Below are 72089 nucleotides of genomic sequence, written 5' to 3' on the forward strand. Positions count from 1 at the left end.
TTGAGAAAGGTCAGCTCTTTCACAGTGCTAATTAAATTTCTGCAGAAGGAGATTATATCATGATGGTGACATGCAGGCTCTCCAGAACATCACATAGCAGCTTGAAGCAGGTAGCCTTTGGTAGCTGGGGTGAGAGGGGCTGGCAGGGATGGACATAAATGCTTGACAGATCACCTCTGAGTCATGTAGCAGCAGATTTCCTTCTCTGATGTTTTCATTTCACAAGACAGGGCAAGCAGATGGATCTCTTAAAAAGAGATTTCCTGTTAACTGAATGCAGCTCTGTGTACATCCTCTTTAGCAGTAGAATGTGATGATGATGAAGGGATTTGCACAAGGTGATGGCTGTCCATCGCAGCCATCAGGATGCTGTGCTGTCCCAGTGTGCTGCTAACAAACCTTTCAAAAAAAACCACTGAGGGTCTATCTCTTTAGAATGGAGATAAGGAAGAAGTTTTTTACAATGAGAGTGATGAGGCACTGGCACAGGTTGTCCAGAGAAGCTATGGATAACCCCCCTCTGAAAAACACTGGTCAGGTTGGACAGGGCTTTGACCAACCTGCTCTAGTAGAAGGTGTAGCTGCCAGTGGCAGGCAGAGGGGAACTGGATGATCTTTAAGGTCCCTTCCAACCCAACCCATCCAGTGATTCTATAACTCTAAGATTCTATTACTTGATGCTTCTGTGCTACTACAATTCCATGATTCTGTGATTTTGGAGGGGAAATCAAATCTAGAGCAAAGTTTTACCCAAAATGATGTCAACACAACTACAGAGAGAGATGGAACTTAACATATAGAACATGGTGTTACTCTTGGGGATGGTCCTGTGCAGGGCTAAAAGTTGGACTTGATGATCCTTGTGGGTCCCTTCTAACTCAGCATATTCTGTCTGATTCTGCATGTGATATTGACCTTATTTTTATTCCCTCCCTTCTGCCCTTAACAAAGCTTAAAGAAGATTTTGAAGGAAGTCCTAGAAATTGGGATGCAAAGGTACCTAAATAATAATCCAAGCTGGATTTATGTTCAGCAAAGGAAAGCCCACATTCCTGCCCCTATGTCTGTCACCAGCTAGGCCGTGTCCATGGTTCCTGTGTCCCTCTGCTCACTGTGGCAGAGGGAGTAGGCTGTGAGAGTGGCCTGGGAGACTGAGGTAATCTCAGGCCTGAGCTGACTCAGATCTCTGACTTTCTCTCCCTTGTCAAGGAGCTGTAGCAGTGAACTCTGTCAGAAGCTGTACAACAGGTCTCATCCCCCTCCTCCACCACTTTGCCTGAGTAAACTGGGAGGGAAACTTACAAAATAAGCTTGCCCATGTAAATGTAGTCTGTCATTCAGGTTATGTCAAAGCTTTCTGTGTATCATAACAAATGGTGTGTCTTCTGCAAATTTAATCATCTCTGAATTTTTCAGTAGATAAAAATGCTTTTTTTTCCCTCCGAAGTTGAACATATTACTGCTGTTTTCTGGACATTTGTTCACTTTTATTTGGTATCAGCAAAATGCACTGTAGAGCATAGGGTATTAAAGTTCTGAGCAATGGTAGATTGTCAGTAAATAGCCACCTACTCCTTCCTTTGGAGGGCAAAGATAACTTTGTCCAAGTGGAAAAATTGAGAACATGTTAAGTAAGGTGTTTCAATGCTTGAAAACTAACTTCTAAAGAATATGAGCAATGAAAACTACTCTGGATTGGGTCTGTTAACACAGTGCCTGGATGAGGCAAGGCAATGCCCAGAGTATCTGCATCAGGAGATGATCTGTCTGCTGCAGAAGACTGAGAGGAGCAGGTGCACAGCAAGGCCAGCAGCTTCGCAGTCACCAGCACTGGGGCTCAGTCACCCGCAGCCTGACTAGTCATGCCAGGCTTTTCGTGTCTGTACCCCTGTCACATATCAAAACTTCACCCAGACACCCTGCCACCCTTGCACCCACTGGTGACTGCTGCCACATCCATCCTGTGGTCCTGCTGTGGCCAGCACAGCTCTCTTCATCACTCCTGGCCAGGGACAAGGAGAGGTTTATTTTTCCGAACATGTTCACTGATCCCCTGCAGAGTAGTTTAGCAAAACCTTTGTGGCTGAAGACAGTTTTGGTTGGTTACCAGTTGATGGCACAGGGGCTGTTCCCCCTTCCTGTCAAGAGACTGTCACTTCCTAGCAAGTGTGAACCCATCTTCACGCTTCCATGAGCAGACAGTGCAAGTTGCCTGGTTTGTGTCTGTTCAGTGGGGGATCCATCCTGAGGGGTGAAACTGTCACCATCTTTCAAGACACAGATTTTAATACAAACCTGCACAAAGCATTTTAGTTCTGAACTGAATGACTTTTTTGAACAGAGCAATTAAGAGGATGAAGGAGGGGGGAGAGGGTAGCCTGCGTATCCTGTTGTCATACGCTTCCCAGGGTGGGTGTGATGAATCCATGAGCAAATGAGTCTGTACAAGAAAATCAACAGAATCAAACCAGGTGCTACAGTCATGGACCGAGGAATGGGAGGTTATAGCTGGGGATCCCACAGGGATTGACTAGGACTTCATTTGGGAAGATTAGATTTAGGATCATTAATTGCTTATGAAACCCTTGAACACGTTATGTTTAAATTCAGATTAATTGCCCCAATCTGCAATTAATTTCAAAGCTGCTGATAGCATTTCCTCACTGACACAGACATGAAGGAGGCTTCTGAAGAAAATGTCTGTGGCTGAGCTTTCACCCCACAAATGATGAAGCAACATTCCCAGAATCACATCATTGGCCTTTGTCCCCTCTAGACATCTTCTCCTGCAGGCTTTTCAGGTTGGATGTGCAGGAGAATTGCAGCCCAGTGTTTCTGAGAATGTTTCATGGCAGTGATAATTACATGGTGAAATGCAAACTAACAAGCTGCATCTATTTAGTATTAAGGATTAATGATCTCAGCTTCAGTCTTTGCTTCCCTGCAGGGTGGCAAATCTCACCAAAATCATGCTTCAGTAAATACAAAAAGTGTCATACACAGCCTAGGCAGAGTGTTTATATATAAATAAGGTTCTTACTCTCCTCACCCATCATCTGGGACCAGACCTAATACTCTGTAGCTTCTGTTGCCTGAGGCAAAAAAAAGATGCAAACTTATAGAGTCATGGAATCACAGCATGTTTTGGATTGGAAGGGACCTTAAAGACTATCTAGTTCCAAACCCCCACCATAGGCAGGGACACCTTTCACTAGACCAGGTTGCTCAAAGCCTCATCCAGCCTGACCTTGAACACTTCCAGGGATGGGGCAGCCACAGCTTCTCCGGGCAACTTCTGCCAGGGACTCACCATCCTTAGATTAAAAAATTTCCTCCCAGTATCTCATCTAACCCTGCCCCCTGTCAGTTCGAAGCCATTCCTTCTGGTCCTTTCACTCCGTGCCCTTTTCCCAAGTCCCTCTCCATCTCTCCTGGAACCCCTTTAGGTACTGGAAGGGGTTCTAAGGTCTCCCTGGAGCCTTCTCTTCTCCAGACAACACCCCCAGCTCTCTTAGCCATCACCAGACTTGCCATCACCTGCAGCACAAACACTGCTATGCTCTCCCCACTCCAGGGTTATTTATCTCTGTTTCCAAGCTGCCTTCACCTGTTCTTTGTCATTGTCCCTTGTACACGTTTCATACGGGTCAGATGACGGTTCCTGGGCACTGTGGGCCACACCACACAAAAGACTCATCACCCAATGCTTTCCTTTTGAGTCGTCTCCATTGTGCTGCTTTTTATAGCTAAGATGTCGTGCTTCACCCACCTTTGGTCATGACCAGCTGTCTGTGTCTGGACCTTCTCTCTGAATCAGAACACACTGGATACCCTGTCTACTTGATCTTTTGAGCTCCTTGGCATCCATCTCCCAACTGACTGCTGATGGTGGGCTTCTCTTAAGTACCCTGGGACCAGCTGGAGAAGTGTCAGGAGGCAACAAGCTCAAGTGGCAGACACAGGCAGGGACTTGGCTGCTTCTACCTCAATTTGTCTTCGTGTCCAGGTTTTCAGCCTTCTTTAGAGCTACATGCAGGTGCAACATTACAGAAGGGAAAATGTGGTTTAATAGAGTATGTGCAACAGGGGTTATGAAAACAGCTGCCATCCCTGTGGAATTTCTGGTACCCCCAACCCTCCCACATCGCCTCTGGTAGGCAACGTGTGTGTAGTGGCTGCTTCAGACCATCATCAAGAAAGAGATCCGGTCCCTCATTCAGTTTGATTTCAGTTTAAAGAGACTTGACACTTCAAAGCAAGCCTCAGTCTCTGTTTGGGGTGACTTGTGTTGGACACTTACCAGAGATGGCAAATCTGTCAGTGCTCCAACACACCTGGGAGCTAGAAAAAGACTTCAGAGAAGATTATCAACTCTAATCAGAAATGCAACCAAAACCTTTCAGGTAGGGTTTTGCTGGATATTTTTTGTGAAAGCTGCTTGAAAACACTGTTTTTTCTTGTGTCCCTTTGGTAGCCACTGCATGGTGTATTTTATTTTCATGAGTGTGGAACTGAAGCGCCCCCATGGGGGTTTGTACATGCATCCAGCTGGTCCATCTTCCCTATACCAGCTCTGTGGGAAAGGTACACACACTCAGACCTCCTGACAGATCCAGCTTAATCATCTGCAGCCTGTTTTAGCAGGAAAAAAAAGGGTGGGATAAAGGTAAAAATGAAGTGACAAAGGAAAATGTGTTGCCTGCTTCATATAGGCAGGAAACACCAGATTTGCCTTGGATGCCAGATTTTGGAGTCCCATTGAGTAACTAAAGAAGAAGAGGATCCCTCCTCTCTTGGAGCGCTAGCTGTCTTGTCAGGCTGGCTCCCCAGCTAGGATATCTGTATTCTGGAAGGACACTAAAGGTTCCTTATTATGTAGTTTCTGTGGCTGCTTGTGCGAGTAAATCTTGTAGTCAGGTGATGCCTGAATAGTTTGGCACATATAATTTACTCAATGTATTCAGATGTAGTGTCCTGAATACTAAGCACAGTTCTCTCACCAATGAAAAGAACTCATTTTAAATGTTGGGTTTTTTTTTTCTTTTCCTTGGCAGTGGGGGTTGTATGTAAATCTTGCACTTGCATGTATGTATTCAAATAAATTGTTCTGGGTTTTTTTTTAGAAAAAGAAATGATCCAGACTTGCAATGAGACAACTGGCCTGTCAAGTCAGACTCCAGGGGGAAATATGGGAAGAAATAAAAATGTAGCTCTGGACTGAAATGGATGTGTAATCCCTTTCCTAAAGTGTGCTCTGTCCTACCAGCCCTTGGAGGCAGGGTATTCGAGCTGTTTTCAGACCCTGGGAGGCCGTACCCAGTCTCTGTCACTCATGTCCAATTCTGTGAACCATCAGTGGCATTGTCATCAACGTGGGAGTGCCCAGGGCTCCTTTCCTTTACACCACTGTTAATCAGCAGCAAATTCACAGAATGAGTGAGAAGTGAGGAATGAGTACAAGAATCAAGCCAACATAGTTTATATGGGAGCCTTGATCTTTATGTTGGTTTACTCTCTCCCTAATTTCATTCTGGGATCATTCCCCTTGGATTCATATAGTGGCTGAGCCCCCTCGAGGATGCAGCCCAGCATGTCTGCTCAGAGAGGCCTCTTGCTGTGGGTGCCAGCAGCTCTGTGGGATGAAGCCCACGGGCAAACACATCCACCTGCAGGTGCCCAAGGCATGACCTCCCATTGACTTTAGGAAAGATCTGCTCCCATGGCCATGTCTGGCAACACTTCTGCTCCCTGTCCCTGAGGAACAGCTAGAAACATGTCTGCATCTGCACTGAGAGAACTGGAGGGTGTTTAGTATGCAGAAAGCTTCGCTTAGTTTCTTTTTTTTTCTTTCTTTTTTTCCCCCCTTTTTTAATTAGAGAGCTGGAGAGCTCTGTAACACTGAGCAGCTATTAAGGCACAGCCTGTCAGCTGTAGCACTGGCAGGTGGGTATCTACGGGCTGTGTCTTGGGTTTGCTGATAGGGACCTCGCACAAAGAATATCTCCCACCTTCATCAGTCCCTCTGAACCAGCCTGTCAGCTCAGGAGACAGGGAATAAGGCTCAAGCTGTGATTGCAAGCCACTAGCTCCCTACCGGGGAGCAAAGAGGACAGGAATCTAACCCTGGGCAGATTTCTAATTGGTGAGACAAGAACACATTTGAAATGAGATAGCTGCAATTAGCATGAGAAGCACTACAGCGATCAAGAGAAATGCTTCGCAGTAAGAACAAGCTGTTGCTTCTCTCAGGGGGGAACAAGCAGCAGAAAGGTAGCCTGCCTGAAATGGGCTAGCTGCATCAATTAGACAGAAAGTATACAGCCAGATGTCTCTCCCTTGAAGCATGCAACTAATTTCGAAGGAATCTTGGCTCATTGAAAATATAAATTATTATTATTAATCTGGCACCTTGCTTAGCTTAGTGATTTTTCTTTTCCCTTCATGTTGGGATCATTATTTTTGATTACTTCTATAATTTTAAAACGTACATGGAGGAGCACAGGGCCACTGCAACATTTGAGAAGAATGAGACAGCATTTATGAATCCAGCAGTGGAAGTTGATGGTCTGCCAGGCAGCTGCTCTCCCAGGCCAGTGGTCCCAATAGGGCAGTGGAGATGTTGGCAGTGACCCCATGTCCTATGGATGGTTGGCCAACACTGCCCTAATTCCTTCACTCATACCTTTCCTCTCAAAAAGAAGTCAACCAGCTTGCAAAAACAAAAGGGCTCAGAGGTGCTCTTTACCCCTAGGAATGGGAGGAGAAAAACTTCTAACTATTTTATAATGGCAGATGGCAACTGAGATCAGAGCTATTACCAAAATTTCTGATAAACACAATTCCTGAAATCAGTGACATGAGTATCCTCCACTAGCACAAAGCTCTTCCCAGAAATCCCACTTCACTTTATTTTCTTCAGTGGTAATTTTAGTCTTCCATATTTAACACAGACTGCAGATTTCTGATATCTATAATTTTCTGGTGCCACTTCAGTCATGACACAGCTTGCATGTGACCTGTTCATCCACAAGAATCTGGAGATGAAATTTCAAGCACTTGAAGAACACTGCTTGAGCATATGCTGAATGCAAAGCAGCTGACATTTCTGTAAAAGTTACTTACAAGCAGTACTAATTATCTTATTTTTCTGAAATTTCATGAGCAGCATCAGTGCTTAAAAACCATCAAGACAATCTGGAGAATAAGGTTTTGCTGGAAATGTTGATCAGAGCTCAGAGCTGTAGATGATAAGATCATAGAAAAAGGGACCATAGAAACTGAATTTCTTCTGACAGCCTTCCCACTGCAGCAATTGTGAGTATCATAGAAAAGCAGAGGTTTCCATCTCTAAAAATAAATTCAAACAAGAGCATCTTGAGATATGCTTAGTAGCAGAGTGCAGCAGTAGCTGTGGCACCTCCCTTGATCTCCCCAAGGCTCAAACTGGGAGGATTCAGGCCACTGCCTTTCATATATTGTTTAAATTGAAACACTCAAAACAAGCAGCCAACAAGTGTTCTGAGATGAAAAAACTTGCCTTCAGGGCATCTGCTTTCTCACATGCAATTTTCTTTTTCATCCTTCCTACTTGTACCTTGTTTTCCAGCCCCCTTATTAATACAGCAAGTAAGCATCTTTGATTCTCATCTAGCTCAGATCAAAGGGAAGAGAAAAAGAGGACAGAACCATCATTGCCCTGACAGAGCACAATGGGTCCTTAAAGAGAAAAAAAAGGGCCAGGATCAAGCGCTTCTTTAAGTTACAGGAGTGCAACAGACAAAACTGAATTCACAATGACTCAATGGCCTTGAGCAGAGACCTTAAGCCCGGCACTACCCTGACCCTTTGCTGGATGCAGCAGCAAACCCTGTGGATGATATTGGGGTAACACTGGTGGATGTGTTGTGGTACAAGCAGCAGGGGAGGGGCCACACAATCCCAAACACCTGCCAGCACCCTTGCTGCTGTATTCCCAGAAGATGTGGATGGGGGTTTCTGTCCTCCCCTTAGGCCCCAGACCCGCGCATGTGGGCAGTCCCTGGGGCCGCACAAGATAAAAAACAGGCAGGATTGTTGTCCAAGTGACATGCCACGGATTTTCCCTGTTTTAGATGAACACGTGCTTTAAGAGAAATACACATATAAAGAAATTCTTCGTTGTGAGGCTGGTGAGGGACTGGCACTGGTTGTCTGGAGAAGCTATGGATAACCCCCCTCTGAAAAACACTGGTCAGGTTGGACAGGGCTTTGACCAACCTGCTCTAGTAGAAGGTGTAGCTGCCAGTGGCAGGCAGAGGGGAACTGGATGATCTTTAAGGTCCCTTCCAACCCAACCCATCCAGTGATTCTATAACTCTAAGATTCTATTACTTGATGCTTCTGTGCTACTACAATTCCATGATTCTGTGATTTTGGAGGGGAAATCAAATCTAGAGCAAAGTTTTACCCAAAATGATGTCAACACAACTACAGAGAGAGATGGAACTTAACATATAGAACATGGTGTTACTCTTGGGGATGGTCCTGTGCAGGGCTAAAAGTTGGACTTGATGATCCTTGTGGGTCCCTTCTAACTCAGCATATTCTGTCTGATTCTGCATGTGATATTGACCTTATTTTTATTCCCTCCCTTCTGCCCTTAACAAAGCTTAAAGAAGATTTTGAAGGAAATCCTAGAAATTGGGATGCAAAGGTACCTAAATAATAATCCAAGCTGGATTTATGTTCAGCAAAGGAAAGCCCACATTCCTGCCCCTATGTCTGTCACCAGCTAGGCCGTGTCCATGGTTCCTGTGTCCCTCTGCTCACTGTGGCAGAGGGAGTAGGCTGTGAGAGTGGCCTGGGAGACTGAGGTAATCTCAGGCCTGAGCTGACTCAGATCTCTGACTTTCTCTCCCTTGTCAAGGAGCTGTAGCAGTGAACTCTGTCAGCAGCAAATCTCCTTGCCCACTTAAATGTAGTCTGTCATTCGGGTTATAACAAAACTTTCTGTGTATCATAACAAATGGTGTGTCTTCTGCAAATTAAATTATCTCTGAACACTTTCAGTGGATAAAAATGCTTTGGTTTTGTTTCGGTTTGAGATTTTGTTTGTTTATTTGCCAGGCAGGTCCATGTGGCACAGACAATGCCAACAGAATGATAAGCAGTTGCTCTACACCTTCTCAACAGGGTTTCCAAGCATTCTGGGGGAATGCTCCCTTTTGGTTGCATTTGATTGTTAGGGAACAGTGCCCAGGCAGCAGCCAAATCATCAGAGGGAAGTCAGTGATGTCATCTGAACAATGCACAAATGTCCAAGTACCTGCACGCCCACCATTGGAACCAGGGACACAGGTTCACATGCAGTGACTGCTCTGCCTTGGATGAGAGACAAAAAGTAAAAAAAAAAAAAAAAAAAAATCCAATTCCAGAAGTGTATTCCAAGAAATAAAATTTTGTATTTCTTACTTGTAAGAAACACAACTTTGCCACTAAAGAGGAAATGGCCGCAAGTTTACACAGGTTTATAAACTGCACTGGAGACACTTTCTAGTGAGTACTAAGGAAAGTCTGGGGCTTGGCAGCTGGAGGATGTGGCTCTGGGGGCTGTGACATCTCAGAGAATGGGTCACATCCCGAGGCAGCCCCAGCCCCAGACCGGTCGGATTCTGGTGACCAGTGAGTGCACTTGCAGGGAGAATGCTGGGCTGGATGGGGGATGGGCTGGATGGGCTGGACAGGTGCCCAGGGGGTTTCTAAGCCAGAGCCAGACCCAAAGCTCTGAGGGCAGGGCACTGTAATGCCCTTGGGCTTGAGGAGGAGGAGCTTAGGGGTCTCCTAAGTAGTGCCAGGTGCCCAGAGAGGCTTTGGGGACATGCCAGATGCCTACAAGCCCCTGTTCACTCAGACCTGCTGAGCCCCCTTTCATCCCACCAGGCCATGTCTTCGACACTTGTGTTTGTCCTGGCTCTGCTGGCCATCAGGCCTGCGATATTTCACCATGACGTGGACACAGAGAAACGGATGCTGGAGTGTGAGGAATTCCTGAGAAATGAGATGGCTCAGATGCTGGAGGCGACTGAGGGGAGCAGGGACACAGTGGAAGACCCGCTCCTTTCTGCCTTGCAGCAGGATTGGCTGCTTTGGAGCCCTGCAGCAGCAACCTTGGTTCTGCTTACTTGTGGCTGCTGGCTGGCCAGGAGAAGGAAGCGTGCCTCTGCCAGCATTAGCTCCTTGGCTGTGCCAACCCCATCACCAGTGGACACAGTCAAGGTAAGGCTGGATGGGGCTGTGAGCAACCTGATCTAGTTGAGAATGTCCCTGCTCATTGTGGGAGAATGGGGTCAGACTAGATGGCTTTTAAAGGTCCCCTTCCAACCCCAGCTGTTCTGTGGTTCTACAGCAAAACCTGCCCAGCAAGTGCAAGCTCCTGAAGGAGCTGGTGGGTGACCTCCTGGATGACTGCTGAGTGCTTTCCAAGAGGAACTTCATACCAGAGCTGCAGCCAGCCACTAGGATAGACAGCCCCTCCGAAACCTGGAGCATCAGCATCAACCACCACCTGCTCGTGATCCTACGGCCACCCCGCGGGCACTTGTTCAGCCTGGGCCCCACAGAGCAGCTGCCAGCAAGTCGCTCCTGCATTCGCGTGGACTGCATGTGTTTGAGGGAGCAGCTGCTGGGGCAGATGTCCTGTTTTCTCCACCCCACTGGCAAGGATTGCAGCTTGAACCTCCTGGACACCCTGTGCACAGGTGACTACCTGGATGTGGAGAAAGTCACCTGCTGGGTCCAAATGTTGGTGACATCAGCCTGGCTACTTTTGCCTCAGTCACAGCACTGTCAGCTCATGGTGCTGCCCTCCTGCCAGTCCTGCAAGTTCCAGCTGATAGACATCTCTGGGATGCAGATCACCACGGAGATGGTGTTTGCAGTGCAGCAGGGCAGCTCAGGTGCCTCCCTGAGCCTCGAGTAGGCAGCAGCCAGCACTGCCAGCAGCACAGCATGGCTGGAGAGCAGCATCGGAGACTGATGACATGGTTCACAAGGAGCTCAGCACGACCAGAGCTTGGGCAATCTCTGCCGGCCCAGCTGAACCATGAAGTGTAGAAGTGTAGAAGGATAGAAGTATAGAAAGATAGAAGTGGAGGAGAAAAGAAGTGTAGGGGAATAGAAGAGTAGAAGCGTAGAGGCACAGAAGAGTAGACCCATAGAACCATAGAAGAATAGATGATAGGGGCAGAGAAGAATAGAACCATAGGACCATAGCGGAGTAGGAGAATAGAGGAGTAGAAGAGCAGAACCATAGAAGCATAGAATTGTTTTGGTTGTAGGAGTTCTTAAGGATTATTAATGATATTCCAGGATGGAAGGATAGAAGGAAGAAGGGAAGGAAGAAAGATATAGGAAGATGTCTCCCCCACTGTTTGCCCCTCTGAGAAGAAATGTTGTAATTTTTAAGTGTTCCCAATAGATGACTCATGAAGAATGGAGTTGACACTTGGCTAAACCTACTGAGACTATAAACACAGACCTGATGTGCCTACTGTGCTGACTGGAACAGGACATCTCTGCCAGAGCCACCTAGGAAGGAAGAATGAGTTCCTGAGGAAGAGCCCCACTCACCTGCACAACCCTTCTCAGACTTGTGCAAGGTATGGTGAGCCCAGCACGGTCTCTTGCAGCTACAAGATAGGAGATATGTTGTTCACCAAGTGCCTCCTACTAAATAAATCAGCTGTTCTTTACAAGTAAAGCAAGCTTTGAAGTGGTTCTTGCAAGTGGACATAAGGAATTTTTCACAATTGACCATTTCAGCAAAAGTTGCTGCGATTTGATTGTAAGAGAAAGAGCTCTACAAATAGCGGTAGAGTAGCTGAAGGGTAACCCAGAACAAGCCAGGTTCCTAGAAATAGATCGTTGTTCACCAACTGTGTCCTGCTGGCTTTGGAGCCTGCAGCCAACCTTGCCTGGTGTCATTAGGCCTCTGTTTAACTTCACATGTGGCTAGAGGGCTTGTTTGCCTTTCATTTGTACAGACATGATCAGCTGTTCTCAGCGTTCACCTGTTGTAAAGATGTGTCATGCACCATTACCCAAGCAAATGTAATGCCCCCAAAGTAAATATGCCCCACAAGTTTGCAGGCAGTAATTGATGGAAAAACAGGTGTTTCCCCTATTCTCTGTGATTACCTACACATATGGCTTCTTTTATTCTTTGGTCACTTTGTAGTGTTGGCTCCTGCAGAAAAAGAAATAATGTTACTGAAAAAGAGTGGGTTTCAAAAGTGTGCTTTGGTCCATAGCCAGATTAAATAAAAACAGCACAGCCTTTTCTAGTATTTAAGTAATTAAACTACAGCAATGACCACATCCACTTTAGGCATTGAACTGCTTTTCCAGCTACTCTCATTTTAAAACATGGTGCCCTGACTTAGCAAATTAAAGCTACATTTAAAACGAATTCCCACTTGAATGCTGAACATTCTCAAATTGGACCTTCTAGATAGAATCAATAAAATAATATTGACACCTGTGTAGCTGGTTGGTTTTATACTTTGCAGCCTGAAGTTTTGTCTTGCAAAAGCATTTAGCTGCTGGCAGCTGTGTAAGATCTACTGGTCTTGCAGTGTTAATAACAGGAAGATTTTGTAATGATATGCAGGAAGAAATATCAGTGGTCACTTTATTCACCAGATTTTCAGCAATGTCTTGTCTTCCTAGGTCAATGCACTTGGAGAAAGAAAAGGAAGTGTCAGAGCAGCCTGAGAGCCACCCTCAAGTGGTGAAGGCTGGTGATACATGGTAGCCAAAACACTTAGTGGAGGACTGGGTTGATGGTTGATCCCTGTGCATTGATCTGTTCCCTCAAGTATGTCTCTGTCTCTGCATCACCCTCTTTCTTTTTTCATCAAAAGTATACCTGCAACATAATAAGAGGATAAAATGATGGCATTCCTCTGAAAACTTCTGAATCTTCTGCTGGTAAAAGTAGTGTTTTTTGGTTTTCCTTATGCCTTGTTGCTGTTTATCTCTGCTCTTTCCTTATTTGCCTCAGCAAGAAAGACAATGGTTTCTCTTCTACAACACTTATAAAGAAGAATGCTAATGTTCTCACTTTATAACTTCCTGTGGTGCTTTCATTTCAGTGACAGTTTCTCGCTTCATGAGTTTCAGGGTTTTGTGCCTGTGCTTCTCACTCTGTAATCAACACATTTCTCAGGGTCCTGGCTACCATTCAGAGGTGATGAAGCTTCTGAACTCCCCATCCTTCCCCTGCATATTCCTCTGCAGATTTTGCCCCCTGCACCATTCTGGCTGATGGGTCAGATTTGTGGTCAGAGTGGAAGTGGTGAAGCCACATGGTACAAGGTGCAGGAGTGATCCTCACACCAGCATCGGCCTCAACAGTCAGGAACAGGCATCTGGAGAGATGCCACAGCAGTCAAGCAGAACTGGGCTCAAGATTATGGACTTGAGCCTTAAATAAGGATCATTAGTTTCAAATGTGTTATCTCTACTAATGAGGAAGGAAATAGGGTGTTATGTGTAAGTGCTTGGCTTTTCAAAACCAGCCTGTCTCCCTTTTTCATGGACAAGTCTTTGAAGGATCAGAAATGCAGGTACAAAACCACACCTACAGCCTGAAACCTTCACATGCCTTTTGACAACAAGGAAGAAAAATCCACTTGGTTAAACTCCTAGCCCTTGTGATTTAGGATTTCATCTTCAGTATTATACTCTGTATTGATGGATATCTTACCTATGTCCAAGGGAACATTTTGCACTTGGTCTACAAGGAGATATGTCAGCTTGGGAAATGCAATGATTCCCACTGAGATATACTGAAAAAAACTAAAGAGCTGCTTTACCAGCAGTTCTGCGACAGATACAAAGAGGTCCTTATCAGAATGTGGAACTCTCTTGATATCATGTTAAACTGAAGTTATAAAGGAGAAATAATATTTTTATAGTTGGTCTCGTGTTTGCTTCTGATTTTACACTCAGGCAGAATACCACTGGGTGCATTAGGGGGCTAAATAAATCTTTCACTGATAAACAACAAACCTAAATTTTTTATGAAGTGTGAAACAATTATCTTTGACTCCACATGATGCTGCTGAGCTATTTTTTTTGTGCTATTATTTATTGTGTTATTATTAGATGGGAATGTAGTGGGTTGGGCAGCATCTTTTCTGAATGGATGGGATGACCAAGTCCATGTAGCACAAAGCTCATTCTGTAGCACAGCTCAGAACTCTGTACCCAGTCCAGCTTCCTGCACAGAAGGATATCCCAATGAACAAACACATGTGAATGAATTAATAATTTAGAAAAGAGTACCTAGATTTTCAAAACACTATTAGGGATGCAGATGTTCTAACCCCTGTTTAAAGACTTGAGGGTATATATTGTCATTATACATACACATGACCCTCATTTCATTTCTGTACACAGATAATGTTTAATACCAGATGTAAAAGTCAAGCCAAATTGTAGTCTCAGTGATTAGAAATGAGACATAAAAATTCCTTTGTGTTTTGAGTAGAACAGTAGTGCTATAACTTCACAGGAAAAAACTCCATGGAATCAGAAATTGCTTGGTGACATGACCACATTTAAAGAAAGCCTCAGAAACAGTGGTGAGAATGAAACAGAGGGATCTTTAAGGCAGGAAAGTGAAGAAAGTGCATTTTTGGCAGTGAACACTGAGAAAATCATGCAGAGAATAAAATAAATTAAAATGAACAGAAACCACATGCCCTGGTTGGTTTTGACAAACCTTGACCTGTTGTTTTACCATGCTGCAGAAACTGAGTTTGGGTGAACACCATGATGCTGTGTAGTGCCATTTTATCAGTGTTCTATTCTATATCAATATTTAATGATATTCTCTTGGGTTTGTGGTATACTTACTACACACTCATCCTTTTTTCCCTTCTAGATCCATTCAGATTCCTATTGTTTCAGGCTCCTACTCAGCAGCAGCAGTGGTTACAATCCCCCAGTCCTTCAGGGAACACATCCCTAAGGGCCCTGGAGATTCTCAGAACCCTGGCACAGTGATGTCTGAGGCTGAGATGTCAGACACTGAAGCACTGGTCTTGCACAATATTTTCCTCTCCTCATTGTCTCATATTTATGTTTTTAGTTATCTTCCCATTTTTAGAAGCCAGTGAGGAGTAGGGCAGGCATATTTGTCACTCTGTAATAAACAAGAGGAAAACAGTATTGAAGCAAAGATCTAAAAGCAGCTTATTAAAATTTACAGTTTAAAAGTTGGAAAAGTCAAGCAATGAAATATAGTGAACTATAAGCTGAAGCTACTAAAAAGTTCATTTTCAGAGGCAAAGGAAAGAGCATTTAGAAAACATTAGAAAACTTTTAGAGGCATTTTCTAACCTGCAGAGATAAACAATGAAACAGTAGATGAAAGGTTAAATAAAACTGAAGGAGCTGGGGAAATGCACATGCAAATGGAAATAAGTGTTTGAGAAACTGAAGTATTTGCTGAAAAAAATGCAATGTGAAATTATATATATATATATATATATAGTTTGAAATTATTTTTAAATGAATAATTGTACAAAATGAGTAAGCATGCTTCAGGATAACTGTATTTGCTACATCATCAGGGTGGGCAGGGGGGCCCATTAAAGCAGCGTATCTGTGGTGTGCCGGAGGTGTCAGGCGTTTAATCAGGCTGTGCCGCCCGGTGGATCCCGGGTTATGAGCTTTACTGAATACAAAATGCTGTATTTCCCCCTGCCTTGCCCTCGCACCCAGGCGAGAGGCGACGCGGGGCTGGGGGGAGAACCCGCGACGGGATGGGTGCGAGGGGCGGGCAGGGTCCGCGCTTCTGCCTCGCCTTCGGCTGGGGGTCGGTCCTACCCATTACCTTTCCATTCCAGTAATGGAAACGATCCTACAGCGGCACCGAGCCCCAGCCCCTGCGTTCGGGAAGCCGTCCCCCTCCCCGCGGGGACCGGACGCCCGTCCCGCCGAGCCGCCGCCACCCCCTCCATCACCCTCCGCCCCCGTCCCCCGGGACTCGCCAGGCTTCGCCCCCGCCCCTCCCGCCCCCTCCCGCTGGTTTCCGCGCCCCCCCGGGAAATCACCCCCCCGGCTTGGGGGCCAGGTACACTTGACGTCAGGATGGCTGTCGTCGTTTTGACGTGTAAACACTCATTTCCATTCCGGCTCCGGAGGGTCTGGGAGCCTCGGGCAGCCGCGCCGGCAGGCAGGCAGGCAGGGATCCGCTCCCCGCCATCGCGTAGCAACGCGGCGCCGCATCCCGCCCGCATCCCGCATCCCGCATCCCTCGTCCCTCCCGCGCCCCGCGACCATGGCCGGGCGGCGCTGGGCCAGCCCGTGCGTGGCCCTGGCCGTGCTTTTGGCAGCCTGGAGCCTGCCCCGAGGAGGCAGCGCCGAGAGGCTCTTTCTCAACGAGTGGGCGGCAGAGATCCCTGCCGGCCCCGATGCGGCCAGAGCCATCGCGGAGGAGCTGGACTACGACCTCGTGGGGCAGGTACGGCCGGGCGGGGGGCGGCTCCACCACGGGGCTCCTTGCCTTCTCCCCTCCCTCGAACTTGTGCCCAACTGCCGCCCGCGGGGCTTCGGGGAGTTTGGAGCGCCCTCTCCCCCAGCGGGCTCGGGTATGTGTCCGGGTCCGCATCTGGCGCCTGGACGGGGACGGCGCTTCCAGAGGGGACGGGGCAGGGTGATTCGGCCCTTCCTCAGGGGACCAGTCACGGGCCGGGCAGGGACCATCCGCTCTCCTTGAGAGGACCGGGCAGGCTCGGGCGGAGGGTCCAGCTCTCTCTGAAGGGGTCCAGACAGAGCACTTGGCTCTGCCCGAGGAGACTGGGCAGAGTCAGGAAGGGCACCCCTCTCTCTCCTGAGGAGACTGACCGGGCGCCTCGCTGTCCCAGAGGGTCCCAGGGCTCCCCAGCTCTCCCCGAGCCGTCCGGGCAGGAGGAGGGCGCGGGCAGTCCCGGCTTCAGCCCCGCGCCGCCCCCGCCCCGGCGTCTCCATCGCCATCGCGGGGCTTCTCCTCCAGCCATCCCTCGGGCGCTTTTTTGGGATGCCGTGACGTCAGCGTTGTCAGGGATGAGTAACCGCCTTGAGGGAACAGCCTTGTCTCACCTCCCGGCGAGGGTTCTGTGCCTGGTACCGCGTCCACCCGCGCCGGGACCCCGCTCCGCCCGCTCCTGTCCGGAGCAGTGAGTGGCCGGGGTCGGGGTCAGCCCTAATCCGAGCGCCTTCCCGCCCCCTGCCCAGCCCCACGTCCAGGCACAGTCGTGTTCTCCAGACTCTCAACCCTCACATGTAAGTGTGACCCCAGCTTCGTGGCTTTGCTCGTTCTGCCTTTGTAGTCGGTGCATTTTGCCACCACCGATTTTCAACAGCCCGTCCGTGGGGAAGGCAGGTGTTTAAAGCCACCCCAGCTCTCCCAGTGACCGGCTACTGTGCAAGGGAAAATGCCATTGCAGCGGGTGCCCGTACAGACCAGCCCCACAGTGAGGTATCTGCAGCCTCGCAAAGCTTTTTACACCTGTCCAGCTGAACCCCAGGACGAGCAAATAAAACTGGGGCGTGACCACACATATAACTTGCCCTTTGAAATGTGGCCCTATCAAGGTGTGTCCATGAGTGTAAAGGTCACTGCTAAAGGTGATACCTTACCGAGTACTGTAGTAGTCATGACTGCACTTGAGTAGCCTAAATGAAAATATTCCCCCAGTTTCTTCTGACAGCATGCTGTGATAAGCACTTGTTACTTACCACAGTGATGAGCACTCCTTACTTGAAGAGTCTTTTCTAGTTCAGATTAAAATATCTAAAAGAGAGTTTCTTGCTCCTTTGTCTTTTGAGTGGAATGAATTTGGTCGGATTCTGATTGTTGTTACTTGCTGACTGTGGGGAAATTCCTCTCCGCAGTTAAAGTATGCCTGTGTCTTACAGATTGGATCTCTCAAAAACCACTACCTATTCAGACATAAAAACCATCCCAGACGATCCCGAAGAAGTGCCATTCATATCACTAAGAGACTTTCTGATGATGAGCGGGTGAGTGTTAAATTTAATCTTTTTTATCTCCTTTTTTTTTCTCTTTTTGTCTGTTTTTTTTTTCCGTTGCCTTATTGCTGAATTCATAATGAGGTCACAGGCAGGCTTTCCTCGTTTTGCAAGTCTAATATATTCAGCCAGTTGTACTCATGGTGAATAATACTTAACTATTCTGTCATTAACAGGCAGAATCTGACCCTCCCTTACCATATATTTTGCAAGAACTTTCCAAATTAAGATCTAAGATGTGCATCTTAATTTCGGATGTTGATGTGTCACTGATAAAAATGTGAACGGGGATCCACAGGGCTTGATTCAAAGTAAAAATCCATACATGCACTAAGTTTAATTAGGCCACGTCTGTGCAATTACTATGAGAATTAGGTTTGATTTAAAGTGGCTGAATATTAAGTAAAAAAACGAAATAGGGAAAAAGGGCTGAGGTTTTGCCTGATTGGCCTCCATGACAAACTAAAGCCCCTTCTCAAAGGATCCATCACACATTCCAGACTTGCCTTCTTTTCTTACACCAGGATCCCACTGCAGTCAGAGAACAGGCACACTGGAGAGCCAGGGATGTCAAGCATGATCCACTGGTGAATAAGACTCCCAATTTATCTGACCTCTATTTAAGAGAGAAGCTTTTCTGTTTGTTAGCATACTGAAAAACTGAGGTTTCATGACAAATTTGAGGAGCAGACAAGAATGCTGTCAGCCTCTCTCAAAAACTGTTTTCTGTCAAATTTCAGAACAACAGAATTTGATTTACAGGTCAGCATTATTGTAGCAATCATTGTGACAATATGAGCAGTACAAAACATGAAGTAACCTAATCATAAAAACTGACAATTTACAATATAAGAACAAATCATTTGAGAATGAGTAATTTCCTATCTGGAGGTTTTAGATACAAATGTCAACTAGGAGGAAATATTCTATATGTGGTGAGACAGGGTCTTTGTTTTGCCTATTGTCTTTTAAAACCATATACTCCCATCTATGTCCTTGCAAACATTAATTTAATTTGTTAAAGTTGAAATAATTCTAACTTCAAACCCACAGTTTCAATGTAAACTAGTGTTCTAATTTATGCCCATACATACGATCAGATGCCCAATGTCATCATAGTACGATGTTCAAGAACAGAGTTTTGGTTGCAGTTTCTCCCTTTTTTGGACTTAATACATCGAATACATCTCTTACATAGGGAAGAATGACAGTGCTCAATACATTATATTCTAAAATTGCAGCAGAATGAAAGTGGTTGTGTTACTCACATTGCCACGAGACATTACTACAGACTTGCATACTTAGATCCAGAAACAGGACTTCAAAGTGCTGCAGGTGATTTGGTAAATTTACTCCAATTTCCCTTTTATTTACCATCTAGTATGCAAATTAACTCTGTGAATGAATGAGATGTAATTATGCATTATGTAAGTGTATAAACACAAAGCAATCATGTAACGTGTAGTTACACGCAGACCTTTGCTCTAAAGAGCTGTTCTTTTTCAGCAACAGCCTGTTTAAAAAGGTTTTAAATTCAGCCTTTTAAAAAGGGAAAGAAAAAGGAATCCTGTTTTTTGTTTGTATAATGCAGCCATGAATTTTACGGTATGTTAAGTGTGAAAGCTGTGGTAAAACTTGGCTCTAATCTGAATATTTATCTGCTTCCTATAGTGTTTGTTGTAAAACTGATAAAGGCTGTGAATACATCGAAGGGATATAATTATCCAGTTCCAAAACTTCTGGTGTTTGCACTAGTTTCCAAATCTACTTTTCTTGCAAGTAGATTTGAATCGAGATTGTTTTTACTAATTGATGTATCAGGGGCTGGAGATTTGGCACAGCCTTCAGCTTTTGCTGTAGGTGGATGACTGGAACCTCACCCAGCTGCTGAGTGACAAACATTTGTCTTGTTTGTCTGACATATGTGCTTGGGAGTTTCAGCTCATTTCCTTGCTGCACTTGTCCACAGTGAAAAAAAACCCCAAACATGGAAGTTGTCAATTGTTAATTACTGTTGGGTGACGAAGAGGTCAGGCTTTGCTGTGGGCAGGGAAGAGAGACAAATGTAATTGCTTTAACGCCTGCACAAGTATGTATAGTGCTAGATATCAACAAGGCAGTTTAAAATACACTTGCATGGGTATATTCATCTTCTATAACTGATTTCTATAACTGACCCTTTGTAGGGTTTTTAGGACTAAATATATAGCAAAGAGAATAGTAAACATGCCTGCTGTAGCCACCATTTTAAAGGATTTGTGTCCTGGTGGTGAATTTTCATTAGGCTTTCACTACAAAATTGTATTCTCATCTAATGAATACTTTTTTTGTCATTTTAATTTCTGAGTCATTATTGTTTCATGTATGGCAATAAATGTAAGGATCATAAAGCCGTTCAATCACAGCACATAAAAGGAATGAAAGGTTGAAAGCAAAAGGTTAGATCCAAGGCACTCAGCATGTGAGGCTTGTCACAGGATCCTGGCAACCCACTGAACCTGAGTTTGCCTTGGTCGTTCAGAAATTGGGATGAAAAGTACCAACCTTATCTGTGTCAGAGTGACTGTACAGGTACGAACTATGAATAACGTTTTATTCCCATTTCCAAAAGTAGCACACAGCACAGAGAGAGGTATCATAGTCAGGATTTGATTTGAATGGGCTTAGTAATACTTTCAAGGGAGCTGAGTGGGATACACGTTTAAAATACCACCAAGTGACTTAGAGGTTGCTCTTTCTGTGCGCAAATGCTATGAAATTCATTGTATTGCTGCTTTAGAAAAACATGTGGAAAGCATTTTGGCTTTCAGTTGCCTTAAGTGGAATCAAGCCGGTGATGAAGGTAGTCCAATATTCATATCTTACTAATTGATCACACTTCAAAACACCACTCAGAAGGATACTTGAAGGTCTAGCTGGTCTATGAGTAACAGCATCATTATGATTGCTAGACTAAAGCCAGAGATAATCCTTCTTCTTTCCTTTTAACTCCCTGTAGAAATAGAGTGTGAATAAAAGGTAGATAGGGGAAAGAAGCAGGCTATGGTTTTCCTTGTTTTGATGACCACCAGTGCTTAAGATGACCTTCTAGCCATACCACACAGTTTTATTTGACATAAAAGCCTGCATTATGTCACTCACAGGAGTTCTACCGTTAACTTGTACTTCGTGATTTTCTATGAATTGATTCATAGAAATCATCTCACCAAGCTCTCTTCCCCATATCATGCTGTACCACAGTATAAACAATCCTTCTCTCCGTGTCGACCATTGCTCATTTTGCTTTAGGCATCAAAATTTCTCCATGTGAGAAAAACCCTTATGCTCTAGAGTCCTAAACCAAGGAGGTTCACTTATCATATTTTTACAAATAATTGTAGGTGTCATGGGCAGAGCAGCAATATGAAAAGAAGCGAACTAAGCGTGCCACTGTGAGAGACTCTGCGGAAAGTCTTTTCAATGATCCTATGTGGAATCAGCAGTGGTATCTGGTAAGAACTTGTTGCATTGTGGAACTGAGGATGATGGATTTTGGTTGTGCTGCATTATTTTGCTGGTAACGAAGCGATTACACTGAAGGGAGTAAATGAAGAGTCCCTTTCATTAGCATATGCTGTAAAAATGAGAGATCTTTGTGCATAATATTTTCAGGCAACCTTCTATTTTCTTTCGAGTGTTGTTTGTACAAAAATTCTAAAAAACAATTTAGGCTGCTGGTTAGGATGGCGGTTGATACAAGAAATTTTAGCAGTGGAAAGCTACATTTAGGATAATTTTAAAATATTTGCTGTTGGTGTGTAAGACATCCATTATCATATCTGAACCTGGCCATGTATTTCTTCATTAAAATTAGTAGTGCAGAATGCATAGTTCAGATTAAACCAAAAGTATATTCATGCATGTGCAGGAAACCTTGAGCCTCTTGGACTAGGATTCATGTGTAAGAGGGTCTCTACAGCTCACATATTCAAAAACCTCAGGGAAAATAAATTTCCTGAGCTCTGTAGTTTCTGCCTGCATGTGACAACTCAGAAACACAGTTGATCATTTATGTTTTATACAGTTTCTTTCAAGAGCCTATGTTTCCATTGTGCTTCTACCTCTTCCTTCAGTCTAGGCTTCATTGCTTTCACTCAGAATAACAATGTGATTATATGTGGGTATAACAAATCAAGAAGAAAGGTTAAGCACAAATGTTGCCTGATTGGCTGGAAATACTTTTTGCTTTTTCAGTTCAGCTTAGAGAAAACAGGCCAAACTCTAGGCTGCTTGTATAATTTCTTATATAATAATTTTCTTCTATAATTCCTTCCTTCTTTCCTTCCTTCCTTCCTTCCTTCCTTTCTCCCTCCCTCCTTCAGTGTATCTTCACATGTCACCAGAAGAAAATCTCATTTGATAGATTTCAGAGAACAAAATATGAAACCTCAAATAATTTCCTGAATGGCAGCAGCCAGAAAAGACAGCATAAAACGAAAGAAATGTCATTCCCATAAAAAATTTCTTTTTCTAAGCCTCCTATTTTATGCAACATTCCTCTGTAAACAAATACATAAAAAAACCTGCAATCAACTAATGTAATTAGGCACAGAGAAACAGAAAGAGAATTCTTCTTTTTGCATCTGTGCTTTTACAGGGGTTGTAAGCAAATTTTCTGAATTAGATGTATGTGTTGCACATTTAGTATTAGAGAGAAAAAATGACCCATTTAGGAGCTACTCTAAAAAAAACCAACTTGCTGTGGAAGAGAAGGCTATATATGATTCATAGTTCCAGTTGCTTTACCACTGGAACAGTAATGAGGGTAGTAAACAGAAAGTTGTGATTCCACACAGTTGCTCCCAACCAAATGACTACTTTAATTGTTTTATCCATTAATTATTTTGCTCTGGCTAACTTTAACGTCAGAGGAGAAAACACATTTGGAGGAAATCCAGCTCACTGTACTGTGGGTACTGTCTTGGCTCCTCATCAAATGAGAAGAACAAGCATTAGCAGGTCTGATTATTAACTCAGCGTTCCAAGGTCCATCAGTGCATCCCTACCATTCCCACATTTCTGCTGCCTGCCTCCAGTAAATACAAGATGCTCTTTGTTCAGAGGTGGCCTTCAGGGATCTTCAAGTAGTGGGGTAAACCCTTCAGTGCTACAAGTATTTGATGAAACTAATTTTTGTTTTATCTTTGAAACATTCAATCAAAATATACAAGTTGAGGATGAGATAGATTACAGTGTCTTTAAAATATGACTTTGGACCTGTTTATTACAAATGGATAAAATGCTAACATATTTTAATCTTTTCTGTCCCCCAGCAAGATACAAGAATAACTCCATCCCTGCCCAAGCTGGATCTTCATGTTATTCCTGTGTGGCAAAAAGGGATTACAGGCAAGGGAGTTGTTATCACAGTACTGGACGATGGCTTGGAGTGGAATCACACTGACATCTATGCCAACTATGTAAGTTTGAGGACTAGAATGCTATGGAATAAATTAACCAGTTGTAAATTCGATGTACAGACACTCTTCTGCAGCTCCATGTCTGTTCTATAAGTCAGGTTCTACAGTACAGAGACTGGAATATTTGTCTTAGGCATGGTTTGGAACCTGGTCTGTGTCACAGGAAGCTGAATGTTACTTAGCAATGGTAGTGGGGTGGGTATTTTGTTGTTTTATTCTTCCTTCAGTGGATTTAATTCTGAGGCATATTTGTATACAGTGGTTTAATGTTGAATTATTAAAGCTCCATGAAGAAATTATGGAATTTTTAATGGCCATCAAGTTCTCCCCACTGGATTGCTGTCAGTGTGAGGCTCACCAAGTAAATAAATACAGACTCTAGACCACATTTTGTTACACATTCTAAAAATGGACTTTGTAGTTTTCTGACTTTCTGTTTTTCTTTTTTTACATGTAGGACCCAAATGCAAGTTATGATTTCAATGACAATGATCATGACCCCTTTCCTAGATATGACCCAACAAATGAAAACAAGTGAGTAGCTTTCCAATTGCGTGAAGAGAACAAAACAGTATGATATTAATTTGTGTGTTAGAAGGTACAAATGCAGAAATATCTGTGTATGTCTTCTGTGGCAATTTTGCAATAAGAGGAATAATTTGTGTAACAGAATCCCATGGTGGTTGAGCATGGAAGGGACCTTTGAAGGTCATCTGGTCTGACCCCCTGCTCAAGCAGGGAGACCTAGAGCCAGTTGCTCAGTAGTGCATCCGGATGGCTTTTGAATATTTCCAAGGAGGGAGACTCCACAACCTCTGTGGGAAACCTGTGCCAGCGCTTGGTCACCCTCACAGTAAAGAAATGTTCTTGAATGTTCAGAAGAAATGTCCTGTGTTCCTGTGCACAAGCCTTCTCATGTAACATTGGCATAAACATTAGAATTAAATTCCCAAATGAAGAGCTTCATAGCTGTAATCTCCCTGTGATGTCTTGGATTTGTATGTGTAAGGTATTTATGTGTTTCTGTAAGCTGAAGGGAACAATCTGTGCATGTGACCATGTGTGTTTCTGGAGCGTTACGTCCCTAAGCAGATTTTCACTTCAGTCTTCTGCTTTGGACTGTGAATTTAAAAAAATTAAAAAGTCTCCTATGAAGCCCCTAGAAGAGACTGTGTCTTAGAGGAACCTACCAAGAAACCCATCCCTTCAGATCAGCTCTTGCAGCTAAGGACACCCATTTTCAGTTCTGGCAGTAGCTTTTGGATCGACAGAGCTGAGCTGGAACACTGAACTTCTGTTTCAGTGCATGCAACCACAGGTGACCTCACATGAGTGTGACACATGGGCAAATACTGGAGGAGGTTACATTCACTCCTGTGACAGTTTTTCGGTCTCTTATGAAGCATGTGGGAGCTTTATTTAGACCCGATTTGGCCTGAATGTCCTTAAGGTAATAACTGAGAAAGTATCAAAAGCTTGATCACAAGACAACCAACCAGTTCACGTAGTGGACTTGTGCATCTCAGAGGAGAGAGGAGTTTTCTCTAATGCCCTTTCTGGAGTCAACTATTTGATACTCAGTGGAACCTCTTGGTGCATCTGTCACACCAAGGTCTATCCATTGTGGTTCAGGAATGGATTTTTTCTACAAAGAAGAGAACAGAACAGACCTCCTTACAAGCTGGTGCACAAAAGGAGTCAATTTCTTTGACAAATTAGGATGCCACTACTCAATACAGATAGTAAGAAACTGATGCACTGTTTCCTTGTTGACTATCAGACAATGCTGCAGCATCCACTACATAAATCAGTTTATGGGGGGGAAAAAAGATCAGTCAAAAGATAAACGCCCCATGAATAAGACATTTGAAAAATTGCATTTCTGCTTTTTTACAGCATTATTTAAGAGCGAGAAGCCATTATCCTCTTGTTACAATGACAGTATCTCTTAAATCTACCTGTATTGCCTCTAATCTTTATTAATAAGTAAATGGAATTCAGCCCAGAAGCATTCAGTCATGTCATTGAATAACAATTTGTACTATTACATAATAGTACAAATCTTACAGTTACTCTTATATGAAGGTTTTCTGTATTGTGGAATTACAATCATCTAAAAAAAGAATTGCTTAGAAAATAGTTGGTTACAAGAAAAAATTGGCAATGGATATGCTTTAAAGGCTCATTTTCTGAATTCCTAAATAAAGGTAGTAATTAAAAAAAGGATATCTAAATGTGTGATTAAAAATTACTTTTATCTTATTTCTGTCTACAGACAGCTTCTTAGCCCCATAATTTTATACTACTTTTGCACTCTTCTAACATACTGGTATCTAATGTGTCTACAGACTTCAGTGTGACTTAGGTAAAGTATCATCTCATAACGATGTTCCTTTGATTATTAAGTAGTTAAAAATTATGTTTCTTGAAGCTTAAGGGAAACAAGTATTTTTGTATCACATAGATACAACTCAAAAGCTGTTCAACAGCTGCACTGCATTAATTTAAAAGAGGACTTCCACCAAATCAAGGTCAATGATGAGTCTTTCTGTACGTTACACTAAAGATGTTATGAGATGTTGTTTATTCTTGCTATATTTATTCAGGCACGGGACACGGTGTGCAGGAGAAATTGCCATGCAAGCCAACAACAGAAAATGTGGAGTCGGAGTAGCCTACAACTCCAGAGTTGGAGGTAAGAAAATGAAAATAATTGGATGTCAAATATGAATATGAAATATGAAACAAGACAGATCCTGAGTATTTTCAGATACCATTAATCTGAAATATGAATGGTTGGTCTTTCTTGGAAAACATGAATCTTGGAATGTTATAAGCTACAAATCCTGTCCGGCTATAGTGCAGTGTTACATCTGTATGACAGCATTTCTTGAACAAACTCTGGAATTTGATTATGAGTAGAATACAGGTAGAATATATAGCAACAGCAGTGACAATATAGGTGATGAGGATGATTATGATAATAGCAATAATACTAGTAATAATAATATGAACAGTAATAATATTAATAATAATAATAATAATAGCAACAAGCTATATTATACCCAGACTTAAGGCTGTATCTTTTAAGCAATAAGGGACCCACTTTTTACAACTGGTTATTCTGGAAGGAGGAAACATAGGGGAGGAGAGAGATTGAGTAGACTGAAAGTAAGAATATATAAATTTATACCCATCCTGGCTTGCAGCATATTGTTTCCAGCTACACAATTGCATTCAAAAGGTCATGTCAGTCAGGATATTCAAACTGCTGGGGGTTTTTGTTTCAACACTTTACTTCTCTATTGTCACCATAAGTTAAATTTGAAAACAAGTAGATTCTTGCTTGCCCATCAATCAATGTTGCTTTTTTAAGTGGTGACTAAAAGTTTAATCCATTAGAGGTTTATGAAATAGTCATGATAAAAGTATCAGTTGCAAATGGTTATTTAGCTCAGAGGAAGATATTTGTACAGGCCTAATTTTTCCATTACTCCTTTTTTTTCCTTTTAAACAATGGGATGAGAGTGGCAATTGACAGCCATAACTGTTGTTCCCACCATTTCAGACTGATATTTGTAGGTTCCCAGTTACTCTACTGAGCTGTCATAGATGTCAGCCTTGCAGTTTGCCTTTGCCATAATGCATTATGCTGTCATGATCTGTTTAAATAAAATATCTTACTCATAAGACAAAGATGTCAAATTTTCAAAGCAGGGCAAAATGGATGAAGCTGCAGAGATGTCTGAACACCCGCTGTGCCCATATTTTAAGGCTCTTGCATCTACAGAGGAGGTTCTTCCACAGCTATTTGCATATGCTCTGCACTCATTTGCAAATGCAAACTGCAGATCTTTGTGGGGTGATTTATCTAGAAAGTGAAAATGACAGGAGGAAAAGCAGTCCAGCAATCCACATTACCAAGAAAGCAGCTTATACTTGGGTGGGGAGGAGGAAGAATGGAAAAGCTAAAAGAAATTGTAAGCTGTCAGATGTGACCAGACTGATTAAGATAGGGATGTAACAAAAATATATTCAAAGAGCAGTGGAAGATACAAGAAGTCTTCAAAAGATTCAGATAAATTTGGAGTGGCTAAACACTGGAAGAATTTTTTGGTGATACAAGCTCTACAACATTAATTTCTTCAGAAGCTGTTTTTCTTCTTTTCTTCTTAAATCCATGAAATGACACATTGCACACTTCTATTTGATATTAGTACAGGATGACTTCTTTAAGTGGCTGTTTGCTTGTAGCAATTGCCATACTGAATAAATCCAGCGATGCACAGCCAGTGCCTTCCCTCTGATAATCAGCATCAGCTGCTTTAGGGAAAGAAATCCTGACATCTGGAACACCTTGTTCTCCAACCTTCAGCATCAGAGGTTGGTTTAACTTTGCCTTGAGGGGTAAACCAAAATATTCCATTCAAAATTTTTTTTCCATGAAAATAATGACTTTAATAATCCTGAGTGTTCTCAGTAGTCGCATCAAGGCCTGGCCCTATTCTGAAACCTTGATTAGTGCCTTCAATACTTTATGGTTGTGAGTCTCATAGGCTTTTTAGTGCACTGAGTAAAAAAAAAATACTTCTTAATGCCAATTTTCAAAAGTTATACCTTTCAGTGTCCTTTAACATTCACCTCTTGTTCTGTGCAGAGCTAAGAAACATGTGTGCATCGATCACCTTTGGAGTAAGTCAGGATGTATGTATTTTTATGCATACCTAATAGTGTTGGGCTATGATATTTCCATGGTGCTGCCATGGAAATTAAGTGATTAAGTGGCTCCATTTTACAAAGGACTGGGCTGAGAGTTCCTGCACAGTGACGTGTTGCTAAAAATAGCCTTTGGCCAGGCACATACATGTATGTGTCTGAAATTACCTTGGGCTTTGTCTGCTTTTGATTTTGTGAGTCTGATGATAGGAGCAAGAATAGAAGAGAGTTTATGCAAGAGGACATAATTGGAATCTGCTTAGGGGAGTATCAATGCAGTCATCGAATCCCTGAGTTGACTCGAACAATCAGGATTTTTGATGATCACAAAGACAAGGCAGCGATTTTTTTCCTTGAACTGTTTTTGTCAGTGTGTGGTCAGTGTTCTTGTGGTTTTTTTTCTTTTTTACATTATTTATCTGCAGAGTGGGCTTTGTCTTTTTCTGTGTGAAGTATCTATGCGCTACTCTTCGCATTCCTGGTATCTCATTAGATGTTGCAAGCTCACACCTGGAGCTTGAAGTCGCTTTCACACAGGCAGATCTTTGCTCACAGCATGCTGGTATGAGAGGATCTCACAATTCTGAGCCAGCTGAAAAAAAGAGTAATCAAAGCATTATGAGCTTAAGCCTGTACCTGAGGCATAGGATATACCTCGATGCTTTTCCCAGCTTTGTGAGTGATAGCAGAGCAGTTGAGCGGATTAACTCCTTTTTCTGATTTTTGCCACTAGTGAATATGAAATAATAAAGCTCAACTTTATCTCAAGGGTATTACGAATATTGAGAGGCTAGCCATTTGAGAAAAGAATTATGCTTGCAATCTTTTTTTTCCCTGCTTGATAGCATAAAAAAAAAGAACAAGAGACTGAACTGCAAGGGTGATGTAGGGTTTTTTTGTTGCCGTTTTTTTTTGTTTGTTTGTTTTGATCAAATGACCACATTTTGCCTGTTGTGCTTTGGCAAGATCCCCATTTTGTGGAAAATAGCAGAAAATGAGTACTCATAATTCACCAACTGCCAGTGATGGTGCAGCTGCTGTAGCACTAAATGCCAGGTTCAAGAGAACACAGATATTTTTATTGCTTGTAAACACAGGCTGAATCCTGACTGCTGTTGCTCTTAGACTGCTGCTGTTTCTGTGAGAGCCGTGCCACAGTGGAAATTTTGCCAAACTTCTTCTTTTTGTACCTTCTTCCAGCACTGGACAAGGGTTACAGTCCTGCTGCAGAGCTGTGGTTTTGTGTGGATTGATGGATCCATTGCAGATGAACTGCTGTCTGCAACTGAATTTTAAGTACCACGGAGATCAGGCTCGCTCTGAAGAAGATTAGATCATGCAGTTCCTAATAAATTGTTAATGGCTAGATATCTCTGGATTGCTCATAGTAGAAAAAAACCATGGCAGTAAAACAACAGTGAGATTTTTTTCTGTGGTGGAGATTGAAGAGCTACTGAAATAGCAACATCACAAAGACAGCAGAACCTTAATGACTTTGAGATTGAAGAGCTACTGAAATAGCAACATCACAAAGACAGCAGAACCTTAATGACTTTGAGGGCAAAGTGTTTTAGTCAGAACACTCAAAACTACATCTTTGAACTAAAACTCCTAGAACACTTAAAGATAAAAGTAATGGTGGTAAAACCTATGTTGGTAAAACCTATTTAATTTCAGTGGCATTTCAGTTTGAGAAGTCTTTGTTATAGATGTAACAGAGAGGAAAGAGGAGGAAAGAGAATGCAATAAGAAAAAGCAGGAACAGTAAGCAAGACTTCTTTGGGTCTCTCTAGAAGGAGAGAAAGAAAAAAATAAGAGGCAAAAAAGATTTTTTTTTTTTTATATTTGTAGAGAACACTGAGCTCTGCAAATAAAGCTGTTTCACACTGATAGGGACTGTCTGCTCAGTATTACTTACATGAACAGCAGTAGGCTGTGGCCGCAATAGTTATGGATTAATTTTGCTGGAATCTTTAAAAACAGTTAACAAAGACAAGGAGGAGGGAACAGAAAGTAAATCCAAGCTACTTCTTTTTTTTTTTTTTCTGTTAAAGGTATCCGAATGTTGGATGGAATAGTCACTGATGCTATTGAAGCCAGTTCCATTGGTTTCAACCCAGAACATGTGGATATTTATAGTGCAAGCTGGGGCCCCAACGATGATGGCAAAACTGTGGAGGGACCTGGGAGACTGGCACAGAAGGCTTTTGAGTATGGGATAAACCAGGTATGATACTTAAAGAGAAAGATAAAGTAAAATGTGGCAGAGAACAGAATTTTAAAATGGTTGATAGCAGGAAAGAAATGAAAATAGTTTGTGCTGTCTTTGCTCAAATATATTTGAAATGGGCAAGATATATTTTAATAGTACAGGTCAGAGACATTTCCAGCCAGACCAGAACTTTTAGGGCTTTCTAAGGTGATTTTAGACTGCAAATCTCCACAGATAAGCTTTCTTTCTCCATCCTTCCTTTTGCTGCCTTTGTCTCACCCTACCCCCACCCTTTTCTACTACTTGTTTTGCACTGAACAGTAATTGGATTTCTACACTGAAAGCCTATAAAATTTAATAAAAAGATTCTGCTTTGTGAATATTCTGTTATGTGAAATAGTGATGCACTTTAGCACGCTGTGGACGAGCTTGTATTGTGTTAATTGCATTAATTTATAAATTGGTTTGTATCATGATCCAGTTAAAATGAATATAGTAAAAATACATGATGAAGAGTATTGGAAGCAATGTTTTTACACTTTTTTTTTTTATGTTACACTCTTTAGATCTGGTTGAATGATAAATAGGGTGCAAACTGAGAGCTGCCAGGTATTTATTAATAAACTACTCTTGCTCTTGCCAGTGAGGTGAAAAGATACCTAAAGGTACTAATATAGAGAGGAAGACTAAATCAGAGGTGGGAGAAGAGAGAAATGGAGGAAAGCTTGAAGGACAGAGGCAAAGAGAGAATTTTGGATAAAGGGCAGTTAACATTAGCAAACAGAAGGGGAGAAGGAGAGAAGAATGAAGAGTCTGACAGCTGACAAAGATACTCTGAGAGAAGAATGGAAACCAGGGAGAGTGGTCTGGTAACAAACAAAGATCTAAGCCTATAAAGTTGGCAGCCAGAGAAGAGAGAGGTGATAATTGGCAACAATTGTTCAGTGGTCTTACTCTGGAGAAGCAGGTTCTTTGGTGAAGAATGTATCCTTTTTTACAGTTTGTTCTATTTCCCATGGAGAGCAAACTTACTCATTTGTTTGTCAGACTTCCTTTTGCAAGGCTCTGGCTTGTCTCCTTTCTGCTTAAAGTTAGTCAAGTAGGGACTGGCAACAACTCTAGTCCCTGGATCCTTCATTGCTGTGCTGGTAAAGCACCTGAGCACAGACTTAGCCTTAAGCATCTAACAGGTGTTAGTATCACTCTAAGTGAAGTCAGACCAGGTGTTTAGATACACCAGTGCTTTTCCAAAGTGCAGCCTTTATTCTCAAAGGTACTATATCATTTTCAGTAGTTAACACGGCTTGTCCATCCCAAGACAGCAGTTACAATATCTTTAAAAGTATCATGCTTTTAATGTTTTAAGTGCTGCGAATTTCCTAGCATTTGCATGAATAGCTTAAAATCTCACCTGAGTTGGATGATAAAAATCTGTATTTCAACTATTTTTTCTAGTGAATGTACATATAGTAATAATGAACATATATTAATAATGAACAACATATGAACTTTTGCTCGTCACATGAAACAGATTTTTTTCCTCTGGAGGCCTAGCACAGTTTAAGATTGGATAGGGTGATTTGTGCTTAGGGTAATAGCTGTGGTGGTTTACATGCTGTCAGCTGCCAGCATCGAGTGTTGGCTGCTGCTCTCTCATTGCACTGTGGACACCAGAGCAGGGAATGAGTGTGGTTGTGTCTGGAGACTGGTGATGCTGAATGACAGATCTGTGAGGGAAGGGGCGGTTTCAGTGTGGACATCATTTGTGCTGCTAACCTGTACCTCTGTGATTACAGGAAAGGCAAATGAAGTAACCTCTGATGAACTTGCTATGTCTTAAAAATAAATGGGCATTTTTCCTAGAAATGGTCAGGATCAAAACATCAGCATGAGGGAAGATTTACCCGTTGAACACAGGCTCTTTTTCACCTAAAAACCTCTTCTAAGGAAAGTTGCTACACCTGGAACACTAAACCTTGGCCAGTTGAACTAAGAGATGTGCTGCAGGGTGATAAGTAGGATGTGTCAAACAGCTGATTTCTTCTGTCTCCGTCTTCTACAGTGCTTATGGAAATTTGTCCTTTTCTATCTGAGAATGTTTGGTGTATTAGGTTTTCTGGGATAACCACTCAGGGTCTGAAATCTTTTTGATAACTAGTCATTTCTGTTTTCCCTAGGGCCGAAATGGGAAAGGCTCCATTTTCGTGTGGGCTTCAGGGAATGGAGGTCGCCAGGGTGACAACTGTGACTGTGATGGTTACACTGATAGTATCTACACAATCTCCATTAGCAGTGCTTCTCAGCAAGGGCTTTCTCCCTGGTATGCAGAGAAGTGCTCTTCAACTCTGGCCACAGCATACAGCAGTGGGGATTATACTGACCAAAGAATTGTAGGTTGTTTTTACCAGTTTCAGAACAAACAGAAATGTATTGCATATGCAAATAACAAATGAAACCTCTTAAATGCTTGGCTTCAAGTGCCTGCTTTGTGTAATGTGTGACGTGCTTAGTGCTTTTGCCTTGAAACTTTGAGGGATTTGTAATCCAAAGTGTGATCATATCCCTGAAACATCTACTATAAAGCAATGATTAGAGAAAATTGTTGTGTCAATGCAGTTAAGTCAACATGCTGAATTTGTCTGCTATTTGTGAATGTTGTTTGTGTATGAGAGAGGCCTTTGCATGGTTTGATATGGTACCATTCTTCAGAAAGGGCAAATGAAAAAAGATTTAGAATAAAAGGAAAAAGAACCTGTGATGTAGGGGTCTCTGATACACCTTGTGTAAGAGCAACAGCAGCAATAATTACTTCCAAACCTATAAAAGGTATTCGGCAAGCAAACGTATCAGTCTGTGTGCCTTTCTTGTGCTGAAGAAAATTGCTGTGATAAAATAATGTCATTCTAAGTTAGCCAGGAGATTAGTCTTTCTTAAGTGGCTTCTCTTTATAGCTGAGATGTAGATACATAGGATGATGAATTTGGTATTTAATTTCCAAATAAAGCACATATTTCATTGCAAATTATAGTTCTTCTGCTGAAGAGGGAGCAGAACACCAGTACTAACCCTATGAGTAATTTTCTAGCAAGCAGTAATTTTAAATGTTCTAGGCCCAACACAATGATCTGTTTTTATGATTCACCAGTAAGCCTGAAACACTTATTGTGAAATTCTTACAATAAAATAAGATATTCAGCGTGGGAGTATTTTGTTCCAACACAAAGCATTTTGATACAAAAATTATAGTTGAAGTAAAACGAGTGGATTGAAATATGAACAGATTTAAACATCCATCACTTTTTCTTCTGGTGAGGTGTATATTAATACGCACCAAGTAAAGGATACATAGTTATGTTTGTGAGTGTGGATATGACTGTACTTGCAATTGTTTATTCACATAATCTGGGAATTTTTTGGTTTGGTTTGTTTTTTTTTTCTATCAGACAAGTGTTGATCTTCACAATGAATGTACAGAAACTCACACTGGGACCTCTGCATCTGCACCTCTGGCTGCAGGGATTTTTGCTCTAGCACTGGAAGCAAAGTAAGATGACACACCACTACCTTTTGAAACCCCTGTCCCTCAGCCACCCCACCATCTTCCCTGAAATATTGTCTGTTTGAAGTGGCACCACCTCATGCTATAGCTCCACTTTTATCAGTCAGACTTGCTCAACCTGATGACAAAAACAAGCAGCTACTTGCTTCAACACCTTCCTAGAAAAGCAGAATCAATGGAATTGAAGCCTGAGGAATTGAATGACTGAGGAATATTAGTCCATTTTGTGTATTGGCAACAGTGTTTACTGATTTCGGGTCAAATGCACTTAAAATGAAGCTGCACATGGATCAGGAGAACATAATTTGAAGACAATAGGTTGCAAGATTTTAAATTAGGTCTTCATTCAATTTGCAGAAGATTTTCTGCCAATGATGAGGCATAAAATGGAAGGTGCCCAAGCTTGTTTGTCAGAGCAGACAGGGAGCAGCCAGGTTTGGATCCTGTAGGGCAGGTGGAATGTAGAACGTGGGGAAGGTAAGAAGGGGTAGGACAGTGGCTTTTCCACAGAAAATACTTTAGGTAGAAATTCACAGGCTTAGTACTTGGATGGTGTAGATTTGGTTCCATTTTCTATTGCATACCCCTTTGGTGACATAAGCCAAGACACTCAGATGTTTTAAAGGGTGGAATTAATCACAGAATCAAATACCCAGTAAAATGTCAAAGTCCAGGTTCTATAAAGACTGGTGGGGAATACTAGTATTGGTAGCTAACCTTAAATGCCAGGACAATTTTGAAGGATTGGACTATAATCTTGCTAGATACCTGTTTTTCTTGTCTACTTGGAGAAGTATTGTGAGGATAAGCGTGTGACATGCTGTGTATTTGAAAATAATGGGATGCCATATACCTGCAAACCATGTTCTATGGCAGACTAATAATTGAGAGAAAAGTGCCCTAAAACAACTAACCAGGATCATTTTCTCAACAGCCCAGACCTAACGTGGAGGGATATGCAACACTTGGTAGTGTGGACCTCGGAATATGATCCACTGTCTGGAAACCCAGGATGGAAAAAGAATGGAGCGGGACTGATGGTCAACAGTCGATTTGGGTTTGGACTACTGAATGCCAACGCATTGGTAGATTTAGCTGATCCCAAAAGATGGAAAGGTGTACCAGAAAAGAGAGAGTGTATTGTCAGAGACCAGAGCTTTGAACCAAGGTAAGAATTTGCATTAGCAGTTACCAAGCTTATGTCTATCTTAGTAAAGCCTGAAGGATCATATTCTTCATAGATTGCCCTCAACCAGGCTAAGGGATTTCTTTTAGTTCACTTAGTTTTGCCTTACTGTATTCCTCAGAGGGTAGGCAAGGAGCATTTGCTTCTTGTTTTTTTAGTGTAAGACTGATGGAAATTACTAGAGTGAAGGATTCTTTAAGGCAGAACCCAGTCAGCTAAAGTGTGAATGTTTAGACACTATCAGAAGATAGACAAAAAGATAGTGAAGTCTCCTAGGGATTTAAAAAAAAAATATCTGTAATGGGTCTTAGCAATTCTTCTCCTTTGACAGGCATGGGATATGTTGAAATCAAGGTGATAGATTCAGCTTCACTCATATATGTAGCATTTCTCTTATGAAAAACAAGTGTCCCAAAGTCTCACTGAAAAGTCTTACCAGCCACATTCACATGTGCTCACAGCATAGTGAGCCTAAACTGAGCTGAACATGCACATAAATTATAATTAGTCACTGAGTTGGTTAATCAATAAGGATATATGGGCTGGTTTTGTCTCCACTTGTTCATTTATGTATTTGTTGTCTAAAAAAAATTATCTGTTTCAAAGGCTGAAATGATATCGTGTCAATGCACCAAAAGTCTGTTTGCAGAAACATATTACAGTGTTTTGGAGAGTCACTGCTTGGTAGCCTTATTATTTATTTTATTATCAATTTGCTTTTATGAGGTCTCTCTTTTCCACAGGATGTTGACACAGTACTGATGTATGTAATACTTGCTGCTTATGTATTTTTATGGCAGTCCTGTGTGTTACATTATAAACAAAAATCCCATGATTCTGAGTTCAGAATTATTTATGTGGAGGCTTAGATATCCGTTCTCTTTGGAAGTAATGGGAATTGTGCAGAGAAGCTGTCTGTGCAGAGCATGAACAGAAGATGTTAGCTTTTTTTTCCTTGAGGTGGCACTGATTGCAAAGGACCAGGACAGGTTGCTGCTGTCATATTTTAGCTCTATGCTAACAGTTCTTCTGGAAATTTGAATAAGGCAACAAAGTCTAAGTCTGATGCAGCTGTGCGATGTAGCTGCCTGCAAAGACTGATTTTTTTTGCAATCCACTTCAATACTATCTGTGCTTCCAAAACTTCCCATGGTTTTCACAGAAGCATTTGAAAGAATATCAAATGTAGAATTTGTCTTTACTTCTTTCTTCCTCAACATTCTGAAATTTTAAATCTGTCATTTACACCTCACATCACAATCCAGAATCAAAGGTTCCTCTGAATAATCAAAGAACTGCTGTAACTTTTGCCAGATTATTAAGAGCAAATGAAGAAGTCATCATTGAAATTCCCACAAAAGCCTGTGAGGGCCAAGAGAACTCCATTGTATCTCTGGAGCATGTGCAGCTTGAGGCAACGATCGAGTATTCCCGTAGAGGTGATCTTCATGTCACACTGGTATCTCCATCAGGTACAGGAGGCAAAGACACACCTTGTTTGTGTTGCTCTAATGTGTAGCATTTATTCAATTAAAAAAACACCTCTATGTTCTTCGGTGGTTTTAAAAAGAGCTATATATATCACTGGACAAATCCAGTGAGGGGAGTGTGAGGATAACACATTCTGGGAACCACAGAAACCGCTCTTCAGCCTTCACCCATTTGAAAATCCTACTTTAGAAAATAAAGGCATGGTACGTTTTCATTCTGGCAACAGGACCTGTGAAAACTGAGGGTTCCTGGCAGACAACAAATTATGGTTCAATAATCCTTATCAGACTTCCTGTGATTTAGTAGACTAATAGAAAACTGAGAAAATATAACTCCTTAGATTTCATGTAACTGCATCTCCACATTTGTGTATTTAGAAACATAGTGCCTCTGTTAGGCACCTTAGTACAAATATGCTAAATGAGCTAGACTATGGCAAGCTGTCCTGACAATACCCTGAAATAACACCATAAGGAGAAAAAAAAAAAAAGAATTAGTATAAACAACTTTGTAGACAGTAAAGTCTGTTAGATTAACTGGTATTATTAGGAAAAAAAAAGACAAGATTTCAGATGTGAATTTAAACATCAGACTGATCTAATTTTTCTGTTTCTAGGTAGCAATAAGCAAATACTGCTGCCTCTACTTTAGCATCATTTTGCTTTCACGGCTAAGCTGTTTTTTCCTTGTTTCTTGCTGGTTTTCCACTTTCCTGCAAAACATTACTAGCAAATTTATGTCATTCCTTTTCTGTATTTATGGTGTTAGGTTTAAATATATTTCTAAATTATGACAAGGCTCCTTGGGGCTTCTCTGCTCCTTATTATGTAAATAGAGCTCCCTTGCTTTCTCCTTAGAAGCAAACTAAGCCCAACGAATTTCCCACCATGCAGTATAATCTCTTTTTTTCTGCAGAAATACTTTGTGAACTGCAGCATTACTTGTAATAATAACTATTTCACCCTGTTGGAGGAACATTTCAGGCTGTAACAATTTACATCCTCAACAAAAAAAAAATACAGTGAGGGAATCAGGATAAGGCTGTGGTTTCACAATACTACAGGAGCTGGTTTGCCTTCAAAACTTCCATTTCAAAAGTTTATTGAACTGTTCATCAGTGGAAAACACCAATTGTGTCTGATTTCTGCTTCTTTATGTGCATTCACTGCTTTTTTTGTGTTAGAGATAAAACACTGATCAAGATGTGCCTTTTTAGTGTGACCTAGTAGTTTGCATGCTCTTAAATACTGCAGTGAAAATAATTAAAGGAACCACTGTTAAGGGAACCACTGTTAAATAGTGCATTTTCCAGGTTACCTATGCACTAGGTAGAGTGCAAGTTGAACAATTTGAAAAGTAAAAGCAGACATGTATGAACAACCCTGCTGTTGATCTTGCACTCACACAGGGACCAGCACTGTCTTACTGGCTGAGAGAGAGAGAGATAAATCTCCCAATGGCTTCAAGAACTGGGACTTCATGTCTGTTCATACATGGGGAGAAAACCCAACAGGAACCTGGGTTTTAAGAATTACTGATATGGTAAGTGTGTCTGTGTGTTAGTTAGCTATGTTTGGAAGCTAACACAAATAAAATCATCACTAACCGCTGCAAAGCATGTTGAATTATGAGCCTTCTCATTAACTGATCTTAATGAGAGTTTCTTTAAAATATCTGTAAGGATTAAAGTAAAAAAATAGAGTCACATTTTCTTGTTCTTTACTCAAATGTAATTGACATTGACACGTACCTGTCAAAAACAATTTCATGTCTGTTTTTCTCAGACATACGTCACTGGAAGAAATCACTTAATATAGTTTTCTGTGATTCATGGAGTGAAATACACAATCAAATTAACATGTAGTTAACTGCAAATTTTTTTCTGCAGAAAAGAACATGGCATGGATCTAGTCTTCTCTTGATCCACAAGCACAGTTTTCATTAACTCAGAACCTTTTGAATTATTCAATTTCTGATGATCTCAGTGAGCTGTTCTGATGCATACCTTTCCCTGATTTCTTTCTGAGAGTGACTACTGCTGAACAATAGTTTAAGGTTTAAGGGTTTAATTAATTAATTAATTAATTAATTAATTAAGGTTTAAGGGTTTAATTAATAGTTTAATGGTTTAAGGGTTAAAGCCAAGAAATCTACAGATATGAAATAAATCAGTTTATTAAAACCACCTGGGGATATGGATTACAACAGCGAGACACCAGAATAAAGCTGCTTGGTAGGCAACTGAAAAATCATTTCCTTCAAAGAGAGAGTAATCAAACACATTCATCTCACTGAGGTTGTCTGTCCATAAGCTTGTCATTAGAGGTTGGATCTTAGCAGAAACTGAATGCTTCCTGTTAGACTCTGAGCCTGCAGCCCCTATTGGCCTCAAATTGTAAACAGGAGGCTATTGCCAATTGCTGAGCAGATGGACAAGGCAGTAGAAGTAATATTATTATCAATAGTGTAGTGTTAATGCTGCAGGGTTATAGATAACCCCATGGTTACAGATATCCTATTCTTTGAACGCATTTTTTGGGGAAAAATGTTAAGAAGAGCATTTTATTTGTAAATATTTCTCATTTTTCTTTTCAAATGAGAGCTTCCTGAAACTTATAATAAACTAGGATTTTTGTCCTCAACACATAGTAAACTCTTTGCTCAACTTTTAGGATTTTGTGATTCCTGAAAAAGCTTTCATATCAATGACTTTACTGTCATCACAGATTCCCATGCAGAGTTATTCATAAGTTGTAGTTATGAGTAGCTTTAACTGTCATGTAAGTTGTGTAGGTAAACTTTAGTCTAGACTTCTCTTAGAAAATAAGAGCTTCAGCAGCCATCTTCAGTTACAAAATGAATGAGCAAAAATTCTGAAAGAAGCTTTGGTCAAATAAAGTTTAAGTGTTCTGTGTACTTGTCCCTTCCACTTTCTACTTTTGAAGTACTGCTACCAAAATTTGTGTATAAGCATTTGTTGCTCACTTCCACACACTGTGTTTCAGATTGCTGTTGCACACCACTGGAGAATGTTATTTCACATTACCATTTCCAGTGGTAACTTTAATAAGGAAATTGCCAAGGAATGTCTTAGTGAGCAAATTTTAATAATGCAAGATACCAGTTAAGTAATTTTTAGCATTGTGTGTTACGTCAAAATTCCATTGATGCTTACATGATTAATTAATAATTATGTTACATCAAAATATGAATATGTGGTATGTTACATCAAAACGTGAATATGTGGAGTGGTTAAGCCATTGTATTAAATCCCACTTTCTGATATATAGTCTCTAATATATCCTTGTTTTTGTGCCTATGAATCATTGTCCAGATTTAGATATTGAAAGCTTTAGAGTTTGCTTTAGTAATTTCTGTCTACTTTAAAATCAAGTGTCTTGTTTTATCTTCTTATGTCCTGAGAACCTATTCTAATGCCATGCTTGTTTTTCAGTCCAGACGAATACAAAATGAAGGAAGGATTGTAAATTGGAAGCTGATTTTGCATGGCACTGCTACCCAGCCTGAACACATGAAGCAGCCACGTTTATATACATCCTATAATGCTGTGCAAAATGACAGAAGAGGAGTGGAGAAGATGACAGACTTTGTAGAGGTAGTATTACATTAATTTTTTTCCTTACGCATTTTTCAATTTATAAGAAAATGTTATTTTTTCCTAGCAAGACGTATTCATTCTCTATTCATTTCATCTAACCCTTGACCACTTTTGCGTTGTGTATCTTAATTTTGTCAATGTTAAAAATTGATATTTTTATTAATCTCTGTTTTCATATACCAAAATATAAGGGGTTTAGGATGGTAACAGGATTTTGCTACTCAAGTAGAGAAATCTGTAGCTAGTGCAGTTGAGTGGTAAAAGGAGGGAGGAAGACGCCTTTGGCAGACACACTAAATTTATGTAATTCTACTGTGAACAAGTGTTGCATCCAAGAGCAGCTTTGCCTGTTTCCAGGGAGTTTGGAAGGAAGTTTGTAACAAAATTCAAAAGTCAGGGACTCATTCAGGTGGTTTGGTTCAGTGGATCTGTTGCTGCCTGCTTCTCGATCACCCCTTCTTTACCCTTTAGGCAGAGTGCTGTAAACGTAGAGGCAGAGTGACAATGGGTTTCAGGATGCACAGAATGGCAGTATCGTACATTTTCACAGTGCTTAATTTTGTCAAGAGCTTCCGAATTCTTTATTAGTCCTATCACATCAAATTGTCTCCCCATTAGGTAATTAGGATATCCATAAAGTTGGTTAAACTCTCTTCCTCAGATAGGTTATGAAAGAGAAGATTGAGGGAGACATGATTATGGTCTTTAAATACATGACATAAGTGTCAGCAGATCTGGCATCCATGGGCAAGAAAATAAACTGCAAGAAAGTAAAAGTTGTAGTGGGTTGGTTTCTTGGATTTTTTAGGCCTTCCTTAGCAACGGGGTCAGAGATCTAAGGAAGTATTCCATATCATCCCTTTCCGTAACACAATATATAAAAGGCACAGATAAGAGGCCTTCGCTCTTCTCTCTTCTGGTGGCTGAAGGTGACAGGTCTCTCTGCAGACAGGCTTTGCTTGTATGGGCCAGGGCCTGCTGCTCAGACCTGCCGTTATCTCTGGTCTCTCCGGGAGGCGTGGGGGAGTTGGCTGCTGCCTTGCACAGTTCTGCTGTCCCATTCAGGGAAGTATTTAATCCGCTTTTTTTTGTACTTATCCGCTAGCTCTCTATTAATAGGTATATTTGGAGGATATTTGGTTTTAGTTTTTATCCCTGTTTCCCCCTCCCTTTTCCCTTTTTCCCCCTCGGGAGCTCCCTATTGTGTGTACTATATATATATTCAAATAATATATATAATTGTAAATATATGTAAATATATATTTTTGGTATAATTCAGTTGATTTCAGTTTCTCTCAGTTTCTATAGTTTTTTAAACTTTGCCTAAAGGGGAAGCGGGGGAAAGGCTTTCACTGAGCGTTTGGCGACTTGGTGGGAAGCCAGCTCAAAATTGCTCAAAGTGGATCCAGAAAGTACTATAGGAGAAGATAGGTGGACATGGTAGAGAACAAATGAGGATAAAATGAGTGTTCGGTTAGAAAGACAATCTTAGGGTAAACTAGGAAGCTATACAGGCACATACTCCTGTTGAAAAAGATCCTGCCTCTCACCAGCTCATCTGTGCATCTGAATTTGAGATTGGTCTTCCAAAGTTTCCAAGGTATCATGACCACGCATTAGCTGTACTTCACTGTCTTTTTCTCAAGTGAGATCATCTACAGAGAAGGTTGTATGGAAGCACTGGTTCAATCCTTTTCACAAGGATATGTGGCACAGTCAGAGCTGCTCTCAGCACTCCACGTATATTTCCTTAATTTAGGCTGCTGAGGAGTTGTGTCCCAGATATATCTCTAAAGACTGGGACAAATTTTGGTATAAAATTACATGTTGTATCCTGCCAATGGGGAATATGAATTTGTAACTACCTATCTTGTGGAGGGACTTGATACTTTATACAATACAATTCTTTCAGTAGTTTGTTTTAGTTGATAATGGTCTGGTTGTTTTCTAGATGCCATGTGATTACTGAATGAAAAAATAGCTTCTGCTCACATGTAAATGGAGATCCCTAACCAGAGCAAACCTGAATCTGGTCAATTTTCCATCAACACCTAACCTTTTTTTATGCTAATCTGTGTTCTAGGACCATACCACACTGGAGAACCTGAGTGAAAAACCCAAAATCACAGAAGATACCAGTAGCAGCAGTGACAAAGCAGAAGATAAAATCCCATCACAGGCTATGCTACATTTACTGCGAAGTGCTTTTAGCAGACAGATGAATCAGAAGCAACTGCCAAAGAAGACTGCAAGTGAGAAGTTAAATATTCCATATGAACACTTCTATCAAGCCCTCAAAAAATTGAACAAGCCTTCCCAGTTGAGAGGCTCAGAAGAAAGTCTGTACAGTGACTACGTTGATCTTTTTTACAATGCCAAACCTTATAAGCATAGAGATGATAGACTGCTGCAAGCCTTGGTTGATATCATAAATGAAGGAAACTAAACTGCAGGGTGTGGCACTGAGTTGGAAATATTCATTTTCCCCACCTGTAGTTTTTTTTTCCAAAGTCTGTGTATGCTCTACTTGTGATTGCTGCTTTGATCGCTTCATATTTAGTACCAATATCAAGGAAGGGAAAAAACAGGTGTGAGCGGATAAGGTGGGAAACTGACACTTTTTAGTAATATCTTTTTTCAAAACCTTTTTTCATTACCATCAGAGTAGAACTGCCCCCTCAGGCATGAAATGCAATATTATTCCCCTGAAAACCCTAGTGCTCTATTTTAAACAGTTTTCACATTACTTATTCTTCCACCCTCTTCACTTAAGCATGCAGTAGGATTCAAAACCTGAATTACCAAGCAGTTTTGAACCAAACTGCCAAAGCTATGGGGATATATTCTTATCTGTGGATTTGTCATGAATATTGCAGTCTCTGTTATATTTGTCATTTATTCCTATTTAATACTTGCAGACAGTACTGCTTCTGTCATAGGTGCTTTGTTCCTCCTCCAAACAACAATGCTCCCTTGCCCTTCTGTTCTCCTGTAAAGGAACATCTGGGAGGCTGGAGTTGGACTGGGGCATCAGTGAAGACTGATGAAGTTATTCACAATTTAGACTACAGACAGACAGACATACACTAATATAAAAGAGTCCCAAATGAGACATCCCAGACCATGGGATGTCATTTTCTCCACCTAACTTTTAAATACCTAAGTGAAGTGCCTGAATCATGAGCCTAGAATTTCTAGGCAGTGTGTAGTTAATGAGGACAGAGTCTCCTATATAGATAGCACTTGGCTTTCTTTACACCTGTTATGAATTACTTGAGGGAGTACTGATATATTTGTGTCAATTATATGAGTTTTGGGGACCAACCTTCTACCTGTGGGTCATCAGTTAGGTTTCTGAAGTAACATAACTGCCTTCTGACACAGCTACACCTTGCAGTATTCAGAACAGCAAAGCTGGGATCGCTTTGTCCTTTCCTTGAACTGTGACCAAGGTGGATCAGAAAGAGTATGTGTAGTAGATTGTAACACTTCCCAAAAATCTAGGAAGTCAAGGCAAAATGGACGGGGAGAGGTGTGAGACTAAAAAAAATACCTTGTGAAGGGTGTGAATGGAATGTGGAGTGAGAGGGAGAGGAATAGAAAGAAGGAGAAAGTGGAAGAGGATAAGGCAGGTGGTTGTCAGAATGCAATTAGGGTGACTAGCTCCCTAACTTTACCAGACAAGCAGTTTTCCACAGATACTTCTTTAAAGACAGAGTCAAGAGTGACATATTATTTTTCTTTTCATAACTGAAAAAAAAGAAAAAAAAAAGAAAGCCATGTTAGATGCTCAGAAACTGTAGGGGATCTAGAACAAGGAAATGAAGATTTCCAGGGGATAGTTATCTCATCGCAGTGCTAAAGAAAATCCAAAAAAGTGCTGACTGCTTTTTACTTTTCTTCCTCTCTCGTCTACTGTTTAAGTGTGTTCTACAGACTCCCCAGAATTATTTGATTCTTCTTCACTGTCTATTCCCTAAAATGATGTGTCTCCAAGACAGGAATTTAACATTTTGCTCATAATTCAGTTTGGATGGAGATTTTTCAAACTTCAGAATAAATTCTGTAATTTAAAGGTAAATCCCTGCAGTGGTCCAAATAAGAAAGGTTTCTTTTGCTGTCCTTTATGCAAAAGCTTTCTGGCAATGCATAAATAATGAACAAGCAAAACAAGAAAATTTCTAATTGCTGCTATTACAGAGGGAGAGCACTTATTTTCACTAATGTTTAATTTTCAGAATATAACGATGTGGTGAGGTAAGGACCACTTTTAGTCCTGTGCCATGGAGCTCAGAGGCTGGTTCTCTCAGATAACAACTAATTTAGCCAATCCTTATTCGGGTATGTTACAGTGAGGAAAGTACTAGCAACAGTCCATCAGTCCTGAAAGACATTTTCGGGTTAAAACGGTGGGAAACAAAAGACGCTCCTTTGTTTTAAGATCAGTTCCTATGCTGTAGCCAGAGTTTCACCAGAAGACAAGTTTAAAATCTCTGTTGAATGTTTCCAACCCAGATCAGCTTGTACAGGAGTAAATTAATTTTATTGTTAGTCTTTCCTTGGTGCCTCTGTGGGTTTTGTGAAAAATGTGAAAGTAAAAAAAAGTTTTCTCTCAGAATTTTAAATTATATTTTCGTTACAGGTATTTATAATATAGTAAAGATTTTATTGAACAGACAGAATTTTAAAAGGCATAATAAATTATATTGAAGAACCAGATTTTTTCTTGGGAAAGAGACAATTTCATCCAATAAAGGTATTTTTTAAAAGGCATGTTACAACAGCAACTGCAACATGTATGTGATGTGATGTTAAAATTTGTCTACTAGTAGCATAATACAGTGTGTTAGCAGAGCTCAGTGTGTGGTCTTAAAATTTGTGAAGAAAAAGTAAGATGAAGTCAAGTTATTGACTTAAAAGGACTGGGAAGTAGAGTTTAGAATGAAAGACAATGGCTCAAGGAAATAACCAGGGGTTGGGTGGAAAAAATGTGTAATGTATAGAAGATTAAGACTTTCAGGAGGTTTCTTCACTGGGAACACTCACATGGTTACTTTTCACACCTGCAGCCAAGTAAGATTTGCTGTGGACGTCAATGACACCAGCACTGTCTGTAATTCAGAAGCACTATGATGAAATAGTACAGCAGAATGGCTCAGGAGGTCAAATTAAACACACAGGTCTTCCACTTCCTTGCATGAAAGCAGAACCACTTGAAATATGTGTTGTTCCCTTTCACAACTACTCACATTTCAAGTCAGTAGAGAAACAAGACCATACACATCCTTGTATACTGGAAATAGTTGTGGGGAACTGCTTTTTGGGGGAGCTGTTTGCTGGTCTATGATGAGGAGTGAGCTCTGTGGGCACTGCGTAGCCATACACACAATTTGGAGTGTTCCCTGTGCTGCTCCAACCCACACTGATGCCCAGATATGATCAGGAAGATGCAGTCACCCCACAGAACCCCCTTCTCACACTGTTACCCTGGAAGGACATCATGTTTGAGCAAACAGATATGAATGACTCTGCTTTCTAAAGCTTTAACTTCTTGGGGACTTACAGACCATACCCAGATTTATTTGCTTCTCGAGTCTCAAGTAACCACTGCTCAATTACAATATCTGCTTTGTCAAATGCCCTAAAGATAATTACAACACTTTCTGTGCTTTCAGTAAGATACATTTCTATAACAGAAATACTTTTAGTAATTGTACATAGAAAATGGATTTCTGAAGTAGCATTAAAAAAAAGAAATCTCAATCTACATTAGAGCAAATTACCTTCCACACTAAACAATGTTTTTTCTTTCAGTTTGGCTGGGTTTTGAAGTAGTATGCTGTATTTAAACTTTCTAGCTTCATCTGCTTTGAGTTACCCAAGCAGAGTTTCTAGTCAGTCCTGTCTTGTAGCTCCAAGCTTGTAAATTTAGTTTTCTTACCTCTCCCAAAGACACTTCACTCTGAAAACAACCATAAGTGTTTTCAGTAAATAGAAAGCTATTTGAAGAGAGAAAGGGGGAACTTACAAATAAAATACTGGGTCTAGTATTGTATTTATCACTGCATTATCTTAGTGTCAGAAATTAGGAAAGAACATAGTCTGTTTATTAAAAGAGCGCAATCATGGGAAGGGAAAACATCTGGTTATTTCTTTTGAGCTCTTCCGTAACTTTGTACAGACCACTCTGTAGAGGTGACAGCGACACCTAAATCCGTGAGCATCAGAGCAACAGGACGAGCTGTGCTGTCCCTGAGAGACTCTGCCACTGCAGTTTTCCAAACACTACAAACCTAAGGAAAGTTGTCTTCTGAGTTAGTTCAGCTCGGAAAATAGTCATAGCTGAAAAATTACAGGGAAAAAAACCAGTTGTTTTTATGCAACACCACCTTTGTTTTTATGCAGAGTACCACCAGAGCCTAAAACCTTTCTGTTTGATCTAGTCTTTCCTTTCAGGAAGTCCAGTTCCAGTGCTCCAAGGAGACATGCCACTCACAACAGCGTTTTAGAAAGAGAAAACTCTAGAAATGTGTATTTTGCTCTGAATCAATTGCTTGGCTAGCTAACATTTCTAACTGCAGACAGAAAAAGTTCAAACTCCAACCCCACTAGGCACTAATAGAGATAATTTCTGTAAATATTGTTCTATTTAATTACTCAAGTACTCATTAAAAATCTCTCTTCTCTTACTGCAGTTTGTGAGGATAATGTAACCAGAAAGAACCAGGAATTTTGCTTCCAGCAAAGCAGTAAATGCCTACTGGAAAAAAAGATAGGTCTAACATGTTCCAAGTTCCATTAAGATACCAGACAAAAATAAATAGATAATATGTGAAAGTGGGTGTTTATCAGGAAAATATATCTTAATGGTTATATCATTTCAGCCATTTGACTACCTCCAATCAAATGTAGCTAAGCATACATCTCTTTCTTTCTGATGTCGTATTCTTTCCCTAAAACAAATGAATTGGCTGCTGTTACATGTAGCATTTTGTTTGACTACAGCCACATTATCAAGTCAATGTTTCAAACCATAAACATGCAGCATAATGCAGTACCATATATTCTGATAAGGAAACTCGCTTAGAACTGAGGGCAGGCAGCTTTGCATATGCTGATGCACAAAGTGCTCATGTGAAACAGATCTATAAATGTTAGGCAAAGAGGAGAGCCATATGCCAGCTCCATCAGACCTGGCAAATTACTGCTCTACTTCGTAATGTTGGTGGTGGGATGCAGAGCGTCACAAATACCTGGGAAGGCAAAGCAAAGTTCAGTTCCACAGTTCAACAGGGAGCTCAGCTGCCTTCATGATAATTCACAGTTTGTGAGTTATATACTGAAAATCGAGGATGTGGGAAGAAGCTGTAGCTATGAGTTTCTTCTCTTTTGCACTGTATTTCTTACACCCTACCTCAAAGCGGTGCACCATACTTGAATGAAACTTTTCTGAAAATACCTCTAGATATTAAAAACACTGCTTAAGCAGTAGTTTCAGGCATCAGACTGTGTGAAGATAGTGTAATTCATTGCTTTCACTTTTATATAGAAAAAATATACATACATGCTTACATGACTCCATGTAAAGTCTCTTTGATGGTAGAACATAGCAACTTCTGGCAGCAAGAAGGAAGAAGCTGCAGCACGAATTTGCTAGAACAGAGGTTAAAGCTAAATTTCAGCTTGGATTTTTTATCACAGTAGTATTGGTACTGCAGGTTGTTTTGGAGAGGGATAGAGGAGGAAGGGAGATTTGTTGATTTGCTAATCCCTTTAACGGCTGGGGTACATTTTCCTAAAGAATTCTGTGTTTCTGCAGTTGCACTAATAGAAAAATAACACTACTCTTATTATGCAAAAGATAGCCATAACTCTGTAGGGAGCTTAGAACAGTCTAGACAGGTAAGTAATGATGGCTTTGTAACACAACAGGGAAGTGTGTATGGGGCTCGGTAAATGCAGGATCTGGGGTCTCTAGCGAAAGCACCACAGTAAAGATTCCTTTGTGACTTTGAGCAGCAAATTTGGAACTCTTCAAGGAAGGATAATTATAGTACTCTGAATATTTATTTATGTTACCTTTAAAATTAATAGCTGTGGTCCTTCAGAGCACCTATAGGATTCAAAGGTTATTCTGAGTCACACTATGGAGGAGCCTGTCTGTCTCCCAGCGTACATGACTGCTCAGCTGGGAATCACACTCCTAATTCAGGCACTGAATTTATGTGTCTAAAGTTAGGGAGTGAGAATGTTGTCCTCATCTCTTCCCCTCTCTTGCTCCCAGACTGGTGCTGAGCCGTGCTGAGCACTCCTGAAGCCCCATGCATTCAGACAATGGGGCTCTCTAGTCTAGTGGTGGCTACAGAAAATTTACAGGGCTCTCCCATTTCTGTCCAAGATTGTTCTCTGCAAAGACCACCTGTGATGCCCCAGGCTGGAGGAAAACCAACTCAAAAAACAAAAGGCATTCTTCACTTTAGCAAGTCATCTAAGCATGTACTGCAGGTGATGTAAAACCTTAAACTTGTGCTTAGAATTATTTGCTTGCTTAAATCACTCTCCTGTCCTGCTTTAAGCATATGTATGGGATGAAGTACCTGACTGAGCACTTGGCTGAAAACCAAAGGATTGCTCCTGAGTGGTACTTCTGCACAGAAAAGGGAGATATGATGTCAAAGTTCTGCTCAGTTATTGCAAATATCTACTTGCAATTCTATATTAAGTGCATGAGTCATGCCTGGATCTGCATACAGTGTGCCACCGAGTTTCATGAGTTGCTTACACTGCAGTGTACTGGGTCTCAACCTGGTATGGTGAATCACCTTCCCTCCCTAGAGTGTGTGCAAAACCTTCTTTATCAGGGAAACAACACTTGCAGAGCCCCAGGCAAGCCTCGCGCATTTGGAGACCTTACATGTTCTTACTACACATCAGATGATCAGACATTTCAAGCCCGTGTAACCTTACTCTTCTAGTGAAGTTCAGGGAATAGGTCTCCAATTATAAGAAGTTAGACCTTAGTATATTATAATAATTAATTCAGTTTCATATTATGGGGCTCTACAGATGCATCGGGATTGAAGAACAGTCTGAAGACACGTGCTTTGTCATAAATTTTGAGTAACTCCTCCGTGCTCACTCCAAATGCCCTCATGTACCTGAGAAATGAAAATAAATAGAAGTAATGTGAGTTGGGTATTATTCTGTGGGGTAGAGAAAAGGAAGAGAAAAGAAAAAAATGACAGACTAGAAACAGACCCAGGCAAGAAAGAGTGCATTTTGTGCTTCTCCATTCTCTTTATTCAAGCACTTCTCAGCTACAGTATCCTGGCTTCAAAGGACAAATTTTAGAGATCTTTCTGCTGCTCATGATGATGAGTCAGATATGGTTTGCTTTGTGACAGAATTAATTGCTTTCTTGATCTCTCATGTCTCTCTTTCCTATCAGAATTCTAATTATAAAATCCAAAGCCCTGCATTTCCAGCTATTCAAGGTTCATCAGCTCTGCAGTTTGTGTTAATGATCTCAGTTCCTTGACTTCACCCCTGTAATTTTATACCAACTGGGAGCCTAAACTGTTATCCATTTTTAGTAACAGTCATAAACATGCACTTACCTTTAGAGATGCTTAGAATTCACTTTTCTCAGAAAAGCTAATGGTAATTATGTCAGCTCAGCTTGTTGCACTGTTCAAAAACCCTACACAAACCTATCAGAAGCATGATAGGTGCACACATTCTTGTGAAGGTGCATTGATGGAAGAGTCTGCCTTTGATGAAACTTTTGAAGGAAAAAGAGAAGGAGGGGCCCAGCTTCCTTCACCTTTCAATGGCATCCGAGGACCTTTCAATGGCATCAGATTCTTTTCAAAACCCAGTCCACATTGTACCTCTGTAACAAAATATCCCTGTGTGGATTGTCAAGTGTGATTAGGGAATTATGCACTAAACTGTGTCATCACCTTCTGTCAGCTCAAAGCTGAGGCCCAGGCTCCAAATGCCTTCTGTTTGCATCTGCAGTGTGTGGAGTTATACAGTTAGTTTCTGTGTGTGTGTGTGTGACTAACAGTAGAAGAGGAAGAGATCTGATTTACTGCACTGCACGCAGCATTGCACCTCATGTCTAGATCACCCTGCCTCCGTGCAAGGCCCGATTATCGCCTCCTCTTCTGAGTCGCACTAGTGGAGCTGTGTAGGTGAACACCAGGACTATGAGGCTTGGAAACAGCAGCTTTAGACGCGGGGCCGTTGCAGCAGCGACTTCCGGGATCGAGTGAAGCAGAAAAACAACGAGTACTTGCGTTTTGCATTGTATGGGTTCTCTCCCTGAGCTGTGTATTCTTCCCCCGGCCCGCGCAGCCCCCCCCACTCGGAGCCACGTTGTCTCCTCTCCCCGACCGCGGCCTCCTCCCCTGCGCAAGCAGGATAGTCTGTCTCTCCCGCCTCTCCCCAAATCCCTGGTTCTGTTACTGGAACGCGGTCCGCCTGTATCTCCCATTGGTCAGTGGAGCTCTCAAGCCACTCCCTTCCCCCCATACCTTGACCCAATCACAGCCCTTCTTCTTGCCCTCCCCTCGAGCCCATATAAACCGCGGGAGTTTCGAAATAAAGGTCTTTTCGCCACGGAACACCGAGTGGAGGCTTGGTCACTCTCTCCTCCTGCCAAAGGGGGAGCGCGTGACTGAATTCCTCTCCGGGAAACCCAGCGGAGAGTCCACACTCAGATACGTTAGAGCTGATCTGCTCAGGCTCTTCCATTTCATTCATCAGTACTGCTGTCACTCAGAAATAACCAGTTAACAACCTCATAGGAATTATACACGTAAAAAGAATGAGCTTTTTGCTACATGGAGGCATCCTCTTTGCCCTCAACTCTCAGTGAATGGTTGAAGGCGTGTTTCCTTTAAAGACTACCCCTGTGGAAGTGATCACACAATGTACAAGAATTTAGCAAAAGCTAAGTTTTTTCCCCTAACCTGGGAAAGCTGAAATAACCTTTGAAACACTGAGTAATTCTTGCAGTGTTGGCAGAAACAGGGTGGTATTTCACTCTTCACAGCCTAAAGTGTCCTGCCAAAATGCCCAAATAAAATGCAATTTCTCCCTGCTGATCTCCACCCTACCTACAGTCAGCTAAGATTTCATGGCTGCTCGGCAGTGTTTTCTGGTATGGCTTGTGCAGGTGCACTTATTGTCAATGAAACAGTGATGCTGTCAATGTAGCTCATTAATTCTCCAACATAAATTATATCAGAAAAAACACTTGTTTTCCTGGTATACATTTTCACCAAAACATTCTAGCAATCCACGTATATCTTACCTCTTTTACATTTAAGTAGACACATTGTGTTTTGTATTCCTGTGCATTTTTATTGCAGTGAAATTAATGACAAAACACAGTGTCTCATGCATTTAATTCTCATTACCATCACTAGGATCTGCACAATGTTTGTAAGCCTTGCAGGTCTTGTATCATGTGGGAATATACTGGTTCTCTCATAGGTACCAAAGCAGACTTCAGACCATAACCAACCTTAAAAAAAAAAGACATCCTCAGGACTAGAAAGCTGTAAATCAGCCAAGAGCTGTGACATGTGAAACAGAACTACCCAGACTGAAGGTCGTGGTCATTATCCTCTAGAATTACACATAATATACACATGGGTGTATTTCCATATAAATCAGTGTAAACCTTACAGAGGTAAGCATCACTAACTCCTCCTTTGGGTAGCATTAGTTTTCCTGCAGTGACAATGCTTCACACTTGTTTGTAGACAGCTTGAGAGTAGGGTGCCACAGCCCCCTTGTTCCAGCACATCTCCTGGTTTTCAGTTTTTTCCCAGCTCACAAGTGGCCAGGAGAAAGATCATAGGATCATAGAATCATAGAATACAGTGAGCTGGGAGGGATTATCAAGACTAATTCTTGACCCTGCACAGGACACCCCAAGAGTCACACCATATGCCTGAAAGTGTTGTCCAAATGAATGAAACACCTCTGCCTTGTCTCTGTCCCTGTTTGTGAGGTGACCATCTTCATTGTGTAATGGGCTGATGTTATTTCTACATTGCCTTTTGCCATTAATATATTTGAAAATCTCTTTTTAGATGAACATCAGCACTTCAGCTCACCGGAAAAGTAACATAGGAGGAGTAAGATCACCTTTTGTTTACCCTGGAGGAGGGAAGGCTGAGTCATGTTCAGATACATCTCATGTTTAATGGCTTGCTGTGCCACCTGTGTGACTGCTGCTCAAAAGCCTTTCGATCCAGGGTTATTCTTGGCACACCCTAAGTACTACTGCTGCTGACAAATAGGTTGCTTGGAAGCCCCTCAGCCAGATTGAAATGTTATTTATGACATTTTTAGATTCAGGTAATATATGAATCCACATATGCTTTTCTCTGCTTGATAGTACTCTGGCTTTATCCCGATAAACATAGCCTGAGCAAGATAAAGCTGTGCTGTATGAGACAGCTGGTAGATGGTAGATGGGATGTGTGGGACAGTTCTTCCTCTGAGCAGACTGGAGAATGAAGAAAGAAGAAGGATGAAGGTGGGGTATGGGTGTAAGACAACAAAGGAGTGTTTGTCAGAGATTTCTCTGTGCATATAGATCCAGCCAGTCCAGTGATCATCACTCATTGTCACTGTCCAGTTACCCAACAGCTACTCTTACGATTTGGAGTGGCAAAGACCACACCTGTGGTTATGGCATTTGTGTTTGGTCCTCTTGCCATTACTGCATAAGCAGGAAATATGGAGGAGACAGAAACATGGTCAGGCCACTTGGAATGAATATAAAGAGGTTGTTAGAGTGAGTAGAAATGAGACGAGGAAGGCCAAGGCATGACTGGAATTAAATCTGACCAAGGATGTCGAAAACTGTCTGAAATTCAACAAGGATCTGAAATTCAACAGGGTCCTGCGTGTGGGGAGGAATAACTCTGGGCACCAGGACAGACTGGGGGCCAACCTTCTGGAAAGCAAGTCTGTGGAGAAGGACTTGGATGTCCTGGTGGACAACAAGCTGTCCCTGAGCCAGCAGTGTGTCCTGGGGGCAAAGAAGGCCAGTGGAATTCAGGGGTGAATTAGGAAGAGCATTGCCAGCAGGTCAGAGAGGGGATCCTACTCCTCTACTCAGCCCTGGTGAGGCACATCTGGAGTGCTGTGTCCAGTTCTGGGCTCCTCAGGACAGACATGGAGCTCCTGGAGCAGACCCAGAAAAGGACAACAAAGATAATTAATGGACTGGAGCACCTCTCTTACAAGGAAAGGCTGAGGGAGGTGGGCCTCTTCAGCTTCAAGAAAAGATGACTGAGAGAGGACCTCATCAACGTACAAAAGTATCTAAAGGGAGGGTGTCAAAAGATGAACCAGACTCTTTTTGGTAGTGCTGAGCAACAGAACAAGAGGCAACAGGCAGAAACAGATGCACAGGAAGTTCAACCTGAACATGAGGAAGAACTTGTTTTCTGTCAGGGTGAAGGAGCACTGAACAGATTGCCCAGAGAGGATGTAGAGTCTCCCTCACTGTAGATATTTTAGAACTCTCTGGACACAATCCTGTGCCATGTGCTCTGGGATGACCCTACTGGAGCAGGGAGATTGGACAAGATGACCCACTGTGGTCCCTTTCAACCTGACACATTCTGTGATTCTGTGAATGACTTGTTTTCTTCTGTTGTGAACAGAAAGGCTACAAGCTTTGCTGGGAGCTTCCAGCTTTCAGAGCTCCTGCTCCTAGGATGCTGCTCAGCAACATCCTTGACACAGCTCTGCTTTCTGCTCAGGCCAGGTAGAAAAACCCACATCCCACTGCTGTCCAGACACAGAATAATCCTCACTTCCTTTGCTGGTCCTTTGAAAGGACAGGGTCTGCAGTTTTGAACAGACAGGTCCCTCCCCTAGTGGGGTTGCCTGAGTCTCTTCTTCTATCCAGAGATTTTCCAAAAAAGGACATGTGGGAACAGCTACAGTTTTCTGATGACCTTCTTGCTAATACTGTGCAGCACCCACTGCGGTTAGAGGGATTCTAGGGTGTCTGGCAGAGAGAGCAACCTGGGAAAAAAGAATATGATAGCATGGAGGACTTATGGACCATATTATGTGGAGGAATTAGTGTTTTTTTACTACCTGTTTTTTCCTGTGAACTTGTGGGAAAAAGATTCCCATGTCACTATTTCCTAGGTCTCCTCCTGCTGAATTGATGTTTCTTCTGGCTACAATTTCCTCAGGTTTCTTTTTATTAAACTTTGCTTTTCACCCATGTGCTTTGTGCCTTTTGTTGTTCTCTACCCTTGATCCTGGTGCCTGTTGCTTTGCATTAATTTGCATCTCTCACCAGTCCTAATTAATCCTCCCCAGTATCAAATCTCATTACACTCTACTTGTTTCTTCTTCTGGATTACTAATGAGGATGTTAAATAGAACACTTCCTGACACTTATCCCTGTGCCATCGTATCATACAAACACTCTCCACTTTGCTATATTGTCACCTATCATTTTGTTCCAGTCTTTCAGCCAACTTTGAAATGAGAGTGTTCCTTTCAAGCCTGATTTACATTAATTTATCAGAAAGACATTCCATCCTTGTGTCAAGTGTTTCACTGCAGTCCAAATCTGGTTGGTTTTGCTCTCTTGCAACTGTGTCCTCTAGTGCTTTTTTGGTTTGGATTCTTTCAAAATGAGAATGCCAGTAATATCATCAGGCAACACTTGTTGCTTGCTGCTCTGGAGGTTTTGGCCATCCCTGTAATCTGTCTTTCACTTCTTTGCTAAGACTCAGCCAATCTTTCCAGCAACAAAGCTTATCTGGTACAATTATCAGGTACAGAGTATTGTTTCTTAAGCATAAATTACTTTCCAAGGGTCGGTGTCTCCATCAGCAAAGTCTGTATTTGTGGATAGACATCTGTATCAGTGGTACCAGATTTAGCATTGCACCCAGACTCATCATATTTTTGGTGATAGCTGTCCCTGCTGAATGATGCAGAGCTCTTTTTAACTGGACATCATTTTTGCTCTGGTAGGCACTAATAAATAACAAGGGTTTTGAAGTGGAAAGAGAATTGAATAACGTTTGGTTTGTGTTCTGGTGTGAGAAAATGTGATATGTTTTTCACCTTCAGCAAGACAAAACACACTCAGGTCTTATTCTCCTCATTAGCAAAAAGACCATGTATAATTAAAACACTGAGAGGTGCCTTCCTATTTAGCATGCTGACATACCATGCAGGGCACTCAGGCTGCCTTGAAACTCACTAAGCTTGTTAAAACATAAACATTGTATCCAAATAATTTGACAATTACTGGTATTGAGAACATCCTTCATTTTACCAATGGAAAATTACCCCTTTTACCGAGAAGGTAATTTTGATAAAATCAACACTTCAGTCTAAGAATTTATCAATCAAATAAAGGTTGATTATCACTACTTGATAAAAGCTTCAGATAATCAATGATAAAGTACCACTAGTATGAAAATCTCTTGTTCTTTCTATTTACCAAATCACCTTATCTGTTGGTGTAACAATTACAGCATACAAGTTCAAGAGTAGTCTCAATATTGCCATCAGTTAAATGGAGGGAAAAATAGTATTACTGGGGAACATAGAAAAGCTGGTTTTTAATTTTCATGTTGCCTTGGAACCTTTGAAAAGATTTTCTCTCTAGCACTGCACCTTTTCCTTCAGCTCATTGAGATGATGTTTTGTTTCTAACTAAAGCATGGCCTTGCAATGAGGATGCCTGCCACCTCATCATGAGCCACACGTACCTTTTACACATGAAGTGTCCTCATTCTCTGAGCAGGGTTTTCCAAGTACAAAAAATTACATCCCTACTTGTGATAACATATGTCTTTGGACTAAAACTTCTGTTTTACTGACTAACATGGCAGGTGTGAGGACAGTACAGGGAGGCTTGCACGATGCTGTTTGTTCACAACTGTGCCCTATTTTCTGGTTATACCCTTGGGTTGGTATTGCTTGTCTAAGAGGATCCGTGCTTGAACAAGAGAGCAAACTGGAAAAGCCAGAGAAACAGATGGAAAAGAAAAACCTCAAGCTGACGTTTGAAATAAGCACTCATTGAATGAGAAAATGGATTACACGCCCACAGCTCTATAGTTCTGCAGGAGGGAAGAAATAAAAACCGAGTGCAAAGTTCAAGATGAATTCTGCTCCCCCAGCTCACTGTAGGATTCGGAGCTCCACCTCGTGGATGCTGGCCACCAGCAGTGGCCACTGAGCAAGGATGCTGGGACCTGTCAAACCCCTTAGGTGTCTGCAGCTCAGCCGGGCTGTCAGAGGTATGGACACACTTTCTGGTTATATTTTTACTATTGCTTTTCAACGGTGATCAATGCACTGCAAGTAACATTCAATCTATCTTAAATGTCCATGTCAGAGTCACAGTTAGAGAAACCTCTGTGTCTGAGAGGTCTGTCTGGTAGTTCTTTCTGCGCTGTCATGAATCAGGGTTGCTGATTGCCTAACAACAATAGTTAGAGGACAAGCACTTGCAATTCTTAAGCTAAGATGTTGCCCTGATCCTTCAGAAGGTAATGGTCAGCTAAGACCTTTTAAAGTACTGCAGTGTCCATATGCCATCTACAAAATACAGTCCACCACACACATCCCAGTCTTGTAGCATATAAACTGCAGCCTTTACTTCAGAGAGAATCAGGAAAAAGTCATGGGAGAAAGTGATGGAGCCTCTGCCAGGCATGTGTGCATCAGGAAGGGTGCAGGCAGAGGTTGGTACTAGGCTGCCAGAGAAACACAGAGTACAGTGGACTGTTTAATGCACATCTTCTGCTAGAGTGTCCTGTGAAGCAGTGCCAACCCTGGCAGAGCCCACCCCCCACCCTCACCCACAGGCAATGCCAACAGCCACAGGGAAGCAGCATTGGTGCTGGGGGACTTTCGCTGCTGCCAATGGCTGGGGTGCCACAGCAAGGTTCTCTATATTGTCAAGGCTCCTCAAGATGAGGACAGGACAGCTGTAAAGACAGTACACTGCAGTGCAGGCAGGGGTGAGTGCAGGGGGCCAGGTGATGGTAAACAGTATGTGATATCGCTTTCTTTACATCAACCCATGAGCTTTCCCATTTAATTTCCTCCCTGCCCCATTGAGGAAGGGGTCTGAAAGAGCAGCGGTGTCTGTCTCTCTGTCTGTCTGCCAGTTGTGGTCAACCCCCTACAGTCCATTTTGATGCCAGTTTTGGCTCTGACGGGGGTGGAGGTCACTTTTCTCACAGGACCCCATATAGTGCAAGGCTTCATGTTTGGGGCTAAACCAGTGTTGGTGCCACACCAGTATTCTGGCTATTGCCAGTTGGTGCCAACACCACATGGAGGCTTCCTCTCCTTCACCCTGCCCCAAAACAAGGAGTCTGGGCATGAGATGAAAATTTGGAGGGGATATGGAGACATTCCAGCTGACCAAGGGGATATCCCATGCCATAGGATGTCACACTCAGCAGAAAAAGCTCAGGGAGAGGAGAAGGAAGAGAGGATGTCAGTGATCATGGCATTTGTCTTCACAAGGAGCCATTCGCCAAGCTGAGTCTGTGCTTCTCAGGAAGCAGCTGGACATCTGCCTGCCAGTGGCATGTGCTGAAGGAATTCTTTATTTTCCCCTGCTTACTTTTACAGCTTTTGTGTTCTTTATTAAACTCCTTTATCTCAACCCACAAGTCTTTTTTCCTTCCTTGGATTTTTTCTCCCATCCCTCAGCAAAAGGGAAGCAGTGAAAGGAAGGGTGGAGGCTTGGATGCTGGCTGGAGTCAGCACACTACCACATGTCATTAACATCTATAAATTATCACAAAGGTAACTGATCTGTTGACATTTAGGACTTGTCACATTTGCAATTGAAGGCAGGGGAGCCAAGAAGAGATACAAGACCTCTTCCCTGCCTGAACCTGTCTCAGCTTTGGGTTCTGACTCATGAGGGAGCTGATCCCCACAAGCAATGCTGAACCAGGAGCTGTCCAAGGACCAATGGGCAGGGCTGGTGGGCTACCAAAGGAGATACTGCAGGCTTTAAACAGGCAGGAAAACTATCCCTAGGCACACACACTGGCATTACTGAATTTAGGGTGGAACCTGAGCCCAGCTCCTTGACTTTTTTTACTGTTAAATTCCATATGGTGTCTGCCAGTTCTCTGAAGAACTATTTCCTTTGTCATTTACAAAAGTAACAGTTTCACATGTCACTGAGTGCTTCATTCTCAAAAAGCCACAAAACAAAGAGAAAAGTGTATGTCTTCAAAGCACTCCACCAATCACCTTTCTTAGACCAAACAGTCACAGAAATTTATTCCTCCTGCCTCGAACAGACATGTTGGGATTTGCCCAGCTACCACTGCTGGGTCCAGGCAAGAGCAATCTTCCAGCCTTTCCTCTAAGAAAAGACAAGTCAGGAAGGGCCCAGTGCCATTGGACTGGGGAGACAGGAGAGAGGACCTTGCAGGGCAAACAAAGCTGGCTGTGTGAGCAAAGATAATTCAGCTCCCAACAAGATAAATTAATTCCAGGGACAGCGGAAAACATTCAGCATCTTCCAGGATGAGAGTGTCTCACCACAGGCAAATATGTGCTTTCTGGGGAATCCAGTCAATCGAGTATCATTAGAAATGAGCTGTAAAAGGTCAGCAGAATCAAAGCACATGCATCTGAAACTGCAGGCCAGTCGTCTCAAATAAGTGTTTCAGTAATCCTGCAACAGCCACCAGATTGGGTGTAGACCCACAGTTATGCTACCATAACATTGCTGGGAAGTTGGATGGAACTACATAAACAGAAACACTTGTTTTGTCTTGGAATTTTACATAATGCTTAACAAACCCTGTTCTCTGAAACATGCCATTACGAACACCCTGCTTTTCTAAGCTGCTTTCCATCAACCCATCTCCTTTGTCCTGCCTCTTCTGGTATTTGCGATATCTTTGAACAGACTCCATGTTAAGATATATTTAATCAAATTAAAGACCAAACCTTTTTTTAGATAGAAGCAAACACTTCCAACTAGTTCCCCACAGAGGAGATACTTCAGATTCGTATTTTACTGGTCAAATCTTCCAAGTTAAAAACAATCCCATCAAAGATTAATGCCAGCAATATTTATAGAGAAGTTGATCCTGAATCATTTTGTTGGTTGTTTTCGCAACAAGGGAATATTTGCAGGTTTCTCTGTATTTTATATATCCCATATGAGATCCTGTTGCTAAGCAGAAAGCAAAATCAATAGAGAAGGCAAGATGTACTAGCTCATCTTTGAATTGCTGTAGACATTTCACTTCCTTGCAACTGTTTCTCTATTAATGGTTTTCTCCCGTAAAAATCTGACTTGACTTCATGACTAGTATTTTATACCGCATTCTGCAGTATATCACGTAAGACGTTATGCTAGTTGGGTGAAAGGTATCATTTGGATAAAAAATTTAAGACAGCCTTCACTGTTAAGTGACCATCTCTAAAGAATGAATGAAATGGCATAAATTTTAAGGCACCTGTCCCGGTCCCATCCAGCCCAGCATTCCCCCTGCATATGCACTCACTGGTTGCCAGAATCTGACTGGCCTGGAGCTGGGACTGCCTCAAGATATGACCCATCCTCTCTGATGTCACAACCCCCAGAGCCACATCCCCCAGCTGCCAAGCTCCAGACTTTCCTTAGTACTCACTAGAAAGTGTCTCCAGTGTAGTATAATATAATGGCCAGTCTTCGCGAGCGAAGATTTGGGAAAGGTCATTAACCCTTCGAGCCTGCGCAGTGGATTTTTTAGGTGAGACCCAGCGTGCGCTGAACTGAGCCCACCCTTTAATCCTGAGGTTCATCTGCCGGGGCCGAGTGAAACTCGGACAGTGGCAGTGAGGGTCTCAGAACGTAGGTTTGTTTAGAGTGACCTTCTCTTAGATGGATGGCCTTACAAGGCTGACGAGCTCCATCTGCCCCGGGGGCTGGGAATCGAACCTGGGTCGCAGCGGTGAGAGTCCTGCACCCTAACCACTAGACCACCAGAGGCCCCCCAGTGTAGTATATAAACTTGTGAAAACTTGTGGCCATTTCCTCTTTAGTGGCAAAGTTGTGTTTCTTACAAGTGATTCCACTGCTAGAATTGGTGGTTTAACAGAGGCCTAGTGACACCAGGCATTGCTGGCTGCAGCTCCCAGGCCAGCAGGAAGCATTTGGTGAACAACCACTCATGGCTAATTCTGTTTGCTCTCAGGCTGAGAATAATTCAAACAAAAGCCTGGAAAATGCAGAGGTGGGAATGTAGGAGAGGTGGAAAAAAACAGAAAAAAGCGCAATAATATCACTATTTGGAAAAGACAAATTGTACCTGAAGAGTTTTACTGATGGCAATAGAAAGAGGCACTATTGCAGTTCATAGCCTGCTTTTTCATAACCCTGAGAGCAGAGGTGATCAAGAAATGGGAATATTTTATCAACTTTATCTGCACAGATATAAAACCTGACATTTTAAAATTCTGCATATTTGGGTTTCACCTCTAGTACTATTTTACTTTCAGTAAGGACTTTATTGTCCTCACTAACAAGCTTTTCAATAAATCCCTACAGGACAACCAATAAATTCATAAACTCATGACTTATTTTAAGAAGAGCTTGTCAGAGACTGAAACAGTTAATGATTTATGCATTCTAGGATTGCCAAGGGACTTTTGCAGGCTTCTGCAGGACTTTTTCATTATACCTCTGATTGCCCATCAAAGCCCATCCCCCTGCTCTGCCAATCTTGAAAGGTAGGAAAAACCCTTTGGCCAGACATCTCACGGAAACTCAGCACAGACCCAGGAGATGTTGGAGGCTTGAGGCACGGCCCCGTGACACTGACCATGGATATAATAACTCATAGCTTCTTTGAGTGTGGGGGCTGCCCTCCTTCACCCCCAACGGATCGAGGCCACCACTTCAACTGACAGACATGGAAGTTGCAACTATCAAGTGTCATCGTTGGACCCGTGGGTGGTGACTATATACATCTTTCCACTTTCAGCTTTTCTTTCCCTTACTCTCTCTTACCCTTATCCTGTCTTTCCTTTCTCTCCCTTATGCATTTTTCCCCCAGGGATTATCCCTATGATAGATAATATAGATGACAACACCCAAAATGCTAACATACCTGTTAAAACGAAATTGTTAAAATAAACCCTACCTATATATGTTTTCAGACACTGATTATTCAAGGGAATTATTGATAAGAACCTGGGTTACCCCCCTCCCCTTTTTCTGGGGCAGGTCATAACACAGCTGTACTGGGTTGATGAAAACATTTCAAAATTCAAAATTACCATTTTGGTTACACATTTATTTTAAAGGCAGTGTTTTTGTAGAAGTCTTTTTAGAAGACTAAATACGTGGATTAATTATTTTAAATGGCTCTTGTACAGTGTTCTTCCTCTTCATCTTTCATTTCAAGTAGGATGAAACAGAGGAGAGACTGGAATGAACTAAGAGCATGAATACATGAGAGGAGAAATACATGGGAAAACAGATTAAAGCCCTCTCAGATCTACATAAAAACCTATATTTAAAAAATGTCTAGGTGTTCTCTCTTATTTTTTGAACTTATGGATGAGTACCAAGACATTACAATAAATGATGAATTTAGGTTAAAATTCCAGAAAAGTTTTCTTGTGTGAGGAAAGGGTGGTCTTGCTGGAGAAAACTCAGAGAAGCTACGTTACCAATGCTTCCTACCAAAGCCACTGTTGGGCCCATAATGTGCACACACGAGGGAAAATAATCCTAGAACAGAATAGGATCATAGGGCGATTGAGGTTGGAAAGGACCCTTAAGATCATTAAGTCCCACCCAGCCACTGCCAAGCCCACCATTAAACCATGTCCCTAAACACCCTGTCAAAACGTCTACTGCACCATTTAAATATTCCAGGGGTGGTGACTCCAACACCGCCCAGGATAACCTGTTCCAGTGCTTGTCAAACCTTTCTAGGCAAGTAGTGGTGGCCATTAGATGGTCAGAGAGGGAAGTGTAGAGAGGGAGGTGATGTCTGTCCCCTGTCTAGTTCCCTCAAGTCATTACTGCAAGAACCACGGGGTGTGTGGAAGCCTGTGGCTTTCACCGCCACCTTCCAAGGGCAATTCTTTGTGTTCCACCTGCCTGTGTGGGATGGTGCACTTCTGAGGCTTTGTCTGTAAGTGTAGAAGACCCTTTGGGAAGATTTTACTATGAGGAAATGAGGGGTTTGTGCCTAAGAAAGCTTTCCTGCCTTAAAAGAGGCATCTTTGTCAGACACAGTCTTAGAGGTTCTCTCCTCCTGCATTCCAGAAAAACTGTCCCTGGAATGAGAAAAGAGAAGTTCCTGCAGACATCTTTCAAGGCCCAGGGGCTGGGGCGATAAAAACCCTGAGAAGAACAGGGTGTATATCTTTTCCTTGGCCTGTTGCAGATTTGCACTGAGATATGAAGTATTCTTGGCTTTGGAAATAAATTCTCCTAAATCCTTCCACTGCCAGGTATTTTGGGAGTACTTACGTGCATTGGACCTTTACAGTTTGGTGTAGTTACATCCCCCTATCCCAGAACAACCCAGAACAACGGTGGCGATGGAGAAGGTCGGGGAGTGGGGTGATCAGGATGGTGTCTCCCCATGTCATCAGATGCCCTGACAGTGAACACTGATCTCCTGTAGTTGCTTTCCTGGTCACAGTGACCCCCCTGGAAGCCTGCCTTGAAATACGGTCTGTGACAGAGACTGTCCTGCAGACCATCAAAGCAGTTCTGTGCACCCTGCCCTGGGTGTTGGTGTGTAAGTCTTGAGACACACTCTCGGCTTTGCAGGACCCGGTGGCAGCCCTGGAAGGGCTGAAACACACACAGAGCTTGGAGCAGGCAGTGTTGGCTGCTCAAGAAGAGCACTGCCAGGAGCTGCAATGGATTGTGGAATGCTCAGTGTCCCATATGGCTCATGCACAGCAGCTGGCACAGGGTACAGGTATGGTCTCATCTTCCCGGGTTCCTGCCCTTGTCAAGGGTTCCTCCGAGGTTCCAGAAGCTGGGAGGAGAGTCCATGGATGTGGACCATGGACTCTTCACTGCATTTGAGCCTGGCCCAGGAGTTGCTGGGTGGGTGGCAGCCCAGCCCCAACTGTATGTGGGGGATCAGCAGAATCTGCTGCACAGGGGGGTGCAGGTCACACAGACTTACATCCTGGAGGAGTTGCAACAGTTCTTAGACAGTTCTTAGCAGAAGCCTGGGGAGTGCTTGGCAGCACGGCTTCTATGAGCCTGGGACACTGGGGCTCTGTTCCCTTAGCAGTGGCTGACAAGGATTTATTGACTCCTGTGACTTCTGACACAGAGTTCAGAGGGAGTATCTCCGGCTCCGAAATATGAAGGGCCTTGATGGCCAGGAGGTCTCAGCCCCTGCCCTGCGTCACTGGCTGTGAGGTCTTGACAGTGCGTGCAGACCCTGCAGAGCTGATGTTGTGTCTCGGGCCCGGGTACACAAGTGACAAAGGTGCTGGTTTGCCAGTGCAGGCAGGCGGAGTTCATGCCCTGACTGCGGGGTATAACCCTGGTGCCAGGTCGCTGAAGAGAGCTATCCAAGAACAGTTCATGAATGGAGTGCCGGGGGATTTGAGGTCCCTGCTCCTGTCGCCGGCCGGAACTGCTGGAGGTACAGGGGGTAGTTCTGCACACCCCCTGAGGGCAACAGAGGTTGTGGCTCCTGGACCGGCCGTGCGGGCAGCGGGAGGCGCTGAGCCGGCAGGGCCGAGGAGGACGAGGAGATCGCTCTGTCTGAACTGTTCCGCCGCTGACGGGCTGGGGCTGCGAGCAGACGCGCCCCTCTGCCGCTTCCTCCTATGCTTCCCGGAGCTGCGATTCCCGGCGCTGCAATTGCCAGCGCAAGCCGAGGCGGGGGGCGGGGGGTCAGCGGGCCCTGCCAGGCCCTTGATGAGGGGGATCGGCGATGCCCATCCGCTCCTCTGCCTGTCGGGGACCGGCCGGGACGAGCTCTGCCTGCGCCGGTTTCGGTGTGTGCGGGCTCAGAAACTGCTGCATTACACAGGAAGGCTGTCCTTGCTGGAGCTGCTCTGCAGATCTGCAGCCTGGGAGGTAGCCCCGCACCCCTCCTTCGGGCTCGGGTTGTTTTGACACTGGAGGTATATTGTGAAAAATTTCCTTATGTCTGGTTGCGAGAACCACCTCAAAGCTTGCTTTCCATGTAAAGAAATGTTTGTTTATGCAGTAGGAGGCAGTTGGTGAACAACCCATCTCCTGTCTTGTAGCTGCAAGTGACTGTGCTGGGCTCACAATGCCTTGCACAAGACTGGGAAGGGTTGTGCTTATCAGCTGGTGTTCCAGCTCTCACTCCAAGTCCTGCTTTGTGGTCCAGGCTGCCTCACTGGCCACTGTTCTGCCCTGACCCCTATCATCCTTCATGGTAGACCTGTAACATCTATTGTGCCCAGGTGCTTTGCTCTCAGGGCTGCTTTCTGGCAAGGGAATACTCACTGGCGCCTTGATGGCTCCTGCTGAAGCCCTTTGGCTAAGCCAGCCCTCAGGGACCTGATTCAAACACTGTAGGAGTCAGGCTTTCCGTGCACCTAGGTGCTGCTGGATGCTGCCTGGATGTGCTCGGCGGGAGGTGTTCCAGCATCACCCCAGTGCCAGCTCACCTGCAGAGGTGCAGGACCAGGTGGAGCATTTTAGAAAGCAAAGTACAGTCTCTGACCCCACAGAGCTGCTCAGAGTAGAACTACAAAACTAAGGAAAGGGCTAAAAATGCATCTGGTGAAAACCAAAATAAAATCAAATGGCTTGGGCACTGGAGAAGGAAGGCAAAAAAGTAAATGAGTGGGCATAAGAGATACTCATATTTCTCACAGCTGTAGTTTTGTCCTACATGAGGCCCTATATAAAGACTGAGAGAGATAAAGTGCTTTCTAACAAAGGAGTTACACTATGTGCTTACATCCAAAAAAATTGCTCCTTGAGTTTCAGTAGTGTTCACTGATGTTTAAGCTGCCTTTTTGCAGCTGAAAAGGTGGCTGCTGAGACAGAACCCAATGACATCTTCCCCTCCCGCACTGGCCCCTGTGACAGCGAGGACAGCAGGCTGGCAGGCAGGGCATGTTTTAGAAAAGAAAAGAGCTCCTTTCCCCACGTATACCAGGGATATTGAAGTCACTGTTAAATGCCCTTAAGCCCCAGGGCTGCAAGTGAGGTTTAACGCCCATAGCAAGCAAACCTAGGGGCCTGTTGACTAACAGTTGCAGGACAGAACAAAGGGTTTTTCCCCATCCCAGACAAACACAGGTCCGCTTTATACCTCGAGCTGGACCAGGCAGGTCCCTCCACGAGCTAAATTCACCTGCAAAACAGCAATATTTGGAGGTTTCCACCACTTCCCATCAGGTGAGGTTCTTCTCCAAAGGACCAACCTGTGCCCCAGGCTGTGGCTTTGGGCAGCAGGTCACTGAGCTACACCTTTGTGTTGGTCTCGTTCCAGTCACCACATGCAACGGCATCAGTTTGTATGTGGGAGCCAGTGCTGGAGCAGCTCTTCTCATCCCAAATTTTAGATCAGGTGGCATTAAGAACACAACAGAGACAGCAGCAGTTCCTGGCTTTGGGCATAAATACTGAGCAGGGCTTTGTCAGCTCCTGGGAGAGTATTTGGTTATTGATTTTAGTTAACCTGTGTTTTGTGAGGAGGATTCATGCTTTGTTCTGGGAACTTCCCAGGGCCAAGTCTCAGAGTTTCTGACCAGGATCCATCTAGACCTGGTGCTCCCAGCAGCAGAACTTAAGGCTAAATGCTCTCCAGCATTTTCTGCTTAGTGTAACAACCCCAAGATGTCTGACCTCTCTGTCTAAATTCTCCTCTTGACTCTAATTTTGTGCTGTGGTTTTTGCCTCAGGAGCTAACGGATGGAGAGTAAACTGCTGAATGCTTCAACATGCAAATTCCTGGGACCAGCCTTAATCTGTCCAATTTATAACTGCCTTGGTTTTGTGGGGATTCCTCTTCCCACCAGCCAACTGACTCAGAAGAAAACAAATCATTGTTTTTCCTGCAGAATTCAGAGTGGCCTCTGGAAATAGGTGTTTTTTTCTGGCGTGTTTTCTTTTTGAAGGATGTACTCAGTGTGATAGTCAGAGCATGTGATTGCTGAGCTGCAGAGTAAAGGTGAGCTGCCACAAACAGAACTCCTGACTCAAATTCTCAATAACTGGGTCTCGCTATGGAAGCAAAATCTCACATATTTTGTTACCCAAGAGTGGCTGTTCATTTGCTCTTTGCTTTGTTCCTCCTTGTTTGTATTTGTGATTAATAGCAGCATTTTTACTTCTCTCCATGTATAGAAAGCTTTCCTAAACTTCTAATGCTTCCTACTTATGAACCAGTTTTTGATATAAGAAGATGAAGTTCTGAGTAGATAATCTAATAACAGCTGAAGATATAACCTGCAGAGGGAGAACAGGTTACAGGGCAGAGATAAAAAGTCATTAGTACTGTCCTCACACCTGCCATGTTAGTCAGTAAAACAGAAGTTTTAGTCCAAAGACGTATGTTATCACAAGTAGGGATGTAATTTTTTGTACTTGGAAAACCCTGCTCAGAGAATGAGGACACTTCATGTGTAAAAGGTACGTGTGGCTCATGATGAGGTGGCAGGCATCCTCATTGCAAGGCCATGCTTTAGTTAGAAACAAAACATCATCTGAATGAGCTGAAGGAAAAGGTGCAGTGCTAGAGAGAAAATCTTTTCAAAGGTTCCAAGGCAACATGAAAATTAAAAACCAGCTTTTCTATGTTCCCCAGTAATACTATTTTTCCCTCCATTTAACTGATGGCAATATTGAGACTACTCTTGAACTTGTATGCTGTAATTGTTACACCAACAGATAAGGTGATTTGGTAAATAGAAAGAACAAGAGATTTTCATACTAGTGGTACTTTATCATTGATTATCTGAAGCTTTTATCAAGTAGTGATAATCAACCTTTATTTGCTTGATAAATTCTTAGACTGAAGTGTTGATTTTATCAAAATTACCTTCTCGGTAAAAGGGATAAAATGAAGGATGGTCTCAATACTGGTAATTGTCAATTGTCAAATTATTTGGTGGCAGGACTTGTTTTATTTAACCTCCTCATTAATGATCCAGAAGAAGAAACAAGCAGCATGTAATGAGATTTGATTCTTGGGCGGATTAGCACTGGTGAGAGCTGCAATTTAATGCAAAACAACAGACACCAGGATCAAGGGTAGAGAACAACAAAAGGCACAAAGCACATGGGCAGAAAACAAAAGAGGAAAAAAAGAGAAACCTGAAGAACTTGCAGCCAGAGGAAATATTTCTTCAGTAAGAGGAAATCTCAGTAACATGGGGAAAACTTTCAGCAGGTGAGCAGCCAAGTGGAATGTCTTGAGCAGGTGTCAGTTAGCTGTGCTGGCTTGCCAGAGGAAAAAATACAGCAGAGAGATGCTAAATACCAGCCTGAGGATTTACATCAGCCAGAATCAAGGATTAAAGAGTTCCCGTGAGGCATTCAGCCTGCTCACCTGCCTGTGGCACCTGCAGCATCGGTGTGGTGATGGAGGTGAACTCCCCCAGAAATGGCCGTGGATTACCAGCACCCACTGAAGTCGCAATGTTCGCTCAAATGGGCCTGAACAAATCCCGTCCTGTTCACCAGCCAGTGTAATGCACATCTTTCTCATTTTTCTGCCTATACTTGACAGCAGCATCTTGCATGCTCTGTCAGTCAGCAGCAGGACGTCAGGGTGAGGCGAGGCAGCACCCCTGTCCCCAGGCAAAAAAAGATCAGTCTCAGGATTTAAGAGTTAACATTTTATTGAACTTCAACTGATGGTGAACAGAGGGGCAACAATGGGTTCAATCACAAAATGGGGGTGTGTCACATACAGGGGCTTAACAGATTTTGCATGGAGACAATTGAGGAAGTTATTAAATACTCTCCAAGTAAGATTCACGGGGATTCACGGCCCTGTTTTATTGTTCCCAAGTGTCCTCCCTCGGTCAATTTCATATCCTTACCCAAAAGAAGCTGGTCATACCTCTCGCCCATCAGGTAAAGAAATAAATGGTAGTAAACTCAGGGAAAGAACTAGACTTCAACTTACCATAAGTCTATGCAGGAATCAACATTTGTGTCTCTAGAAAGACTGGTTATGACATTATTAACAAACTAACAAAGGGGGAAAGTTTCCATTGCGACACTTTAACCCAATTTCTGTTTAAAACCTGTTGAAACACCATGCCTCAACACTTGTCTATGTGTTTTACACTGTGCCTCCAACACCTGTCTATGTGTTTTACAAAACATTTTCCAGAGTTCTGAGTACTACTTGGGCCACTGACAATGTGAATCTAAGACTCTAAAGCAGTCCAGCGAGCTACTTCAACTGACAGCTTAGAGCATACCTATGAATAAAAAAAAGCAAATATTTGGACACAGCTTTTCTCTGTCAAACGTCAGAAAGACTGGAAACCTGTCCTCCTAACCTATGTTTTCTTTCAGACAACTGGAAAGGGCTATTGTCTCCCTTTCATCCATGTTTGTTTGTTTGAGCTTTTTTGTATAGCTTGTAGTGAGATTCATGGTTTCATTTTCATTCAGAACCCAGGTCAGGCTGACACAGGGGGATACAAAAGGCTTCTCTTCCTTTTGCTGTTGAAAATTGAAATTGAAAACCACTGCACTAACCCCGGGGACCCAAGGGCAACCTGGTTTCAAGGAGGTAACACCAATGTCCCTGTCATGCAACAAGAAGGCATGCACCTTGCCTGCCCTTCCATCTTCAGGAATGCAATGCCTTTGAGCCCACAAATTTAAGGCAAAACTCTCATTGATCCTCATTACCTGAATGCATGTTTTCTTGCAAGTAAACATTTTCTGGTTTACAAAACAGGTTGTTTTGATGCCAGAAAGTACTAACAATATCACCAAAATTTTGGAAAAAACCTCCAAAATCAGATTTGTAAACATAATGCTTCCCTTTTCAATTGGCAGCAGTTTGAAAAGCCAGACATGGTGAGACATGCAGAGGTGGCTCAGTCTTGACCAAATAACGTGTGTTTTCACAGAATAAAGTAAACAATGCTTTACATTAAAATAAACCAAAAAACTGCATGAAATGAAAATTTATGCTATTTAGTAATCACAGTAGTTTATAGTTAAATAGAACTGTTCTTTGTTATATTCCTGGCATCCAGGAAAAAAAATCTTTCATGTAGGCAATGGCTTTTTTGCAATCCCTTCAAAAAATATTTGTTAGCATTGTAAAAATAGGTACCTACATGTTTAATTTATGATCTTGTCCCAAGACTAGATATATTTCATTTCTACAAAGTATTAATTTCCCTAATATTATTAAAGCTGAAAAATCATGCAATGGAAATGCTCTCATCTTTCTCAATTGAAGTAACAATTTTATAGGAAAAACTGACAGCAAAACTCATCAGTGGTTTTACCCTGAATGTTTGACTTACTGAGAGTAGCAGCTTTGTTTCGTTCCTCATCACTCCTGCTCACACCCACACATCCTCTCACACCCACAGGACCAGCACACACTTCCACCCACTGTGAGGCCACGCAGCATTTCTCCAGGGCTTCAGCTAGGTGGGAAGCAGTGTTGTGAATAATTTAATGGCAATAAATGGACACAGGCAAATACCTTAAGACAACATGTGCAGTAGGGGCTGAAGTTGCACAGGTGAGTTTCTGCCTCTCTAATCCTCCAAATCCTCTTTGGTTTTGTGCAAATTTCTACAGCTTCTACCACTTAAGGCAAAGAGTTTTCATTAATGAGAAAGGTCAGAAAACAGCCTTACGCTTATTCCGAAGTATTTCAATTTGCTGCAGTATTTTTTTTTAAATGTAAACAACTTCATAGTAGAGGTACTGGCTTTCCAACATCTACTGAAAAATTATTTCAATGGACAAACCTAAGTCTTGAAGAAAGAAAAGGACCAGAAAAAAGCTCCAGTTATGATATAAGCACCACCAACAAAAGAAGTTAGCATTACTGAAGCTTCTTTAATGCAAAAGTGTAATACTAACATAAATAATCTCAGAGGAACTAATGTTCAGTTTTTAATAAACAAGCCACAGTTCACAGATGTGTCCTGACCAAAGCAGACAGCTGGTGCCAGGATACTGCCTGCTGTTTATCAAATTCCTGTATTAATCTCCTAATGTGAGACAGCTTGTTGTGGAGCCGCTGACATCTGTTCTTCACTTCAGAGCAGCTGGGGATACACTATAAGAAAAGATAAAAGGAAAATTAGGGCATGCAATCATTTTTTCAGAGTTTAGGATTTGGAACCGTAGAATCATTAAGGTTGAAAAAGACCTCCAGGATCATTGAGTCCAGTCTTTGACTGATTACCACCTTGTCAACCAGACTAGAGCACAGAGTGCCATGTCCAATTGTTTCTTGAAAATCTCCAGGGATGGTGACTCCACCACCTCCCTGAGCAACCTGTTCCAATGCTGAACCACCCTTTCAGGGAAAGAATTTTTCTGATATCCAAGGTGAACATCCCCCAGTGCAGCTTGAGGCCATTTCCTCTTGTCCTCTAACTAGTGGCCAGGAGAAGGGGACAACCCCCACTTGTCTACAACCTCCTATTAGGGAGTTGTAGAGAGCAAGAAGGTCACCCCCAAGCCTCCCCTTCTCCAGATTAAGAGTCTAGAGGGAAGTCCTGTTAGGAGAGGCTGAAGGAGCTGGGGTTGTTTAGCCTTGAGACACCTTAAAGTAGGGACAAGCGCAAAGCACATAATATATAGCAGAATCTTCATTCTAATTTCTGATTTCACTGGTCCTTTTTGACCAGGGGTACCCACAAAGAAGTTAGGAAAAGCAGCACATAAATACATCACCAAAATCCAAATGAGGGGTAAGATGCTCCCTTCAGCAGCTCTGTCAAAGGCTTCCTCAAAATGAGATGGTCAAGTCAGTTTTATTTATGTCCCAATTTCCATTTTTCTCCGTGGAATGTCTTCCCAAAGAGACCTTCTTGAGATTCAGATCAGCATTTACAAATTAATGAACCAGAAGATTAGGACTATAGTTCATACTCTCCCTGCCTATGAGGCAAACAATCAAGAGGCAAAAAAAAGTCAAAGCCCTGATTTATGTATTCCAAAGAACTGTGATTGCCATTTTGGCAGCTAAGAGACTTAAAGCTTTAGCCCAGTCTTCTAGTTCCCTCTACTCAAAGACAAATGGCTTAAAAGGAAGCATTGAAATTAGTTTGTGCAGTTTGCGTAGGAGAATCCAAACACACGTGTAATCTTTCAGGTTCTGAAGAAGAAGAAATTGACTGCTTTCAAGCACTCAGCTGGTTTCCTAGTTCATGCTGCAATAATCAGTTCTATCACTGAACTGTAGGATGTTGTTAACAAGCCAGATACAAAGTCCTGGCTTTCTGGACACTTACTTGTAGGTGCAGCCAGGAACTCCTTTTCAAAACTTATAGACAAGCTAAATGTAATAATGGAGACAGTTCAGCTAGACCACAGCAACTGCATCACTTATTTGCAGAAAGACTCCTTGGTACAGAGCCTGGCTTGTAGACTTCGTAAATTAAGTGCCCAAGTCCTGGAAGCTGGGTTTTGTGACAGACTATCCAATACAAAAAACATAACATCCTTGCAGAAGCCAATATTAAATTTAATATTGAATTTACATGAAGACTTCATACACCAGGGGTGAAGTGCCACTCACTGCACCTACAACTTGCAGAATTCA

The 72089-nt window shown here is 42.4% G+C and overlaps 1 protein-coding gene and 1 long non-coding RNA gene across 2 annotated transcripts; one reads left to right on the forward strand and one right to left on the reverse strand.

Annotated features, from left to right (window-relative positions):
• The first annotated feature begins 16192 nt into the window (after positions 1 to 16192).
• Positions 16193 to 45154, forward strand: PCSK1 (proprotein convertase subtilisin/kexin type 1). The gene is made up of 14 exons (XM_017823681.1): positions 16193 to 16510; positions 17947 to 18051; positions 21441 to 21551; positions 23373 to 23519; positions 23977 to 24053; positions 26126 to 26214; positions 30290 to 30462; positions 32625 to 32837; positions 33891 to 33991; positions 34941 to 35174; positions 36507 to 36664; positions 38092 to 38225; positions 40138 to 40299; positions 42386 to 45154. Exons 1-14 carry the CDS (start codon positions 16328 to 16330, stop codon positions 42746 to 42748), a joined length of 2250 nt encoding a protein of 749 aa, XP_017679170.1. The 5' UTR covers positions 16193 to 16327; the 3' UTR covers positions 42749 to 45154.
• Positions 35633 to 50699, reverse strand: LOC108501604. The gene is made up of 3 exons (XR_001876229.1): positions 49920 to 50699; positions 45411 to 49460; positions 35633 to 35646 (listed from the first exon to the last, which is right to left on the reverse strand). It is a non-coding gene; the product is annotated as an uncharacterized LOC108501604 (long non-coding RNA).
• Positions 50700 to 72089: the final 21390 nt, after the last annotated feature.

This window comes from Lepidothrix coronata, unplaced genomic scaffold (assembly GCF_001604755.1).
Source record: "Lepidothrix coronata isolate B3197 unplaced genomic scaffold, Lepidothrix_coronata-1.0 Scaffold104, whole genome shotgun sequence".
Lineage (NCBI taxonomy): Eukaryota > Metazoa > Chordata > Aves > Passeriformes > Pipridae > Lepidothrix > Lepidothrix coronata.

Coding starts and splice junctions, on each gene's coding strand:
- PCSK1 (XM_017823681.1), top strand. CDS start 16,328: ATGGCCGGGCGGCGCTGGGCCAGCCCGTGCGTGGCCCTGGCCGTGCTT. Junction 36,665..38,091: donor CACACTGGTATCTCCATCAG/GTACAGGAGGCA, acceptor GCACTCACACAG/GGACCAGCACTGTCTTACTG. Junction 38,226..40,137: donor TTTTAAGAATTACTGATATG/GTAAGTGTGTCT, acceptor CTTGTTTTTCAG/TCCAGACGAATACAAAATGA.